This window comes from Gossypium hirsutum, chromosome A04 (assembly GCF_007990345.1).
Source record: "Gossypium hirsutum isolate 1008001.06 chromosome A04, Gossypium_hirsutum_v2.1, whole genome shotgun sequence".
Taxonomy (NCBI): Eukaryota; Viridiplantae; Streptophyta; class Magnoliopsida; order Malvales; family Malvaceae; genus Gossypium; species Gossypium hirsutum.
Genome location: NC_053427.1, coordinates 9545164 through 9611637, shown reverse-complemented (window position 1 = coordinate 9611637; position 66474 = coordinate 9545164). Strand labels below are relative to the sequence as shown.

At 33.9% G+C, this 66474-nt stretch overlaps 3 protein-coding genes, 2 long non-coding RNA genes and 1 other non-coding gene across 10 annotated transcripts in view; 4 read left to right on the top strand and 2 right to left on the bottom strand.

The window, feature by feature from the left end:
* Window positions 1–3413, top strand: part of LOC107948781 (uncharacterized) — a 3501-nt gene extending 88 nt beyond the window's left edge. The window contains exons 1-6 of one of the 3 annotated variants that reach the window (XM_016883425.2): window positions 1–557; window positions 629–772; window positions 959–994; window positions 1274–1886; window positions 2003–2118; window positions 2943–3413. The exon at window positions 1–557 is cut by the window's left edge and continues 88 nt beyond it. In XM_016883425.2, the coding sequence (XP_016738914.1) occupies window positions 1373–1886; window positions 2003–2118; window positions 2943–3119 (807 nt within the window). In that variant the 5' untranslated portion in view covers window positions 1–557; window positions 629–772; window positions 959–994; window positions 1274–1372 and the 3' untranslated portion in view covers window positions 3120–3413. The other 2 variants (XM_016883426.2, XM_016883427.2) reach the window with 2 other exon arrangements.
* Window positions 3414–6181: 2768 nt separating this feature from the next.
* On the top strand, window positions 6182–24049 carry LOC107948780 (uncharacterized). Of its 2 annotated transcripts, XR_001697556.2 has the most exons (3): window positions 6271–7213; window positions 7500–8329; window positions 23965–24049. It is a non-coding gene; the product is annotated as an uncharacterized lncRNA (long non-coding RNA). The 2 variants fall into 2 exon arrangements; XR_005925464.1 differs by lacking the exon at window positions 23965–24049 and having other exon boundaries at window positions 6182–7213; window positions 7500–7758.
* Window positions 8527–8671, bottom strand: LOC121228819 (small nucleolar RNA snoR83). The gene has a single exon (XR_005926395.1). It is a non-coding gene; the product is annotated as a small nucleolar RNA snoR83 (small nucleolar RNA).
* Window positions 24050–51880: 27831 nt separating the features above from the next.
* LOC121227938 (uncharacterized) lies at window positions 51881–54275 on the top strand. The gene is made up of 2 exons (XR_005925463.1): window positions 51881–52122; window positions 52417–54275. It is a non-coding gene; the product is annotated as an uncharacterized lncRNA (long non-coding RNA).
* On the bottom strand, window positions 53402–54973 carry LOC121227937 (uncharacterized). Its single transcript, XM_041110900.1, has 2 exons — window positions 54342–54973; window positions 53402–54232 (listed from the first exon to the last, which is right to left on the bottom strand). Exons 1-2 carry the CDS (start codon window positions 54651–54653, stop codon window positions 53402–53404), a joined length of 1143 nt encoding a protein of 380 aa, XP_040966834.1. The 5' UTR covers window positions 54654–54973.
* A 5047-nt stretch (window positions 54974–60020) lies between these two features.
* Window positions 60021–62931, top strand: LOC107886447 (uncharacterized). Of its 2 annotated transcripts, XM_041110899.1 has the most exons (4): window positions 60021–60900; window positions 61108–61338; window positions 61513–62249; window positions 62492–62931. In XM_041110899.1, the coding sequence occupies exons 1-3, from the start codon at window positions 60556–60558 to the stop codon at window positions 62242–62244; spliced, it is 1308 nt and encodes a 435-aa protein (XP_040966833.1). In that variant the 5' UTR covers window positions 60021–60555; the 3' UTR covers window positions 62245–62249; window positions 62492–62931. The 2 variants fall into 2 exon arrangements, with proteins under 2 accessions (XP_040966833.1, XP_016665894.2); XM_016810405.2 differs by having other exon boundaries at window positions 60022–60900; window positions 61513–62931.
* The last annotated feature ends 3543 nt before the right edge of the window (window positions 62932–66474 follow it).

Sequence of the window (66474 nt, the reverse complement as noted above, 5' to 3'; positions counted from 1 at the left end):
TACATACAAATTAATAAATAATATTATAATGGAAAAAGCTGACATTATTTTATTAGTTAAGAGCATGAATGATTCCGTAGAAAAGCTCAATTGATAATTTCTCAATCAGATCCACGTTTGCTTATGAGAAGACGAGTCCGGTTTCAGCTCTAGCTGGAAAGGAACATCCCTTGGGTTTCCTCAATATTTTACGTTAAACTATCATAAGAGCAATTTTTTTCAGTTATATTCAAGAATTGTTGCGTTGTTTTGGGCGTTCAAATTAATCAACCAATGGAGGGTTATTCATCAGATGGGTCCACTTCGTTTTTTAGCTCAAGGATGGCAGATGGATGGGATCTGATTAGCACTGAGTTTGGGTTAGTGGAGGGCTCTGATATCAATGGTGGAGTCACGGATTCTGTATCAGACCATCAACGATTGAATCAAGGTGAAACATCAGAAGCTTCATACCAACCACATCAGGTGGTGGCGGCGGCGGTAGAGCTAAGCTTACTCCAGCTCAAAGGAAAGAAAACAAAAGACTAAGTGATTACAAGTATAGGCAAAAGCGCAAGGTAAACTAAATGGTCGAACTTTATGATTGCCATGATTTCTGTTGTTTTGATGTTAACATTTTGCAGTGCAGATAACAGCAGATGAACAGGCTGCCGAGATTAAACACTTGAAAGAGGAAAATGAACAGTTAAATGCTGAGAATAGTAGGTTAAAACAGAAAATAGAATTGCTGCTTCCCCATGGGCAACTTGAGCATCAATGTGTTTCAGCCCAGGTACCCAAGTGTTTGGTTATTTTGAGGTTTCCACTCTTTTCATGCTCCATCAATATTCAGATATAATGACCTATTTATGAAGATTGATGCAAATATGATAATTTTTTGAATCAAAGGTTAATGCCATGTCTTAATTTCTTGTTTCTAAATGCTAATGTCATCTGTGTTGTTTCCTGTAATTTGTAGGATCACCATGGATCTAGACCTGAAGCTTCAGACAGGGTATGGCAACTGTTCTAGATCTTTGAGTCTATTGGTTTTAAGATATCTTGAATATGATAACTAGTTATCTAAAAATCAGTATCTCGTATGTATATATTTGCTTAGAATAGTATCTTGCATATGATAAAGGGCTGTGTGGTCGGAAGGAAGCGTTGCAAAACAAGTGAAGCAAGATGTGTTAAAAAGAGGCAGAGAGGAATATCGAACGCGATATTAAGTTCGTATAAGCTTCTGATTCTGGAATCCTAATTTGCTTTTCCTCCCAATTTATTGTTTCAGCTCAGCAGTTTACAAACGAATGAATTAAAAAATCTGCAGCAGAAGAATTCTGAAGCTGGAACATGCAGTAATGATGATACATCCATTTCCGACCTTCTTATGAAGATCGACGCTGATCAGACCGTATTGAGGTTCCCGCACTTCAGTGGCTTAGATGGGAAGCACGTCACAATAGGCAAATATTGTTTGCCACTGTCCCTACATCCTACTCTAAAGCTCATCATTAAGGTTTACGGTGATGTTGCTGCAACAAGTAAGATGAACCCGCGTGTTACTGAGAGTATCTACAGGGTGCTCTGCGCTTCAATCAAAGAGATGCATGATCTACGACTTGAGCAAATCACTGAGTGTAGGATATTGAAGTGGAGAGATGCCATCAAGATTGCTTTACGTGGGAATTTCAAGGTGAATTTTGCCATGGAACATTTGAAGAAAATTGCTTGCGCTTATATCGGTTTAATGGAACATCAAAGGCTGGAGGAGGTGGCTTTAAGGATCTCCAAGTTAGAGGCTGAGTTGAGTGCTAGCAAAAAGGAGCACTCTAAGATATGTGAACAGTCCAAGGTGTACATGGATACTGCAAAAGAGTTCATTGGCAAGGCTGTTAGCTTGGGTATGTTTTAGAGTTTTCCTACATTAGAAATGTACTTGCTTAAGGAATTTCGCAAGGGGATTTAATAGCGAGGGCTACCTAACATATATAATTGTTAAATATTTACATGAAAACAGGAATGTTCAAAGCTGAGAACAGGTGCTTGGAAGAACGGAACAGGCGAAGACACAGAATGATGCACTTAGATTATCTTGAACAGTCAATCAACGAGTATAAACGTGAAAATACCCAGGTATTTCAAGTGTTTGCTTCTGAGTAATTGGTATACAAACATGTATCTCTACTTCATTTTATTAGTTTTTAGTAGTTTCGGAACCGAAGTAGAATTCATTTTGTTCATCATTTCGTTGCACAGTTTAATAAATATGTATATGTAATTATTGTCGGATTGTGTTCGTTATGAGTTGCTGTCTGTGTTGGAGGTGAAAACTGTCCTAATGATTGTATGCATGTGTGGCCTTTACTTATATAGCCACAATCCAATCCTTGACTAATCAATATCAGATCGATTTCCCCCTTAACCCTGACAAAGGTGTGGATTATATTGTTTTTCCCATCAACACTAGCGCCATAGACAATAGTGTGGATTGCGTTTTTATTGAGGGTTGGCATTCCATGATGGAGAATGGATTATCACAAATGATTCCATGATGGAGAATGGATTATCACCAATGACATCATTTGTTTTGATGAAGATGCTGGTGAATTGAACTTGTACTTCGGGATACGCATAGATTATGGGGCATTCGAGTTTGTACTTGGAGATAGGCTTGTTAAAGTTAGAGAGAATGGTATAGCAAAAATGCTGATAATAATGAATCGAAAGGATTTACGAGGCTGTCCGAGGAGTTTCACTATCTGCCTGCCTTGTTGTTCTGTTTGTATGATTGATGAACTTACCTATGGAATTAGTTGCAATTGTCTTCCCGTAAGTTTTGTACAGCACGTAATGGAAAATGGTTTTTTGTTAGGTTAGATGTAGGCTTTACATTGATATCAAAATATCACTAATTTCATTTGCCTAATCTTTTTTCTTTTTGTGTGTGCGCGCGTCAGATAATGACAGCGATACAAGTAACCACCCAGCGTTACTTGGACATTGAGACCGAAAACATTGTGCTGAGGGCTGAACTATCGGAACTTAGTGCGAGATTGCAGAGTTTGAATGAGATTGAGAGCATCAGTTTGATGAAAGAAAGCAATGATGGTACGGGTGGCGGGATACAATCATAAGCCTTCCTGCACTATGTCAACCTATTTTAACCTCTGCAGGTATGTTTCCGTATTGATGATCTCCAGCAGCTTACTACTGGTTACACACTGTAAATTTGTTTGTGCACTGTAAATTCTTTTGACCAGAAAGTAGTAGTCTTCATGGCGTGATTGTTGACTTAACCATGTGAACAAGTAATAAAACATACACCCTTTTGAAAAAAAAAGAAAAAAATACGTACGATTAACTTGGGAGTTGTTGTCGGGCGATAATCTTATGAATTGTATATGCATCAAATGATCAGTTTCATGTCAGCTTGGCCTTCTTTCCATTATTTTATTTTAAAGAATCTTGAGCTTAATTTTTTGTATCCATCAAATCAAGGGTCGTCCAATTAATCAACCAAACACTTGTTAGCTACTCCAATCAAAGCATTAGGATACTTGTATCCGGATCCTTTGTTAGCTCTAGCTCCACGTCGACTTGGCAAAGTCTTTTTAAGCATACATGAGCTGACAGACTTACGTTAAACTCTTTAGCAGCATCCATAAACAGCTTGGACTGCTCACTTGCATGTTCCTTTTTCCGGGACAAGTCAGAACAATCTTAATGAAATTTTAATTTTTTATAACTTATATTTTTATAATTTTTAAATGATTAAATCAAATTTTTATAATTTTAGGGGGTTAAAATACAATTTTACCTTTACTAATTTAAATTTTTTAAAAAAATTTTAAGAATTTAAATTTAAAATTTTTAAAAAAATTTAAGAATTTAAATAGCAATTTTACAATTTAGGGGAGGCATTTGGTAATGCTTTTGAAATGTGCTATAGAAAAATACTTTTGAGAAGTACTTTTGAAAAGTATGATTTAAAATTTGAGTTTTTAGCATAGCTGTCAAAAGTGCTTTTGAGAAATAAAATGTCTATTTTAGACATGTTATTATCAAGTAACAAATATGCATTTAAATAATATTAAGAATATAAAAAAATTTATTATAACTTGTTAATATTTTAATATATGAAATATAAATTTTAAATATTTTTAAGCAATAAATATTAATTATTTATAAAATTTAATTAGAATATATAAACTATATTTTAAATATTTAAATATAATCATTAAATATTTGTAATTAGTATTTTAATTTTTTTATTTTTAATTAATAATTTTAACACATTTGTAATTAAGTACCAAGAAAAAAAAGGAAAGTGCGATGTTATTGGAAGGGTAAAAAAATAATTAAACACTAAACGTGCTTTTGGCATAAGAAAAGCTAAAAATTCTAACTTTTTCTTTTCAAAAGTACTTTTCGAAAGCACTTTTTTCAATAAAAAATTTCAATCAAAAATATTTTTAAAGCTAGAGTGTTTTTTTAAATATTGCATAACAGACTCTTAGTCTTTAACTTTGGTATCCTCGAACCCACATTCTCGGGCTTTGAACGCTCAAATGTTTCGTGAGAAAATCTCCCTTGAAATTTAGTATATAATTATAATAAAATAAAAATTACCCATATAATAAAAAGAAACCCTACATCCCAATATTAAGCCCCCTCCTACCTCCATTATCATTTTCTCTTGTACGGGCCCTTCCATTTCTACGTGATTCTTTGTATGTGCGGTGAGCGAGGATCTAACATGCCACCTTCATACTAGGGTGTCAAAACCATTTTTTGAAAAAAAATGGAGATCGACTTTAAAACGAATTATGGAGTTGCCACCGATCCTTTTTGTTTAGGTATGATCGGATCACCTAATAAAATATTTTATTTTATTAAAACATCAATTTTAGTCTATGAAACGTACGAGGAAGGATTAGCACCCTCGTAACGCCCAAAATTGATACCTAATTGATTAATTAATGTCTTAATGTCGAAGGTTTGAAAACTTAAATTTTTTTTAAAATACGATCTCCTTTTTTGTTAATGCTGAAAAAATGCTTGGATAAACTAAACGAGGATTAAAAGCCGACTCAACTGAAGATAGCCAAGTGTCACATCCCGTGAGTTAGGATACAACATTTGAACCCTCGAATGTAAGCTTGCCTATTTTATTTGAAACTTTGTGCATTTTAATTCAAAAGAATATTCAATTATTTGGAGCCAACGAGGAAAATTGAAACCCCGTAAGTTAGGGCACAACTTTCTTGAGTTTCTAAACATAGAATATTGCCTTTATTTTATTTTTGTTTAAAATGTATGTATTTTGAAAATTTAAAGGATATTCGGCCATTTAGGATCAATGAGGAAACCGAAACCCTATAAGTTAGGGCACAATTCCTCGATGCTCCAAAACGCGAAAAATTACCTTTGTTCTCGAAAGGTTCCTTTTGTCGTAATTTAGAAATAGGAAGAATTGGCGATTAAAATATAATTGATTGGACTAAATGTTTAAATGGCCACTCATAGTAAAATATTTCATACATGAGAATGACGACGTATTATCTTGCCATAACTCATTACAAAAGTATCAATGAATTATAGTGTTGGAAAGCATAAATAATTGGATATGATACAAATGAGCAATATAAAAGCAATGGATTTAAAATGCGACAAACAAAGTGAATAGTCATTCAACAATATTATTTTAACATTCATGCTAACAAATTTTAAGAGATTACTCAAATATGCATAACCAAAAAAAAAAATTAAATATAAACAAATCCAAAAATAAGTAGAATATGAATAATAATAATAATAAGTAAATTTAAAACAAATAATGTAAAAAGTAGTTTTAAGAATCAATAATATACAACCATTTGAAACCGATAATATATGAAACATTTACATATATATATGTGTAAAAATAATATTGTAACACTCCAAAATAAATAAGTAGAAATCTAAATTAGGGTATATAAAATAATTTAACATAAAATAAATCACAAGAATAGTAACAACAATAAATCGTATATAAAATAATAATATGTAAATTAATTTTTTTTAAAAATAAACATTATGCAAGCAAAGAATTAGAGTAAATAATATACGAAACAATATCTATATGTATATAAATAAATACTATACATAAAATTTAATATAAATAAAATATATAAAAATAATAATCCACTAGAGTATTTAAAAATAAACATCATATAAAATTTTCGAACAAAGAGATATAAAAGAGGGTTTTAAAATAAATAAACCATATAAATAAGCAATTTAAAAAAACCTATACAAATGAAAGCATAAAAATGACGAACTAAACTAATGTGAACTTGATGGAATAATTCAAAATGATATGTTAAAATAATTTTTTTTTAAAAAAATTAAAGTGAGTAATAAAGAAATTAAAAAGAATAAAGGGTTACATAAGTTAGAATAAAAAAAGGGACTCAATCAAAAACAAATACAAACTAACAGGAGTAATTCCTAAATAAATAAACCATTGAAACAAAACGGAGGACTAAATCACCATGCGCGTGAACCCAAGAGGATCAAAAGTTGAATTAACCCAAGTCCTGGTACGCAGCGTTTAATCATGGACTAAATCAAAACCACGCATAAATCTCAGGGAGACATTTAAAAAGAACAAAATCTGAATAGGGCTTAATCGAACAACAGAACAAAAGAAAGGGACCAAACAAGAAAATACCCCATTTAAAAGAAAACACGTGGATCCTGGCGCCCATACGGGTCGGGTCGGATTGGCCCCCCAAAACGACGCCGTTTTGGGCGCATGGAGGGGCCTAACGAAACGGCGTCATTTCGGCCTGCTATATAAACCCATATTTTTTTTGAAAAATTCATTTCAGCCTTTATCCTTAAAAAAAAATCTGAATCACTCTCCACTCTCTTTCACCCTTCAAAGTCCAGCCTAGGTCCGGCCGATCTCCGGCATCGGGCCACCACCCGTACGCTGCCGTATACGGCGGCCGGAGTTCCAAAATAGCCTCCCTTTTAGTCGATTTGACCTTCTCAACCTAGATCCAAGGGTAAAATACCCGAATCACCCACCAAAAATCGAAAATAAAAGAAAAAAGAAGGAAAAAAATAAAATAAAATAAAGGGACCCCTCGGTTCCCTATCAACGCTGGCGATATTTCCGACGAACCAAAAGGCTCGGCCACTCCGTTGCCTGGAGAAGGAGGCTCCAACCACCGCGTTAAAGGTAAATGATCTCTTTGACCCCCTTTTTTATTTAAAAGATTTGTAAAAAAAAAAACAATAATAAAATAAGAGAAGCAAGAATACGAACAAAGAAGATCAACACCTTTTCAAACTCTATTCTGCGTTTTTTGATTTCTGATATGCGTAAAAAAAATACGAAGCTTTGATTTTGGATTTTATAGCCAGATCCGAGATCCGTTTTTTGTCCACATTCGTTTTGTTTTTCTGTCATCTTTTGTCATTTTCTTCATTGTTTGTATTGCTTGCGTGTGGATCTATCTTTGCAGGTGACGTGAATGGCCAGACGCGTGCGAGGAGGCGTGCGACGGTGGTGCCCGAGGTGGCCAATAGTGAGGAGCGGCGGCTGCAAAAAGGGATAAGGTTTCAGCTTTGCTGAAACTAGTTTAGGTTTTGGGCCAACGGGCCTATTTTGCATTTGGGTTAGGGTTTGGTAATAAATTTGATAATTTGGGTCTATATCGGGCCTCTGTAATTGGGTCGAGTTTGGTTTTAATTTTTAATGGATTTTTGCTATTTGGACTGTTATTTGGTTTTATTTTTTTTAATTTTAGTTTATAACGGGCTGGGCAAATTGGGCCTAGGAACTCAGTAGCTTTCGAGCTAGAAAACGAGCATGGATTGACTAATTAGCTTCGGATTTCACTGAAATCGAGTGATTAAAAACAATATTTTAGAAACGCCTCCTTCGGCCGTCTCCTTTTGTAAGGCAAGTAAAATTTCCCATATTTTTGCTGTATCTGATGAGGCTGCATATGTAAACTTGATTCTCGTCGGTAGCTTTCTTCTGCTCATCTTACCGTGAAAATGCAGAAAAAGCAAGAATCGATGATTGGAAATGTTAAATGTTTGGGTTCGCATCCAACCAATTCTGATCTTGTTCTCTCTGGGTCGAGAGATGGGTCCTTTGCCATTTGGGACCTAAGATGCAAGAGTAACTCGAAAAGTAGATGTGATGAAGTCTGCCATCCATCAACTTCCATGGTAAAAGGAGCTCATCTTTCCTCTCAAGCAAGGCGGGGGAGGCGTGGCAAGGCTGCTGTCGCTGGAGTGCCTTTTGTAGATGTCCTGACTACAACTTACAACTTCAGAGAGGGAGGTATTTTCTTTCCCCTTACAAAATTTGATTTTCCTTTTTTGCTGAATCTGAAGCAAAAACAGATCTTTTATGATGCAAACAATGCATCTCCCAGTCTATGAAAAACCCAGAAAATCAATTGGTAACCCAAAAAAGAAAATGTTTTTAAATACAAATTATCAACATTAAGAAGACGAAAAAATTAGGAAGAACAAGGATAATATCTGAAGAGGTTACTAATAAACACCTTCGATTAAAAAATTAAGGAAAGGCACCATCAGCGAAACCCCCAGATTTTGGGATTTGATTTCTGGCCTCCCATGAATCAAATAAGCACATTTTTATTTTTAGCTCATTTGGGATTATGAAGGCCATCATCCCCTATTATAAGCACTCTTCTTTTTCTTTTTTTAAATTCATAATGAAATAAATATATCGTCATAAATGAGATAATGACAGTACAAAAGTGGAAAATCGTTCAAATCTATAAAAATAGATATTTTTATTTACCTTAAATTATATTTTAATTATTTATATTTCAAATGTTACGTTTTAGTCACTTACATTACCGTTTTGTTACGGAGTGGTTATTTACCGTTAAGCTCTATTATTTTTCCAACGGCAGTCCTACGGGGCAGTCTAAATAGATTTTAAATGCTAACTTAGATATCTTACGTGACAATTCAAATTAAATTTATTTAATTAAAAACTTATTTTCATCTCAGCAGCTAGACATTCAAGTTGGTATTTAAAATCTATTTAGACTGCCACGTAGAACTACCGTTAGGAAAATGGAGTTTAGCTGTAGGGTAATCATTTTGTAACAAAACGATAACGTAAGTGAATAAAACGTAATATTTTAAACATAAATAATTAAAATATAATTTAAGATAAGTAAAAATGAATATTTTTTTAGTTTAATATAATATACTCTTAAATGATTTCATAGTCACGTAAGTGCTTTGATTGGACATAAAGGAATTAAATCTCTATCCATTTATTATCGTTAATAAAATAATAATCCATGTAAAACGCCAGAAATATTAGTAGTGTTTAAAGGAACTCACTGAGTTATTATTTATAAAATTATAATCAATACATTATTTTTGTTAATTTCTTTCAAAAAATAATGTATGGAAATGAATTTTTTTTTTAGATTTGAAGTAATAAAAAGTAAATTGAAAAAAAAAATGTTTACTAATACAAGTATGTTTTAAGTGTCCAAAAAGAAAAGCAGACTTTCCCTTACCGAATTTTCTTCAAAATTATTGATAGAAGCGCGTGAGTAGTTCAACCATAAATGAGGGTTTAGACAGAACTAAAAAGAACCATAAACATAAATATTTTCTGAAAAAAAAAGGAAAAAGTAACTCATCTAAAGGTCTATTTTACTAAATTGACCTAAAAAATTTTAATATATACAAAAATGACCCAGGTTTAAAAAACAATCACCAAAATGACCTAAAATGAACAATAGAATGGGGTTTTGGCCTGTCAATGGCCACCACTAACTCGTATTTTGGACCCATGATTGTCTGATAATTGTGTTAGGCTTTAAAAAATTATTTTTTTTGTTTTGGCCTGTCAATGGCCACCACCAAGGTATTTTTTTAAAAATTGTATCATATTGGTATACAAAAATACTAAGATTTTAAAGAAATTTGGTGTTCACCTGTCAATGGCCGGCACCAGAGTACGAGTTTCAAAATTTTTTTGGTGCTGACTTGTCAATGGCCGGCCATTGACTCTGAAAATTGGTGCCAGCCAAAAATTTGATTTTTTTTGTACTTGATGCCGCCCATTGACAGGCCAGCACATTTTTTTTTTGAAACTCATACTCTGGTGTCGGCCATTGACAGGACAACATAAAAAAAATTGATTTTTTTGTACTTGGTGCCGGCCATTGACAGACCAGCACCAAAGTTTTTTTAAATATTGGTATTTTTGTATATCGGTATAATACGATTTTTAAAAAAAATACCCTGGTGGTGGCCATTGACAGGCCAAAACCAAAAAAATAATTTTTTAAAGCCTGACACAATTATCAGGCAATCATGAAGTCAAAATACAAGTTGGTGGTGGCCATTGACAGGCCAAAACCTCATTCTACTGTTTATTTCAGGTCATTTTGGTGATTGTTTTTGAACCTGTGTCATTTTTGTATATATTAAAATATTTTGGGTCAATTTAGTAAAATAGTCCATCTAAAGAGGAAATTTTGAAGATAGACCTCTAGAAATTCTTTAGCCTTCTATTCGTGACCTTTTCGTCCGAATTTTGTTAAATTAATCAAATTGTTAAGTTTGATTTAAATGGATTGCCTGACATATCTGCAATTGAATTTGTTGTTTATGACATATTTCGTTAAATATAGATTGTAAGTGTAATGACCCGAATTTTACCGTTACCGAAAAAGTGTATTTTCGGGTCTCCGATTCTGAAAAACAGATTCGTAAATATTTATTAAAAATATTTACGAAGTACAATGAGTGGTTAATTAGAGTTTAATTAAGTGAATTTAATTTAATTAAGAGTAATTAAGTAAAAGGACCAAATTGAATAAAGTGTGAAAGTTGAATTATAGATTAAAAGAAAATAAAAAGGACTAAAAGGGCAATTATACAAAAAGTATAAATTGAGGCGGTTTATCGTGAAGAAAATCTAAGATTTTTTTATGTTTAGTATATTATTATATTATTATATAATAAAGATATTTTATGTTTTAATTATATTATATTATATTATATATAAACTAAAGAAACAGAATGAAATTAAAAACGAAACAGAGAAGAAACAGGGGAGAAAGAAAGAAAGAAAAAGAAAAAGGAAAATTTAGGGTTTCAAGGTTCAAAGTTAATTTGGTTAAGTTAAGGCTAGACCGTTGAATCAGCATCCCAGGCCGATCTCGAATTCAATGAGGTAAAGTATGTTGAGCATTGGTAATGGCATGTACCTAGGATGTTTTATGAGAGTCATTTAGGTTGTAGAAGTATTGATGAAATGAGTAAATTATGGTTGGCAACGGTATGTAGTATGAATTTTAAAATTTACTAAAAATTTATAGTGATTCTAAATTAGTCCCGAATTGAATTTACTGTTCATATTGGACCGCGAGGGCCCATTAAAGGGACGACATCTTAAAACTAGGATGTGTGTGAATATTTATTTTAATTAATGACCGAAATTGGACTGTACTGACTGGTAATATCTCGTAACCCTGTTCCTATGACGGTATAGGGTTAGAGGGCGTTACAGTAAGTGCCCAATTTTGTTCGGGCCCAACCAAACAGAAATCAAACAAAAAAAATAACATTCCAAAGTCCATTTACAAAATGTCAGACCCAAATTACATTAAGCCCAAACGACCCAAATTAACAAAAAACCCTAATGGTCCAATGACCAAACAGCCTAAACTCTTTTCAAAAAAAAAGGAAAAAACCCTAGCGCCGCACTTTAATGCCGTGGTTGCTCCTAGCTTCTGCCACCATTAACCACTCCTTAACCACCACCTGCAAAAGACAACAAAGAACACGTAAGAAACAGTGGTAAGAATAGTAGAAAATATATATAAAAATTGTATGAAATGGTTATAAAAGCCATTGAACAAATTTGTAAGGGTTTTTTTTTAAGAAAAAATCGAATACAGATACAATCAAAAAACAGAATACCAAAAATATCAAAAGGTGATTGTTTTTCTCTTTATTATTTCTAACCTACTATTGTTGATAAAATAAAAAATATAATAAAAATAACAAAAAGAGAAAGGTTTGAGGACTCACTGGACGTTTTGTGCTCCGTCACCATGAGTAGGCGAGGCTGTCACCTCCAATGAAAGGTGACTCTGAGGAAATTTTCAAAACTCAGAAAATTGAAAGGTTTTTGGTCCTTTCTTGATAAAAGGATTTCTTGATAAAGTGGAAAACAATGCGACCATCCGAATATGGTCTGAGAAAATACAACAAAAGAATGGCGATAGCTTGACAGAGGGATATATGTTAGAATTGTGGGATTTCACTCGCATCAATGTCACTCAGAATAATCTCTAAGAGTTGAAAGAGATATGAGACCAATGGGATGACGAAACCAAGTAGTTATTTTACCATAATTATGGTGATTTGCTTTATTTACTAGATGTCAAAGTGGATAAGCACTTATTCCGAGCTCTGACCTAATATTGGAATCCCGCCTACAGCTACTTTACTTTTGGGAAGGTAGATTTGGTGATTATCATAGAGGAGTACAGAATTTTGCTCCGTTGCCCGACAATCCAAGCCGACAAAGCTTATTTTAGAGTCGCCAACGTCTTGACTTTCCTAAAGAAGCTAATGAGCATCATTAGGATAAGTGAGCAATGGGTCGCAGCTCGGATTAAACAAAAAGGAAAAAATAAATGCATCATTTAAAAAAGTTTACGGGATTTGATCTTAGCACATCCAGATACGAAGAAAAGAGTTGACGTCTTCGCCTTTAGTATTTACGGGTTGGTCATCTTCCCTAAAGTATTATGACACATAGATGAGGCAGTTTCAGATCTATTTGATTGGCTTGACAAAAGGGTCACGCCTGTCCTGGCAATTTTGGCCGAAACTTTCAAATCTTTGAGTGCATACCGGAGAGCGGATGAAGGAAGATTAGTCGGGTGTGCCTAACTCTTGCTAGCCTAGTTTCACAGCCACATTTAAAAGGTAGAATAGGTCTCTTATCGAGTATTCTCCGAGAACTACTCTCCGTTGAAAGAATTCGTGGCTAGGTCAAGGCGAGATGACATTTCAGAGGAAAAATGAATAGAAATTCTCTAGAGTCTCCCAGACGAAGACATTGAATGGAGGGCTCTTTGGATGATCCCTGATGAGATTTTATATCGATGTAGAGACTTTGATTGGGTCCTACTCGAGATATGGGGAGCTATTAGATACGCTTCTCTACTTGTATTGAGATTGAATAGATTAAGGCTGTTCATATCGGCAACGCAAAGGTTGGCTCAGTGTGAGTTTGCGTACAAGAGTGATAATTACAAGAAGAGGGTTCGTGAAATATCAAACGCTTGAAATCAAACTTACAAAATGAAAAAAATTACCTCAAATCCCATGACGACTCCCGAGTATGATTGGTGGTGGGGTAAAAGAGTCAATGACAATGTCCCTATGTCAAGTCAAGAAAACACTCTGCCAATAGAAGAACACCTATAAGTAATCCCATCTGAGCTAGAAATTGTAAAGCAAGACTTTGAAATGAGGAGTTCGAAGCTAGAGAAAAAGATATAATAGTTGGAAGATGAAAAGATATAGCTAGGATTAGACGTTGATGTCCAGAAGTTAGAGGCCGAAAAAATGAGAAAAGGAAAGAATAAGGCTGAGGAAGACTTAAACAGTCTAAAAATAGATTATAAGAAGCTACACTTGTTAATAAGGATTGCCGAGTTGGGTAAAACATCGGAGCAATGGCGGCAAGAGATCAAAGAAGAAAAAATTTGAGCTGATTAGTGGGAAAACAAATTCCAAGATGTTTGAGTTCGAGAAGATACTCTAAAAAGGGATTTGTTAGAAAGCCGAAATGAAAAGGTTAGATTAAGAGCTCGGGTACTAGAATCAGAAAGGTCACTGCACTAATATCGTAGTCGCAACTACGCAATTGAGTTGAAAGCAAGCCTAAATAAGATTGAAGAAAAGATAGAAGAGCTCGAGACCGCGTTGTAAAATTGTGAATTTCGAGATGAACTTCTGGAAAAGAATAATGAACACTAGAAAGAGCAATCCCAACACTCTCAAGGTTAGATTAGAGATAGATACCACATCATAGGCAAAGTTGTGATTAAAGTATTGGAAGTAGTCAACTATTTGCAAACTGTAGCGGTTCAAGCCGATATATTGAGCCTAAAATATGAATCAGAATCAGATCGGGGTTTAGAATTAGCTTGGCTTCTTAGCAAAGTCAAGGCTTTGAGCATTAGAGTAATGCCGTATGTGTAAAATGTATCCATTTTATGTAAAGAGATTTGTTTTCTAGTAAAGTTATTTTAATAGAATTGAATCAGAATCAACACCTCTTTTTGCATTCATTTTTCATTCATCAGCACCACATTTAATCATATGCATTAAGTTTCGTAAAAAAGACCTTAATTAATCAATATTACCTTAGAAACCAAGAAGAATTTGCCAATTGAATATCGTTATGGTACCCGCGATAAAACTAAAGCCATGGATAAAAAGTTAGAGAGATTAGAACAAATTCAGAAAGACATGCAAGATCAGTTGCAAGCGTAGCTGCAGGAACAATTAACTAAGGTACAGCAAAGCATGAGGGATCAAATACAAGAGTCCCAACGAAACATGATAAGCTAGTTAACCCAGTTATTGACCGGAGGGACTGAAAAAGGGAAAAGTACTATGAATAACCCTGGGGATGATAATAAAGACCCTATATACCCCTAATTCTTACCTGAGTGAATGTCCAAGTCCAACCAAATACATATCCACGAAGGGTACCTGTTACCATAAGATCTTAACAATATCAAGCTGGCACTTTAGCACCGGTGAATTGACCTACGGGTTCAGGTTTCAATCCCGGGGATGATTCGACCAACCCTATCATTTCAGATTTGAGCGACATGGCAGAAATAGATAGAGTAAGAGTAGAATTGTCGAAACAGTTAGAAGATCGATGCAAGTGGTTGGAAGAGAAATTTAAGGCTATGGAGTGTCGACTACCTCAGTGAGGTTGATGCTAAAGAGCTGAGCTTAATCCCAGATCTAGTACTTCCACCAAAATTCAAAACTTTAGAATTCAAAAAGTATAATGGGACTAGTTGTCTTGAAGCCCATATCACAATGTTCTGCCGAAGAAGGACGGGATGCGTCAATAACAACCAATTGTTAATCCATTGCTTTCAGGATAGTTTGGTCGGGTCAGCTGCTAAATGGTACAACTAGCTAAGCCGTGCCAAAATCAGCTCATGAAAAGACTTGGCACTGACTTTCATGAAACAAGTCAGTCATGTGATGAACATGACCCCCGACAAAATGACGCTGCAAAACATGGAAAAGAAGCAAAGTGAAAGTTTCAGGCAATACACTGAGAGATAGAGAGAGGTGGCAACGTTAGTCCAACCACCGGGTTCTTGCTTCATTATTTTTCGACCGTAAAATAATCACCACCGGGTGATTGAGCTTGGAAACCTTCTCCGTTGATCCTTCCTTTGAGGTGCAAATGTCACATTCTTCCAACCCTTTGACATCTTTGAAAAATTCCAACTTATTGTTATCCATCAGACTTTGCACCAAAGCTCTGAATTCAATGCACTCTTGTATCTTATGACCTTCTTCAGTGTGGTAATAAGCCTACTTCGCTCGGGCCCACACCAAAACCAAAACAAAAATAAAAAATAAAAAACAAAACAAAAAAAATCATAAACCAAATTAAATAAAACAGTTCAGTCTATTTACGTACTAGCCCAAATCACATTTACACTTATAAACCCAAATCCCCACTTAACCTTATCCTATTCACAAACAAAATTAATAGCCCATGAAAACAAAATTACAACGGCCTAGTAACAAAAATAGGCCCAATGGCCCAAAATTTTCCAAAAAATAGAAACCCTAGGGTTTCCTTTCTACTAGGCGCCGCAGTAGCCACCTCTGTACACCCCATGCGCTGTCTTCATACGGCCTCCATACAACTCCACGTCAATGTTAGAACCTGCGAGAAGAAATGAAATAACAATAACAGAATCCAGTAGCAGTATAGTTGGAAAATAAAAATAGATTTAATTTTTTTTTCTTTCTTGATTTTTATTAGATTTGGCTATAAAAGCCAAGGGAAAACACTGTGTAAATGGACGCATACATACATATGGAAAAGAAATATACAGAAAAATTAAAAGGTGATTCTTCTTTTGTGATTTTGGCTTCATTTTTTTCTTTTTTTTTTTGATTATTTAGATTTTTGGTTTCCTAAAATACTAACAATATAGTAGTAAAGAAAAGGGAGGGAAGAAACTTACCTTGACGGTGGCCGTTCTCTATTCGGGTCAAATCAAAAAAGGAGAAGAAACATTCGTTTCTTGGTTGCTTTGCCGATTTTGGCCATGTTCTTAGAGTTTTGGCCTTGGATCTATGGTTTATAGATAAGGGGCTCCAAAATCAGTGAAAAATATGGGTTTATAGGTCTCCGACCACCGCATAAGGTGGAGCCATGGCGGAGTTGGTCTAATTTGCTTCACCGAAGATCAAAGGGTTTTTTAGGAGAGGAAAATTTGAGGTTTTGTTGTTTTTTTTGGGAAGTGAAATGCTTTTAAACAAAAAAAAAATGTGGCTCTTATAGAGCTATAAAAACGGTGTCGTTTTGGGAGGCCGACCTGAACCCGACCCATATAGAGGGAAGGATCTGCGTGTTTTGGTCTCTGTGGGTTATTTGCGCAGTCAGTCCCTCCCTTTTGCGTTGTTGGATTAGGCCCATGTTTTTTTTTATTTTTTTTTAATTTTGCCCAGGAATTGTATCAATTTTATTTTAGTCCGCACTTAAACGCCTCATTTCGGGATTTGGTTTATTTGCATTTTTAATCCTCTTTGATTTGTGCGCATCGCGTTTTAGTCCTTATTTCTGTTTCAACGGTTTATTTTATTTATTAATTACCCCTTTTAGTTTGGTTTTATTTCAATTAAGTTTTTTTTCCTCATTTCAATGTGTATAATTCTTCATTTTTTTAATTTATTTAACATTCATTTAAAAAAAAATATTTAAATATACATTTTAAACTACTTTAATAATTTTACCTTGTTTCAATTTGGTATTTTACCTACGTTTGTCTATATTTTTTCCATTTATTCTTTTAAAATTCTCTTTTATATTATGTTGTTTTAAAATTTTATATAATATTTAATTTAATTACCCTTATATATTATTATTATATATATAGTTTATGTTAGGATTAGTTTTATTCCATGTACATTATCAATTTCATGTTGTTTTATGTATATATTTTTAAAAAAAATCTATTTATGTATATATGTGTCCTTTCAAATATATTATGTATATAGTTCGTTCCTTAAAAAACATATTTTATTATATATTTTTATTTAAAACCCTTTCATATATTATTATCCCTTTATTATATTATTTATATTAAATTATTTTTTCTATTGTATGTATATTATCAACTTTAAATAGATGTTTCGTTTTTAAAATATTTTGTACGTTATTTACTTCAAACTTCTTCTTTCATGGTATCAATTTTAATAATCATTTGTATATTATTATGTTTTTTAATTTCTTTATATAGATAAACTATTTCAAACCCTATAATGTGTTATTTATTTGTAAATTTTCATTCGTTTAATAGTTTTTAAATTGCTTTTATATCATATTGACTCCAAGTTTCCCGTCTTTTATATTATTATTTTAATTTTATTCATCCACGTTTGAAAACTTGTCATATTTTATTTTTAGTTTTCATTGTTTCTTGATTATTAACGTTATTTTTTCAAAATAGGATTGTGAGATTATTGTTATTGTATATTTTGAATTGTATGTTCATATTATTATCCTCGTTATCCATTTGTACAAAGTTGTATTCACATATGATTATTTCATGCTTGTAATTATGCTTCTATTTTTTGTTATTGCATCATGATTCAAATTCTCACTTTCGCCCAATATTGATTATCTTTTATCCCCAAACAAGCTAAACAAATAATTTTTTGAGTTAATTTTATAATCGCTTAGTAAAAGCTTTCAAAATAAGGCAATGTTCCGTGTTTGAAAAATCGAGAAATTGTGCCCTAATGTGTTGGGTTTTAGTTTTTTGTTTGGCCAAATAATCGAATATCCTTTTGAAATTTTTAATGCATGAGTTTTGGGAATCATGAGATGATCTTGGATTCGAGGATTTAAATTGTCGTATCATAACGTGCTGGATGTGATATTTTATTCCTTCGGAGCAAGAGAATATTAATATCCAATTCAAGTATATTCAAATATTTTTAAAGGAGATTGTATTTTAAAATCTTTTCAAAATTTCGACATTAGAGGTGCCAATTTTGGGAGTTGCGGGGGTGCTAATCCTTCCTCTTACGTAACCGACTTTCGAACCCGTTTTCTTAAATTTCGTAGGCCAAAATCAATATTTTAATAAAATAAAATGTTTTATAGGTAATCCAATCACACCTAAACAAAAAGGATTGGTGGCAACTATATATTTCATTTTAAAGTCGATCCCTGTTTTTCAAAAATAAAAAAATGGTTTCGACTGCTTGGCAACTCCACTAGGGACCAATAAGAGAGTCAGGCCGTAAAATTAATTATTTTCTATCCTTTTGTTGAAAATTGAAAATTTGATTTGAAAAATCACGATTCTTTTGTTGCATTTGTTTGTGATCCTTATGATTGTTGTGGTTTGAGTCTCGTAGAATACTCTTTCATCGCATTGCATGATTGTTGTGGTTACACCTTTTAAGTGGGAGTGAGAAACTATGCCTTCGTGAGGTTTTCACCTCCGTATGGGCTAGTGGTAGCACTTCCCAACATGTGGTTAATGAACGAGGCTTTCAGAGTGTTTATGAAAAGTATTGTTGTCTCTTTCTCCAGAAGAGGTGGTTAGACTTGCGTTGCCACCTCTTTCCATCTCTGAGCGTACAGCCTGAAGCTTTCATTTTACTTTTTTTTCCATATTTTGCAGCGTAATACTGTTGAGTGTCATGTCAGTCACATGACTGTATTATTTCATGAAAGCCTGTGTCAACTCTTTCTATGAGCTGATTTTGGCACAGCTTAGTTGGTTGTATCATTTAGTAGCCGACCCGACCAAACTATCTTGGAAGTAGTGGATTAACAATTGGTTGTTATTGACGTATCCCGTCATTCTTTGGCAGAACATTGTGGTATGGGCTTCAAGACAACTAGTCACATTATACTTTTTGAATTCTGGAGTTTTGAATTTTGGTGAGAGTGCTAGATCTGGGACTAAGCTTAGCTCTTTAGCATCAACCTCGCTGAGGTAGTTGGCACTCTCCATAGCCTTGAATTTCTTTTTCAACCACTTGCACCGATCTTCTAACTGTTTTGCAATTTTACTCTTGCTCTATCCATTTTCGCCATGTCGTCTAAATCTGGAATGACGGGGCTGGTCAGATTATCCTTGGGATTGGAACCTGAACCCGTAGGGCAATTTATCGGTGCTGAAGTGCTAGCTTAATGTTGTTGAGGTCTTATGGTAATGGGTACCCTTCGTGGATATGTATCTGGTTGGGCTTGGACATTCACTTGGGTAAAGCTTGGGGGTACATAGGGTCTTTATTATCATTTCTAGGGTTATTCACAGTACTTTTCCCTTTTCAGTCCCTCCGGCCAGTAACTAGCTTATCATGCTTTATTGGGAATCTTGTATTTGATCCCTCATGTCTTGCTGTACCTTAGCTAATTGTTCTAGAGCTGTGCTTGCAACTGATCTTGCATGTTTTTTTGAATTTGTTCTAATCTCTCTAACCTTTGATCTATGGCTCTAGTTTTACCGCGGGTACCGTAACGATATTTAGTTGGCAAATTCTTGTTAGTTTCCAGGGTAATTGTCATAATTTTGATTAATTGGGTCTTTTTTATGAAACTTAATGCATATGATGAAATGTAATGCTGATGAATGAAAAATGAATGCAAAAATAGGCGTTGATTCTGGTTTAATTCTATTAGACTAACTTTACTAGAAAACGAATCTCTTTCCATAGAACAGATACATTTTACATATACGATCTTGCTCTAATATTCAAAACCTTGAAGCCAAGCTAATTCTCAGCCCTGATCCGATTTTGATTCTTATATTAGGCTCAGCATATCGGCTTGAACTGCTACGGTTTGCAAATGGTCGGCTACTTCCGATACTTGAATCACAGCTTCACCTATGATGTGATCTCTATCTCTAATCTGACATTGAGAGCGTTGGAATTGTTCTTTCTAGTGTTCATTGTTCATTTCTAGAAGTTCAACTCAAAGTTAACAATTTCGCAGTGCGGTCTCGAGCTTTTCTATCTTTCTCTTCAACTCTTCAATCTTATTTAGGCTTGCTTTCAACTCAATTGCGGAGTTGCGACTACGATATTGGCGCAATGACCTTTCTAATTCTGTTACCCGAGCTCGTAATCTAACCTTTTCATTTCGGCTTTCTAACAAATCCCTTTTTAGAGCATCATCTCTAACTCGAACATCTTGGAATTTCTTTTCCCACTTCTTTGATCTCTGCCGCCATTGCTCCGATGTTTTACCCAATCCGACAATCTTTAATCTGTTTTTTAACTGTCTAAGTCTTCATTAACCTTGTTCTTTCCTTTTCTCATTTTCTCAACCTCTAACTTCTGGACATCGACATCTAATCCTAGCTACATCTTTTCCTCTTTCAACTGTTCTATCTTTTTCTCCGGCTCCAAACTCTTCTTTTCAAAGTCTTGCTTTACAATTTCTAGCTCAGACGGGATTACTTGTATGCGTTCTTTTATTGGCTGAGTGTTTTCTTGACTTGACATAGGGATATTGTCATTGACTCTTTTACCCCACCACTAATCATACTCAAGGGTCATCATGGAATTTGCAACAAATCTTTTCATTATGTGAGTTGGTTTCAAGTGTTTGATATTTCACTTACCTTCTTCTTGAAATTATCACCCTCGTACGCAAACTCGCACTGAGCCAACCCTTGCATTGTTGGTATGAACTGCCTCAATATATACTGTCTCAATACAAGTAGAGGGGCCCAGTCGAAGTCTCTATATCGGTACAAAATATCGTTAGGGATCATTCAAGGAGCCCTCCATTCAACGTCCTCGTCTTTGAGACCCTGGAGAATTGCTATCTATTTTTCTTCTGAAATGTCGTCTCGCCTTGGTGTAGCCATAAATTCTTTCAACAGAGAGTAGTTCTTGGAGAATACTCAATAAGAGATCTTTTTTACCTTCCAAAAATGGCTGTGAAACCAGGCTAGCATGAGTTGGGCACACCCGATAAATCTTCCTTCACCCGCTCTACGATATGCACTCAAAGATTTGAAAGCTTTCGCAAAAATTACTAGGACAAGCGTGACCCTTTTGTTAAGCCAGTCAAATAGATATGAAACTGCCTCATCTATGTTCCCTAATGCTTTGGGGAAGATGACCAACCCGTAGATACTCAAGGTGAATATGTCAACTCTTTTCTTCGTATTCGGATGTGCCAAGATCAAATCCCATAAACTTTTCCAAGTGATGCATTTACTATCTCTTTTTTGTTTAATTCGGGCCACGACCTATTGCTCACTCATCCTAGTGATGCTCATTAGCTTTTTTAGGAAAGTCGAGACGTTGGCGGCTCTAGAATAAGCTTTGTCAGCTTGGATCCTCGGGCAACAGAGTAAAGTTGTGTACTCTATGGTAGGCACCAAATCTACCTTCTCAAAAGTAAAGTAGCTGCAGGCGGGATTCCAATATTGGGCCAGAGCTCGGAATAAGTGCTTATCCACTTTGACATCTAGCAAAGAAGGCAAATTACCATAATTATGGTAGAATAACTACTTAGTTTCGTCATCCCATTGGTCCCATATCTCTTTCAACTCTTGGAGATTATTTTAAGTCACACTGATGCAATTGAGATCCAATAATTCTAACATATATTCCTCTGTCAGGTTATCACCCTTCTCTTGTTGTGTCTTCTCAGACCATATTTGGACGGCCGCATTGTCTTCCACTTTATCAAAAAATTCCTTTTCCATGACAAACTCTTTATTTAGCACTGAACGTGAATCAACACCCTTTTCTATGATGAGAATGCAATGTAACCACAACCAAAACAAAACAAAACAAGTCAGTATATTTCATACAAATCTAGAATTCAAAGCAAGAAACAATAAATAGAACACCTAATCGATTGATCATTAGAGGTTCGGTATGGTTCTACCCAGGGTAGGCTCTTATGGCTCATTATATGTTGTTTGGTTCTAAAGTAAGGGTACCTGAATTAACAGTGTAATGGCCTAAATTTAAGGTTATCGGAATAGTGGTTTCGTAACCACAAATCCGTTTTAAACAGAAATTTATTTCAATATTTTTGCATGAAAATTGATATGATAGGAAAATTGTATGAAAATATCGATAGAAAAATTTTACTGATTTAGTGGTTAGTTAGAAAAAGAAATTATTGAAGAAATTGGGTAAAATAAGGTATCGGGACCTTTATCTCATAAAACTGAGTCAAAAATAATTTTATAAATATTTATGAAATGTTAGTAATGTGGTATTAAAATTTCGTTAGGAAATTTTAATGCTTGGGTAGTTAATTAAATGAAAAGGACTAAATTGTAAAAGGTGTAAAAGTGGATGGGATGATTAAATAGCTTAAGTGTCTAATGAGAGAGGATTTAAAAGGAAATTAGACCCAAAATTTATTTGGGCTGGACGGCAAGGGCATGGAATCAGCAGGAAAATTGATGAATTAAGGGCAAACTTGGAAAATTGCAAAATTAACTAAATAAAGCTAGGACTAAATAGGAAATATCTAGATTTCTCTTCATTTTTCTTCATTCTTATCAACCAAAACGCCATAGGTGGGGTTCTCTAAGCTGGTATTCCATAATTTTTGCACCAAGTGAGTTAACCATTGCCTTTTTCTTGTAATTTTTGTGTTTTTAAGACTTTTACAACTAGGTCCTATTATTAAATTATTTAGTTTTTGATTTCACGGATGAAATTGAAAGTCACCATGGTTGAGTACTGTAAGTTTATGATGAAATAGCATAAAATTTAAGCTTTAATTTGTTTATAAAATGATTTTATTAGGTAATTTCAATAGAAATTGATTTTTAGGACCTAATTGTGAAAATGTTTAGAATTAAAGTCTATTGCTGAAATTATGATTCCTAAAGGCTGTAAAATAGTTTAAGGTGATAGAATAAAGTATTAATTGAGAAAAATCAGCTCAATTGAGAGGCTAATTGAATAGGGATGAAATTATCATTTATTAAAAGCCTAGGGGAAAAATGGTAATAAACAGCTTGCACTAAAACAGTTTTAGACAGCAGCAGTAGACTAACTTTGAAAAATCGCCATAAATTTTAGAAATTGAATTATAAGATGAACAAAATATGAAATTAAATCTTATTGAGTCTAGTTTCTCATAAAAGGAAACGGTGTAAGCAATGGATCTGTAAATCATGAGATATAATGAATTTTGTGAGACAAGGTCAGAATGAATTTGGATTCCCCTGTTTTGACTTTGAAAAATCGTAAAAAACTGAATAAAAATAATTAGGGGCTAAATTTATATGTTTAGAATCCTGAATGAGTATACTTTCAAGAAAAATAAATCATAACATCATCCGAATCTTGTATGAAGAGATAATTAATTTTTAGTGAATAAGGGTCAGAACTGTCAGACAACAGAATAGGGTGAATTTAAAGAATAAACTGTACTTATTGGCTAAATTAAAAATTCTGAAAATTTTATGGTAAGAAGATATGTGAGTCTAGTTTCAGGAAAAATTATCGAATCCTAATTTGGAGTTCTGTATCTTTAGATAAAAATAATTTAGTGACTATGACTCAAGTAGAAAGCTTCGAATGAACTATAAATAATAATGAAATTTTAGAGAATGTTGCATACGAACATGAAATGTATTAAATTGATAATTAAATTTATTTATTTAGATCCAGAAGATCCAAATACGAAGCTAGATCGAGGAAAGAAAAAAGTTCGGGATTAGTAGATTTTTATATACAAACGAGTATCAAGGTAAGTTCATGTAGCTTAAATTATATTCTTAAATGCTTGAAATGTATGTTATTGATATGAATATGATTTGAATGTTCACTATATGAAAATTGATAAAATATTGATATATTTGATAAAAAGGAGAAGCAATCCCGGTTGAATGAAAGAAAAATTCGATGGATCTCTGAAAAAGAATTGACAGTAAAAAGGATCTAGCCCGGACGGGTGATCCTATCCTGATATAGCCCTCCCGAAGAATATGTGGAAAATGGATTTAGCCCGGACGGGTAATCTGAATTAGGGTCTGAATTTAGCCTGGACTGGTAATTCAGATCCAAGCTCATTAGAGTAATTTTCGTTGCAGGGGATTTAGCCTGGACTGATAATCCCGACAATACTCTATGAGTTTATATTTCAGGGGATTTAGCCTGGGCTGGTAATCCCGCTGCAAGGTTGATGTTCGCGGGAGTGTGCTCTCTGAAATGGAAATGTGCGCACATATATACGAATTGATGGACCCGAAAATTGTACACTAAAAGTGTACCTCTAAAAAATCCATCGAAATTCCGATAAATTCAATGGGATAAAAATGGAAAAATAACAAGGGAATGGAAATCATGGTATTAATGAGCTCATCAATCATGGTATATAATATATTGATACATGGAAGTTACTGTAGTAACTTGAATATTGAGTTTGTGCATGTTAGGGTAATATTGCATGGAATGGTTATATGAATGTTTATTCCATTGTATTGAAAGTATTAGGTAAGTATAATTCTTGTTACATGAGCTTACTAAGCACAAAGTGCTTACCCTGTTTCCTTTTCCCCTGTTTTGTAGTGTTAAGAGCTCGTAGGTCGGATTTGGTCAGGAGACACATCACACTATCAACTTCAGGATTTTGGTATATAAAGAAACTTTGTTTTGGAAATCAATGGCATGTAGAAGCTAATAAAGTAAATGTTAACGTGAAATGAATGTAAAGTTAGCCATTGTATGGTTAACAAACCTGATTTTGGGTATGTGATGACGTTATCTTATAAATATGCATGAATCTATCTTGAAAATATGTTGAATTGGATTGGTTGATATGAATTGTTCTCGGTTTAAAATTGCAGGGAAGGTTAGATATCTACAAAGGGGTTATATTGAGTTAAAAAAAAAGAATTCGTAAACTCCGGTGTTGCCTCGTACCCTATTTCAGCAACGAATACGGGTAGGGGGTGTTACATTTATTAGTATCAGAGCTACGATTTAACCGGTTCTCGGACCGATGTAGCAAATACGGGATTTGCTATACATGCTATTTAAATTATTATTGATAGTGTGATATCTCCTGACTATTTAAATGTGATTTTTTTATAGTAAATGTCTACCGACCGAGCTCAATCAGAGGAAGCCGGGAGTCGTGCTTCGGCTCCAGAACAGGCGCAGAAGGAAGCCGAAGTTACTAGTAGTACAAGGCCCGTATCTGAGGGTCAAGGGGAGGAGGCAAAACGAGCGTTCTTTCAAATGATGAATGAATGGTTTAGTCAATATATAAGAACTAACCCTGTAGTGCAGCAAGTTCAAGCTCCCCCTCCTGCTCCTCCACCGGTTCCCGAGATCCCACAGGGTAAAGGTACTGAATCTGTCAAAAAAAGGGAAAGCTCCAGTGGATAAAATTCGAAAATATGAGGCCGAAGAATTTCGGGCAGCAGTTGATGATGGTTCTGAACGGGCTAAATTCTGGTTAGAAAACACTACTCGAGTTTTGGAGTAATTATCTTATACAACAGAAGAATGTCTGAAATGTGCCGTCTTACTGCTAAAAGACACAGCTTACCATTGGTGGAATACTAAAGCTTCAGTTGTTCCAAAAGAAGAAATCACATGGGAATTCTTTCAGACCGAGTTCAAAAAGAAATATATCAGCCAGAGGTTTCTCGATCAGAAGAGAAAAGAATTTCTTGAGCTGAAACAGGGGAATAGAACAGTATCTGAGTATGAAAGAGAATTTGTTCGGTTGAGTAAATATGCTCGGGAATGGGTACAGTCAGAAGCCGAAATGTGCAAACAATTTGAAGAAGGGTTGAATGAAGACATTAAATTACTGATCAAAATTCTTGAAATTCGAGAGTTTGCTACATTGGCAGAGAGAGCTTATAAAGCAGAAGAATTGAGTAAAGAAAAGAAACAGGCTAAGAGGGAAGCTCAAATATTTAGTAAAAGACGGATGGGAAAATTCCAGTTTTCTGCTTCAAAGAAATTGAAGAAATACCAGGATCGTTCTACCTCAACTACTGGGTATTCGGGTAGAGAACGAGGTTCTCAACACACTAATTCAAGACCTTCCACTCCATCAGTCATCAGTGTTGGCAGTGTTGGTACCCCTAAGTTGATATGCCAGTATTGTAATAAAACCTATTTTGGTGAATGCCGATTTAAGAGTGGGACTTGTTACCGATGTGGTTCTTTCGACCATTTCCTTAGAGATTGTCCAAAAAGAGGTAAAAAAGAAGCCGAGCAGATATTGAAGCTAAGTAATCTAGTTTCAAGGGGCAAACCACCTCGACCATCTGGTAATGTCAGTGGTAGCCGAGGAGCTATAAAAGATATTGCAGGCAGGTTTGAAGCACGAGCACCTGCTAGGACATATTTCATCCGTCCCAGAGAAGATGCCTCTGCACCCGATGTTATTACTGGTACATTTTCTTTACTTGATACTGATATTACTGCATTGATTGATCCTGGTTCTACGCATTCATATATATGTGTTAAACTTGCAATTGTTAAAAATTTACTTGTTAAACCTACTGAATTTGTGGTTAAAGTCTCGAACCTCCTGGGCTAGTCTATGTTAGTGGATAAAATTTATAAAAATTGTCCACTGATGGTAAGAGGTTATTGTTTCTTGGTTGATTTGATGTTACTACCATTTGATGAATTTGACGTGATATTGGGCATGAATTGGCTAACCCAGCATGATGCAGTAGTAAATTGTAGACAAAAATATATTGTGCTAAAATGTCAGAATGGTGAGTTGCTCCAGGTTAAATCTGATCTGACAAAGGGGTTATCTGATGTGATTTCAGTAATGGCAGTAGAGAGGTATGTCAAAAAGGGGTATGATGCTTACTTGGCTTATGTACTCGACACCAAAGTATCTGAGTCAAAAATACAGGTAGTTCCAGTGGTATGCGAATTTTCTGATGTGTTTCCAGAGGAATTACCAGGATTGCCACCAGAAAGAGAAGTGGAATTTTCTATTGATTTGATTCTGGGAACTATTCCAATCTCTATAGCTCCGTATCGTATGGCTTCTACAGAATTAAAGGTGTTAAAGACATAGTTGCAAGAACTTATTGACTGAGGTTTTGTCCGACCGAGTCATTCACCTTGGGGTGCTCTGGTTCTGTCTATAAAAAAGAAAGACGGGTCTTTGAGATTGTGTATCGACTACTGGTAGCTTAATAAAGTAACCATAAAGAATAAGTACCCGTTACCCCGGATCGATGATTTATTTGATTAGCTAAAGGTGCTACCGTGTTTTCAAAGATTGATCTTCGATTGGGTTATTATCAGCTACGGGTAAAGGAGTCAGATGTGCCAAAAACAGCCTTTAGAACCAGGTACGGGCATTATGAGTTTCTGGTTATGCCGTTTGCGCTAACTAATGCACCTGCAGTATTCATGGATTTGATAAACCGGATATTCAGACCGTATTTAGACAGATTTGTGGTAGTATTCATTGATGATATTTTGGTTTATTCTCAGGATGAAGAAGAATATGCAGAACATTTGAGAACTGTGTTGCAAATTCTGCGAGAGAAGCAATTATATGCTAAATTCAGTAAATGTGAATTTTGGCTTCGAGGAGTGGGTTTTCTAGGACATATTGTATCTTCCGAAGGCATCAGGGTAGATTCGAGTAAAATCTCAGCTATTGTCAATTGGAGTCCACCAAAGAATGTTTCTGAAGTTAGAAGTTTCTTGGGTTTAGCTGGTTATTATCGGAGGTTTGTAGAGGGATTCTCTATGATAGCTTCTCCAATGACTAGATTATTGCAGAAAGATGTAAAGTTCGAATGGACTGATGAATGTCAGCAAAGTTTCAACCGATTGAAAGATCTACTAATGAAAGCACCTGTATTAGTGCAGCCTGAACCGGGTAAGGAATTTGTTTTTTATAGTGATGCCTCATTAAACGGTTTAGGTTATGTCTTGATGCAAGAAGGTAAAGTAATAGCCTATGCTTCAAGACAACTTAAACCAAATAAAAGAAATTATCCAGTACATGATCTTGAATTAACTGCTATTGTATTTACACTAAAGATATGGCGGCATTACTTGTACGGTGAGAAATGTCATTTTTATACTGATCATAAAAGCTTGAAATATTTGATGACATAGAAAGATTTGAATTTGAGACATCGCAGGTGGCTTGAACTGATAAAGGACTATGATTTGATTATTGATTACCATTCGGGTAAAGCTAATGTTGTAGCTGATGCTTTGAGCTGGAAATCTCTGTTTGTTTTACGAGCTATGAATACCCGGTTATCATTGATTGATGATGGATTAATCCTAGCTGAATTGAGAGCTAAACCGATATTTCTACAACAAATATGTGAAGCTCAGGAGAATGATGAGAAGTTACAGGTTAAACGGGTACAGTGTGAGTCAGGTAACGATTCTGAATTTTAGATTGATTCTAATGGTTGTTTATTATTCAGCGGCAGGGTATGTGTACCTCAGAATTCAGAGCTTATACAGAAGATTTTACGTGAGGCTAACAGCGGTACTATGTCTATACATCCGGGGAGTAATAAAATGTATAATGATTTGAAAAAGATGTACTGGTGGTCGGGAATGAAACGTGATATCTCTGAGTTTGTATCAAGGTGTTTAATATGTCAGCAAGTTAAAGTTGAGCATTCGGGGTTACTTCAGCCAATTACTATACCAGAATGGAAATGGGAAAGAATCACTATGGATTTTGTATCGGGGTTACCTTTGTCTCCGAAGAAAAAAGATGCTATTTGGGTGATTGTTGACCAATTGACAAAGTCAGCGCACTTTATTCCTATACGTATGGATTATTCTTTAGATAAACTAGCTGAACTGTACATATCTAAGATTGTCAGGCTATATGGAGTGCCTGTCTCCATTATATCAGATAGATATCCCCGATTTACATCTCGTTTTTGGGACAAATTGCAAGAAGCCTTGGGTACTCAGTTGCATTTCAACACTGCATTTCATCCTTAGACAGATGGCCAATCTGAACGTGTAATTCAAGTATTGGAAGATATGCTCCGATGTTGTATACTAGAGTTTAAAGGTAATTGGGAGAGGTATCTACCTTTGATTGAATTTGCTTACAATAACAGTTATCAGTCTAGTATTAAAATGGCTCCGTATGAAGCTTTGTATGGTAGAAAATGTAGAACACCGTTATATTAGACAGAGCTAAGTGAAAGGAAGATACATGGGGTTGATTTGATTCGGGAAACAGAAGAAAAAGTAAAGGTTATTCGGGATAGTCTGAAAGTAGCTTCCGATCGTCAAAAGGGTAAATTGAGTCCAAGATTTATCGGGCCATATGAAATCATAGAAAGAATTGGACCAGTCGCTTATCAATTGGCATTACCACCAGAACTTGATAGAGTCCATAATGTTTTTCATGTATCTATGTTACGATGATATCAATCAGATCCTCCACATGTTATTTCTCCGACAGAAGTGGAGATTCAATCGGATATGACTTACAGTGAAGAACCGGTTAAGATATTGGCACGAGAGACAAAAGAGCTTAGAAATAAAAAGATAAATTTGGTGAAAGTATTGTGGCAAAAGCACGGGATTGAGGAAGTGACATGGGAACCGGAGGAGGCAATGAAGAAACAATACCCAAACCTCTTTATTGGTTAGATTTTCGAGGGCGAAAATCCTAAAAGGGGGGAGAGTTGTAATGGCTTAAATTTAAGGTTATCGGAATAGTGGTTTCGTAACCACAAATTTGATTTAAAGAGAGATTTATTTCAATATTTTTGCATGAAAATTGATATGATAGGAAAATCGTATGAAAATATCGATAGAAAAATTTTACCGATTTAGTGGTTAGTTAGAAAAAAATTGTTGAAGAAATTGGGTAAAATAAGGTATCGAGACCTCTATCTCGTAAAACCGAGTCAAAAATAATTTTATAAATATTTATGAAATGTATTAAATTGATAATTAAATTTATTTATTTAGATCCAGAAGATTCAAATTTGAAGCTAGATCGTGGAAAGGAAAAAGTTCGGGATTAGTAGATTTTTATATACAAACGAGTATCAAGGTAAGTTCATGTAACTTGAATTATATTCTTAAATGCTTGAAATGTATGTTATTGATGTGAATACGATTTGAATTTTCATTGTATGAAAATTGATAAAACATTGATATATTTGATAAAAAGGAGAAGAAATCCCGGTTGAATGAAAAGAAAATTCGATGGATCTCTGAAAAGGAATTAATGGTAAAAAGGATCTAGCCCGGACAGGTGATCCTATCCTGATATAGCCCTCCCGAAGAATATGTGGAAAATGGATTTAGCCCGGACGGGTAATCCGAATTAGGGTTTGAATTTAGCCTGGACTGGTAATTCAGATCCAAGCTCATTAGAGTAATTGTTGTTGCAGGGGATTTAGCCTGGACTGGTAATCCTGACAATACTCTATGAGTTTATATTGCAGGGGATTTAGCATGGACTGGTAATCTCGCTGCAAGGTTGAGGTTCGCGGGAATGTGCTCTCTCAAATGGAAATGTGTGCACATATATACGGATTGACGGACCCAGAAATTGTACACTAAAAGTGTACCTCTGAAAAATCCATTGAAATTCCGATAAATTCAACGGGATAAAAATGGAAAAATAACAAGGGAATGGAAATCATGGTATTAATAAGCTCATCAATCATGGTATATAATATATTTATACATGGAAGTTATTGTACTGACTTGAATATTGAGTTTGTGCATGTTAGGGTAATATTAAATGGAATGGATATATGAATGTTTATTGCATTTTATTGAAAGTACTAGGTAAGTATAATTCTTGTTACATGAGCTTACTAAGCACAAAGTGCTTACCCTGTTTCCTTTTCCCCTGTTTTGTAGTGTTAAGAGCTCAGAGGTTGGATTTTGTCAGGAGACACATCACACTATCAACCTCAGGATTTTGGTATATAAAGAAACTTTATTTTGGAAATCAATGGCATGTATAAGCTAATAAAGTAAATGTTAACGTGAAATAAATGTAAAGTTAGCAATTTGTATGGTTAACAAACCTGGTTTTAGGTATGTGATGACGTTATCTTATAAATATGCATGAATCTATCTTAAAAATATGTTGAATTGGATTGGTTGATATGAATTGTTCTCGGTTTAAAATTACAGGGAAGGTTAGATATTTACAAAGGGGTTATATTGAGTTTAAAAAAAAAATTTGTAAACTCCGGTGTTGCCTCGTACCCTATTTTAGAAACAAATACGGGTAGGGGGTGTTACAAATAGATTCCTAGATCTTCACGATTATAGGCTCATACAGATCGAGTTCAGTTCAGGGGAATACATTTCCCTATGGCTATACAGAAATGAAGATCTCACGAAGACGTAAGTATGGATGTATCCCGAAAGCGATCCATTATCCTATACGGAGGTGAAAACCTCATGAAGGAATAGCTTCTCACTCCCACTTAAGAAGGGTAAAATCGAACCATTATGCAATGTAATATACGAAAATATATCAAGAGACTCGAACCAATAAAGAAAATATATCATTATGTAACAAAGTGATGAAGACTACAAAAATGAATGATCAAATGCAATGAAGGGATCATAAATTTAAACCAAAATTTCAATTTTCAATATTAAGACATCACTTAATCAACTAGGTACCAATTTTGGGCGTCACAGGGTGCTAATCCTTCCTCGGGCGTAATCGACTCCTGAACCCATTTCCTGAATTTTATATAAAAAAAAGTTTTAGTAAATTAAACCTTTTATTAAAACGATTAAATCACGAGGTGATCCGATCACACCTCATAAAAAAAGATTGGTGGCGACTCCCATTTTCCTTTTTAAAAAAAAAATAAAAGTTGATTTCAAAAAGGTTTCGACATAGATGTTTTCAATGTTAGCTTTATTGCTTATAGTTAAGGAGTAAGGACCTTGTTTATAGAATTTGTTTTGAGTATTGATTGTGATGAAATACTTGAAATTGGAAGATGAAAAATATGCAAAAAAAAAGGCTCATATGTTCTTTCAGCTAGGAAATATAGAGTTCAAAACATTGGACAAAACATTCTAAAAGATGTCGGAACTCAGAAAATAGCATACATTTGTAAGTGTGATTTAAGTTTCATTTTGTAAGATATGATTACTATGCAATTGTTTTGTACTCAATATAATTGCCTCAATTTTGCAGGGCACTAATTTTCTCTTCGCAAGCATAATTCGTTATTCTTCCAGGTGATATTATTAAGGCTTGCAGGTGAAGAGGCTCACAGGTGAAGAGCCATAATCTCTAACACAGTTAGCGAGAGCAAAGTCCCCAGCTGTCATATTAAGGCTCGCAGGTGAAGAGCTGTAGCCTCTAACACAGTTAGTGAGAGCAAAGCTCTCAGCTATCATATTAAGGCTCGTAGATGAAGAGCCACAGCCTCCAACACAGTTAGTGAGAGCAAAACTCTCAGCTATCATATTAAGGTTACAGATGAAGAACCACAACCTCTAAAATAGTTAGTGCGACCCAAGCTCTTAGCTGTGATCTTATAGCTTGTCAGTTTAATATTGCGACCTTTAAAATAGCTCGTGGACCTACGTTCTCGACTCATATTATAGAGGTTAGCTTGTTTAAAATTGCAACATTCAATTATTTGAGTTAGATTTTTTAAGACTGCAGCTTCACATAACTCACTGATTTAAGATCATAGCTGTCATCTTAGGTTTGCAAGTTAAATATCGTAGCCTTTGAAATAGTTGGCACGAGCTCAAGCTCCCAGCTGTCATCCTAGGCTCGTAGGTTCAATACCACAACCTCTAAAACAGTTAGTACACGCTTAAGCTCCCAAGTATAATCTTAGGCTTGCAGGTTCAATACCATAGCCTCCAACATACTTAGCGCTAACTCAAACTTCTAGCTGTAATCTTAACGCTCACCGGTTTAATATTGCAACCTCCAAAATAGCTCGTGGACCTACTTTCTAACTAATATTCTAAAGGCTCTCTGATTTAATATCGCAACCTCCAAAACAGCTCGCGGACCTACGTTCCTAGCTCATATTATAGAGTTTAACTGGTTTAAAATCGCAACCTTCAATTATTTGAGTTAGTTGATTTAAGATCACAGCTGCACACAGCTCGTTGATTTAAGATTGTAGCCTCTGAACAGCTTGCTGATTTAAGATCAAAATTGATATTGAATAATTTTCAATGAGTCCGCTGATTTACAAAATTCTTCTTACAGGAAATACAGTTCATAGTATTCTGCATTACAATTCTTGACTCCTGTTCCACACTATCAGACAATAAAATTTGTTCAATAAAGTCTCAAGTTAAAACTTATATAGTAAGCCCTAAATTAAACACGCTATAAGTGTAAGTTTGTCTTAGAAGAGTCACTTTATAACTCTTTTTCGACAAGATGGGGGACAAATTGTTATATAATTATAATAAAATAAAAATGACCTAATCCGGGGCCTAACCTGATATAATAAAAAGAAAACCCTAAACCCTAAAATAAGAGGGCTCCTTCTCCTACCTCTATTTTTTTTCTGTAAAACAAGAGGAGACCATTTTCTCTCATCTGGGGGCCTCTATTTCTATTTTTGTTGATTCTTTGTATCAACAAACTTGATACGTAAAGCATCTTTGATTGCATATGACTTGTTCTAAGCGTAGATTGCTCATCTCTTTCATAGAAGCATCGAACATAATAGATAGTCTCAACAATACTCATTTTCATCCCTTAACTATACTTGGGTTCATCTTACTTGTTGCAGAAACATCACCATAGACATTAATTATGTTGTTTACAACCGGAAATAGAGCCAATGGGAAACTATGTTTTTTTGCACTGAAAACTGTAAAACATCAAATAAGATATGTGATCTAAATATATTCGATTTAACCCTATTCTTTTTTATACAATTGTAATTCAAATTCAAGTTATTTTTAATGAATATCTGTTAGAATATTAGTATGAGATATATTATATTTTAAGCATATTTTTAAGAATATATTATATATATTTTCTATTTCTACGTGACTATTGCTACATAAATATTATGTATATTCTTGAGATAAATCAATAAGATTAAAACAAATTACTTTATTTTTGTCAACATCCTACTTGTAGGAAACAAGAAAAATATATTGATTATTTGTGACTATTTGTGAAAGGATAATGATATTGAATGACAAAAAATATTATCATATAAACCTGTTGAAAATGGAAAAGTTGTTTACCTTGTGATTTTGCCTGTACTTGAAATCACTGTCTTTGAGGTAGAGTAAGTTTAGATCTACGGCTACCACCTCCAGTTTTCACTGAACATGAAACTTGGGGTGTTTTGACTTGATTCATCATTTAGAGACTCTCTAATTAAAGCAGATAAATTGATTTCCACAAATTTAGATTCATTTGCAACCATTTAACAACATCATTTATGAAGATCAAAATTATTCTCATCTAATTTTAGATCAATCTGATGCAAAACTCAAATTTATAATTGAACCATCATTAATATAAAATACATAATTTGATATCTAAGTTTTGACTTTTTTTAAAATATGATACTTGTATAATTTTTTGGTTCAATATGGTACTGACAAAAGTTTTATATTTTGGTACCTGAAAATAACAATGTTAATTTTGTAGTGTTTAATTTAGTTTGAGTTGATTTGATGAAAATTTATAATCAGTTAATAAAATTAGCAATTAAATATCATCAAATCAACCATAGAACCCAAATCAAATCAAATCACATCAATTAAATTATATTTGACAAATTATACAATTAACACTATTTATTCTTGTTAGGATTTTGTAACCGCCAGCCCAAATTACCCAATAGGGTTCGGGTCTCCAACCAAGATAGACCCGATCTGAAAGAAGAATGCTAGCCATAAATATAGTTTGCTGGGGATCCTGCAAAGATAGTTCGCTAGGGACCCCATTGGGATGCTGGATGTTCATAAAAATAGCTCTCGGGGAGAGCTCGCTAGGGACCTCGCTAGGGTGTCGAGTGCTTCCAAAGATAGCTCGCGTAAGCCTCACAGGAATGGGGTTGCGAGCTATATGTGTACAAGGGATCACGAGCCTTACAAGGGACCCCCACTCGTGACTAGTAGGTACGGGGCTCGATGGAGGTGTCAGTTTCAGGATTAGAAAGGGCTATATGCTCCGCAGACACGTGTCCAATAAGCCAGGGGATGCCCAGGGAATGTCAGCACCAAAGACAAGGAATGTCAGTGTCATCGGCCCCAAGACTGAGACAAAATAGTGAGCCTTATTGTGAGCTATAATAGTATTAGGAGGAACATATATAAATACCCCCTGCGTTTTCCTTAATACGATACGAGGAAAATATTATTCAACAATTCTATTAACAAAATCATGGAGAATTTAAATATAATAATATTACCAATTACTTTCATCAGATCAATATTAAAATCTGAATTGAACACTAAAAAGTTTACATAATTACCTTCAGGTATCAAAATATCAAGTACCAAATTAGAACAAAAATTAATATATCAAACTCGAGTACCAATTAATACATTAAGCCTTAATATAATTACATGATAATTTTTAAAATAAATAACAATTATTTAATTTAAGAAAATGTATTTATAAACCACAACTTATTAACAATAAAAATAATTAAAATTAAAAGTAATTAATTATGTTTATAAGCATTTGATATAAATATGCATATAATATAATTTTAACTACTTATATATTATAATGGGTGAAAATAGTTGTTAAGTGACTTTATTATAGAAACTTGATCAAAGATAGAAAATATTTTAAAAAATAATTACCTTAATCAAAAGTTGTATTGTATTGTAGAAGGATCAAAATGTGATCGATTATGTCTCTTGTCACCAAAATGTGAAAGTTACAAGTGATCCAAAAACAATGTCACTTGGTAATTAAGCAAGAGTTGTCACTATTTATAGTGATCGGTTATGTTTCTTGTCATCAAAAGTTATATCACTTAATTAATAATAAAGAGTCATAATTATTCAAGTTAATACCTATTGAATAATTATGTTTGTGGTTAAAGATATGACTATTCGTTTGAGTAGTTATATCCCTATGAAGAGACATGAGACCTCTTATAAATAGGAGATAAATTTCATTTATTGGGTAGTTAAGTCCCTATAAAGTTGAGCCACCTTCGCTTTATTTTTTGGCTCGAGGATGGTAGATGGATGGGATCTGATTAGCACTGAGTTTTGGTTTGATGTAAATGGTGGAGTCACAGATTTGTAACAGACCATCACCAATTGAATCAAGGTGAAACATCATAAGCTTCATACTAAGCCACATCATATGGTAATGGCGGTGGTAGAGCTAAGCTTACTCCAGCTCAAAGAAAATAAAACAAAAGACTAAGTGATCACAACTATAAGCAAAAGCGCAAAGTAAACTAAATGGGGGAACTTTATGATTGGCATGGTTTCTGTTGTTTTGATGTTAGACATTTTTTGGTGCAAATAACAACATATGAACAGATTACCTAGATTAAACACTTGAAAGGGGAAAATGAATAGTTAAATGCAGAGAATAGAAGGTTTAAATAGAAAATAGGATTGCTGTTCCCCCATGGGCAACTTGAGCATCAATGTTTTTCAACCCAATTATTTTGAGGTTTCCACTCTTTTCATGCTCCATCAATATTCAGATATGATGACCTGTTTATGAAGATTTCTATAGATATGATAACTTTTTAAATCAAAGGTTAATTACATATCTTTAATTTCTTGTTTCTAAACACTAATGTCATTCGTGTTGTTTCCTATAATTTGTAGGACCACCATGGATCTAGACATGAAGCTTCAGACAGGGTATGGCAACTATTTTAAGTCTTTATGAGTCTATTGGTTTTAAGATACCTTGAAATATGATTACTAGTTATCTAAGAATCAGTATCTCATACATATATATTTGCTTAGAATAGTATCTTGCTTGTGATGAATGGTTATTTGGTCAAGAGGAAGCGTTGCAAAACAAATGAAACAAGATGTGTTAGAAAGAGACAGAGAGGAATATCAAATGCGATATGAAGTGTGTGTAAGCTTCTTCTTATGCTGGAATCCTAATTTACTTTTCCTTCCAATTTATTGTTTCAGCTCAACAGTTTAGAAATGAATAGGTTAAAAAATCTATAGCAGAAAATTTCTGAATCTGGAACATGTAGTAATGATGATAAACCCATTTCTGACCTCTTTATGAAAATCAATATTGATGAGGAGAGTAAAGTGAAGTTACCAGACTTCACTGGCTTAGATAGGGAGCATGCCACAATAGGTAAATATCATTTCCCACTGTCCCTACATCTGACTTTAAAGCTCATCATTAATGTCTATGGTGATGTTGCTGCAATAAGTAAGATGAACCCAAGTAGTACCGAGAAGATCTACGTAATGTTTTATGCTTTGATCAAAGAGATGCATGATCTACGACTTGAGCAAGTCACTAAGTGTAGGATATTGAAGTGGAGAGATGCCGTCAAGGATGCTTTACATATAAATTTCAAGGTGGATTTTAGTTGGGTTTTTACAATAAAAAATAGAAAAACATGAAAGAAAATAAACTGAAGAATGAAAGATGATCAGTAAAAACTCTTAGTTGATATGTTTTTCATTAAGACATTGTTCCCTTTTGTTACAAATAATTACCTAATACATAACAACTCTTACTAATGATATTGAAACTCACAAAACATAACTTGCAAACATAAACAAGATGGCTTATCAACTAAATCATCGCCTAAACATAAACAAATAAGCTAACTAGTCTTTGTACAATAATAAGACTGATTACGAAATAAACTAGACTAGTTTAAAAGAAAAAACAAAAATAGTTGCATGGTTAAGCACCCAAACATCTTTGATGTTGCATTGCTAGCCATTTTCAACACTCTTTCTTGGCCTCTATGCAGCAAACACCAATATTTCTTCTGAAACTCTCAAACCTAGTAGCTCCAAGGGGCTTGGTTAAAATGTTAGCAAACTAGTCTTCTAAACTGCAATGAATCAGGTTGACATCCTTTGATTGCTCACCTTCCCTTACAAAATGATATCTAATCTTAAAATGTTTTCTTTTTTTGTGAAAACTGTATTCTTTGCAATTGCAACAGTAGATTGATTATCAACATCAATCTTTGTTGCTTCTCCTTGACTTAGATTCAAATCACACAAAAGCTTTCTCAGCCAAACGGCTTGATTAATAGCTGTAACAACTGCAATGTACTCCGCTTTTGCTGTTAATTGTGCCACTGTTTGTTGCTTCTTCGAGCTCCAAAAAAAAAAGCTCTCATGCTTAAGGTGAAAAATACCCTAAGGTGCTTTTCATATCATTAATAGAACTAGCCCAGCCACTGTCTGAGTATACAACCAGCTTGAGCTCTTCAGTTTTCATAAATTTTACCCCAAAGTTAAGAGTTCCTTTTACATATCTTAGGACTCTCTTAGATGCTTTGAAATGAGCAGCATTACATTAATGCATGAACCTTGATAGAAGGTTGACTGAAAACATAACGTCAAGCCTCAATGTTGTTAAATAGAGAAAACAACCTACAAGGCTTCCATAACTCTTTCACCTACTTTCTCATAGTCACCTTGGTGGAAAGCTTCTCATTTTGTACTGCTGAAGTGCTTGCAATTTTGCAGTTTCCTATATAGAACTTATTCAAAATCTTCAAAGCAAATGCTTGCCGACTTATAAAAATGGCATGTTAAGTCTGGATTACTTCCATCCTAAGAAAGTAAGTCGTCTCCCCTAAATTAGACATCTCAAACACAACTTGCATCTGTTTCTTAAATTCATCAATCAACTCCTTTCTGCTGCCAACTACCAATAAATCATCCACATACAATGACACAACCAACAAAGTCTCATTCTCAAACTTTTTCACATAAAGAGTAGGTTCACTAATGTTGTAATAGCCCGATTTTGGGCCTAGTCAGAACAGTGGTTTCGGAACCACTAACCCAAGGTCAGAGAAATTATTTTTAATATTATTTTATGTGTTGTGACATGATTATATGAGTGTATAAAAATTTTGGTGAAATAATTTTGGCGATTGCATGCTTAATTGCGAAAAAGGACTAAATCGCATAAAGTGCAAAAAGTCCTATTTGATAGCTAAGGGTGCTAATTTTCCATGAATCATAAATTGGGGGGTTTTAAAGGGAAAATAGACCCTTTTGAGAGAGGTGGTCAGCCATAGGGACAAAAGGGATGAGAAAGTCAAAGTTAAGTGGCCTAAATTGAATAATAAAACAAAAGAAAAATGCTATCATCTTTTTTGTTTTGGTCCTTCTTCTCCACCGATATTTACCCAAGAAAATGGCCATGGAAGCTTGAAAATTTTCAGCAACTTTAAGCCTTTGCAAGTAAGTGATTTAGATGGTTATTTTTTATGATTTTTGCATTTTTTTGACCCCTTGTAGCATGAGCTTTTTAATGGAGGGCTATTTTGCAAAATGGTTGAGAGTCTAGGATTTTGCACATGGGCTAAGACACAGGCAATTCATGGTTGTGTGAGGGACACGGGCCATGGACACAGGTGTGTGTCAGGCCGAATGAAAACCCATGTAGGTTCGAATTGAAAAATTAAATTCACACGGGTAAAATGACACGGGCGTGTCCCTAGGTGCTTAGGTCATGTGAGCCACACAGGCCATCAGCATGGCCATGTTCAAGTCCCATACGGGCATGTTGCCCCTCCACACGGGCGTGTGCCCTATAAAAAAAGTCATTCTTCTTTTTTAAAGTTGGTTAAAGGACCCAAGTTGGTCCCAAATAATTTTCGATGTGTGTTTTGAGCCTCGTAGGCCCATGTTAAGGAGTTTTAGACAAAGATTGAAAATTTTTAAATTTGATCAAGTCTTGATGACTCGGAAAAGTTTGTATACATGTGTTTAAGTTAGGTAATGCCTCATATTCCATCCCGGCATAGGGCACGGGTGTGGGGTGTTACAAATGCTCTTTTCAAACCTAAGCTTGGACAAATAAGCATCAATTCTGTCATACTAGGCTCTTGGAGCCTGTTTTAGGCCATACAAAGCCTTCTTAACCTTATAAACTTTGGATTCTTCACCAATCACTTTGAAACATTCTAGTTGTTCAACAAAAATCTCCTTCTTGAAAAAACTATTCAAAAAATCATATTTTACATCCAATTGATGTATTTTCCATTGCTTTTGAGCTGCTAAAAAAAATAAGAGCCTTATAGTGTCTAACCTTGCAACTGGTGCAAAGGTTTCTAAAAAATCGACTCTATGTTATTGCCTATATCCTTTCACCACTAATCTTGCTTTGTGCTTATTTAATGACCCATCTGCATTGTACTTGGTATTGAATACCTATGTTACACCAATGATTCTTTTCTGGACTGACCTATCAACCAGTTCCTATGTATCATTGGTCCTGAATACCCATGTTACACTAATGATTATTTTCTGGACTGACTTATCAACCTATTCCCATGTATCATTATTGTATATCATGTGCATTTCTACTTGCATTGCTTATTTCCAGTAAGCTTCTTTGGAAGCCTCAACAAAACTTGAAGACTCCAAAATGGGCAGATTACACCTTTGATAAATGTTAGTTATAGACCTTGTACCTCTAATAGGTATGTCATCAAACCCTTCATCAAAATGAACTTTATCTTCAGCTGGATATAGATCACTTTCTTGCTGATCTTGTTCAAGCAAAGTTGCATCAATGCCATTCCATTTTCATCCACTATTTTCATCAAACATCACATCCCTACTCACAACAGTCTTCTTGGCAGAAGGATAATAAACCCTGTACCCTTTCTTTGTGTTGTTGTAGCTAACAGAAATTCTAGGCATTGACTTTCTGTCCAACTTGCTTCTCTTTTTAGCTGGTACAAGTCCATAACAAATGCATCCAAACACTCTCAAATGTGAAATAGATGGTTTGTGTCTAAACCAAGCTTCAAAGGGTGCCTTGCCTTTTATTGCATTAGTTGGCAATATCTAGAGTAAATACACTAAGGTATTAATTACCATAGCCCAAAAAATGTTCGCCAATTTGATCTCAAACAACAAACATCTAGTCATGTCCAACACTGTTTGATTCTTTCTTTCAAAAACACCATTTTGCTATTGTGTATAAATTGTGGTCAGTTGATGCTGAATTCTTGCCTCTTCACATAGTCTTTGAAACTTTTCTTATACATATTCAGTGCCATTGTCTGACTTCAATGTTTTGAGCTTACAATTTTCTTGATTTTTAGTTGAAGCTTAAAACTTTCAGAAGAAATCAACTACTTCTGACTTATTCTTTAAGAAATTCACCCAACAAAATCTTGTGAAATCATTAATAAATAAAATAAAATACTTGCTACCACTTAGAGAGGAAGCCTTCATAGGTCCACAAACATCATTATGGACTAATTAGAGTTTATCATGAGCTATCCATACTTTGTTAACTAGAAATGAAAATTTAACTTGCTTTTTAAGCTGACAGACCTCACAAACTTCATCTTTAACATCAACCTAGACATGTTTTCAACCAGATCCAACTTGTGCAGCAAATTATGTTTTGTAATTAACATGCCCTAGTTTTTTTGTGCCATAAACATGATTCATAAACTAAGTTAGCATAAGCTTTCAAATTTAACTAATTTATATCTAGAGCAAACCATCTATCAACCATGGCCACTATTACTAGCTCTTGACTAGACAAGTCCACAATCATACATGCTTTATTTTTGAAAATAAGAGAATAACCTTTCTTTATTAGCTAGCTAACACGAAGCAAATTTTGATCAATTTCAGGTACAAAAAGGACTTCAGAGATTGTTTTAATACCTGAGTGAGTGTTGATCACAACCTTTCCTCTTCCTTTACTAGTGTTCATCGGACTAATTGGTACATGAAAGATGAGAACAATTTTTTTAATGATATGTATATATATATGGATGATTAAATGTTGAAAGGATACCAAAAATAGTAATTGGATGGTTAATTTCATATGAATACCATTGAATTGCAATGTTAAATGTTTATATTGCTATATAATACATTTTATGATTGACTCACTTTATTAAATGTATTGCCATGTATAGGCTTGTTATCAAGTTGAGTAACTTATTTAATTTATATGCAAAATTGAGGTAAGTTGTTATTCATTTCCTATGAACTTATTAAATATTAAAAATACTTACTCTATTGTTGTTATTTCTTTCTGTAGTTGTTAGCTTGCAGGATGTGTTGATCAGATCAAGAAGATCACACTATCCATCCTTTGATTTAGTAGCCTTCGGTCGTCTTATGTCCGATTATATGGCTTGTATATAAGCATATGTTATTTTCAATGGTAGTCTTGGTTTGAATCTTGATGAATGCTGAATTTTGAATTGGTAATGCTTATATGAAAATTAGAATATAATGGTAGAATGCTAAATAATACATGTATTACTTGTATGGTAAATTTGGTAGTTATATGACATGACTTATTAGATGGTGCATTGACATGAAATGAATATGAAAATGACATAGTATTATATGATATTATGAATGTATGAATGAATGAACGATAGGTAAATTATACTTATATTAAAATGTTTGAGGTGTTTTGGTGCCAATTAAGGCAAGTTGTTTCGAATGATTTTGGTATATGTTAAATGATGGATTGGTGTGTATGTTTTGTAACATCCCAAATTCTTAATTTTAAATTCGTAAATTATGACAAGAGTGAGCTATTGGGTTAATGGTTAAGAGATAATAAGTAGTTAGTGTAATTGCCTCATCCATTGTTTTTGCTGTTGTTGTTTAACACATTTTTCTCCCCAAGAATGCTATTTTTTTCTTCTTATTCCTTTCTCATCTCTTAAGTCGTCCAAAACCGTAGCTTTTTGCATCCTTCTTTGTTGTCCACTCCTCCTCTTTTGGTGGTGGTTTGTAGTTCATTTTCTCATCACTTTGTTGCCATCCATTTTTTTCCAGCCTTTGATTTTATGTTTTTAATCACTCAAAAATTGCCCACTTTGATACTTTGTTGCGATTTGGCTATTCAAGTCACTTTATTCACTGAATGACCAAAGGCATGTTTGTTTCCCTTGTGTAGGGTATTTTCAAGGATATATATGGAGGGGTTGGAGGCTACGGTTAGGGATATAATTGTTGATGAGATTTGTAGCACTCCTTTAAATAGGGGTCCGCTGAAGGCCCCGAGGTCGAATGGTTTTCATACTTTATTCTACAAGAACCAGTGGGAGACTATTGGTCAGAATGTGTGTTCTTGGATTTAAGGAATTTTTGCAAGTGGTTGGATTAATTATTCTATCAATAAAACCTTGTTGGTCTTTATCCTTAAAGTCAAAAGTCTAAAATCCTTATCCCGATTTCACCCTATCAGCCTTTGTAATGTTTTGTATAAGATTATTACAAAGATTATTGCTATTCAATTTAAGTCTGTGTTTTCTAGACTCATTTCTTAGAACCAAGTCAATTTTTTGCAAAGAGGAAAATTACTGACAATATTATTATTTCCTAAAATGTCATTCACTCAATGGGAACTAAGAGGGGGTAGAAAAGCGATGATGGCAACAAAGGTGGATTTAGGAAAGGCCTATGATAGATTGTGATGAGACTTTATCAAACACACATTAGTTGATGCAGGTATCTCTTCCTCTTTGTTTAGGATTATTATGGAATGCATTTATATTATATCTATACAAATTTTTTGGAACGGAAGCCTTATAGAGGGGCTTAGGTTGAGGAATTCGTCAAGGGTGCCCTTTTTCCCCGTATCTATTTGTTCTTTGCATAGAGCAATTGGGTCAACTTACTCATAAAGAAGTTAAGGACAATTCTTGGAGGCTTATATCAATTATAAAAAATGGCCCATCTTTATCGCATGTGTTCTTTGCTAATTACCTTTTCTTGTTTGCGAAAGCGGATGTGAATCAGACACGGATGGTGAGGAAAATTCTTGATTTTTTGGGGCTGCATTGGGTTATAAAGTGAATGCTAGCAAGACAAATGTATTCTTCTCTAAAAATATTCGCCCTCTTGAAAAATATAGAATTTGTAGTATTCTTGGCTTTGTTGAGACGAGTGATTTGGGCTCTTATTTGGGCATGCCTTTGCTACATCAAAGGGTAACAACTAGCACTTTTAAGTTTATAGTGGATAAAATCAGGAGGAAGTTAGATAGTTGGAATGCTAAAAGGTTGCCCATGGCAAGGAGAGTTACTCTGGCACATTCGGTTCTTATGGTGATACCCAATTATTTTATGCAAACTGTTAAAATCCTTTTTAGCATTTGTGCTAAAATTGAATGAATTGCGCGGGGTTTTCTTTGGGGAAAAGAGACAGGAAGGCAAGGCATGTTGTGAAAATAAAATAAAGAATACACAGATTTTTACGTGGAAACCCTTTTGGGAAAAAAACCACAAGCAGAGGAGAAGAAAATTCACTATGTCGAATTTGAATGATTACAAGAGGAATAGACTATGTCTATTTATAGTCTTGTAAAGCCATATTCTAATAGGAGTGTAGCAAGATTGAAACACCTTATTCTAACCAATAAAAAATAGATGGAGTTTAATAAGATTTAAAAAACCTTATTCTAAAATAAAATAAAAGAAGTGTAGTTCTATATGGATTTTACTTTTATTTTATTTTACCACTGTATTTTATTTAAATAAGGATTCGGGTTACTTAATTCTAACAACCTCCACCTTGACATGAATTTTCAACGAACAAGTTGTTCATCACAAACACTCAACGAACAAGTTCTCCACCTTTTCCACAAAACCCCTTAAGGGTTTAACTTCAACAATAAACACCAACCAAGTCTAAGCAATGCTCAAACTTGGTTATAGGAAGTGATTTAGTCATCATATCTGCAGGATTTTCATGAGTACTAATTTTGCTCACAACAATATCACCATGAGCAATAATATCACGAACAAAATGATACTGAACATCAATGTGTTTTGTTCTCTCATGAAACATTTGATCTTTTGTAAGGAAGATTGCACTTTGACTGCCATAAAATACTGTACCAATTTGAAGGTTTTCATTGAGTTCACTAAAGAGTCCATTCAACCAAATAGCTTTTTTACAAGCCTCAGTAATCGTTATGTACTCAGCTTCAATGGTAGACAAACGACTGTAGTTTGCAAAGTGGCTTTCCAACTGATTGCACAACTTTCGATTGTAAATACATAATCTGTGAGAGATCTTCTTCTATCAAGTTCTCTAGAAAAATTAGCATCAACATACCCAATGACTCCATCTCTAGTTCTTCCAAACTGTAAGCAAACATCAGTAGTACCTCGAAAGTATCTTAAAATCCACTGAACTATTTTCTAGTGTTCTTTACCGAGATTCGCCATGTATCTACTAACTGCACTGGCTGCATATGATAAATCTGGACATGAACAAACCATAGCATACATGAGAGATCCCACTACACTAGAGTATGGAACATGTGACATGTACTCAATCTCATCATCTGATTGTGGAAACAAAGCCGATGAAAGTCTGGAATGGGCTGCTAAAGGAGTACTAACAAGCTTAGTACTATGTATATTGAACCTACAAAGAACTTTCTCAATGTATCCCTTTTGACTTATGTACAATTTACTTGTTTTTCTATATCTGAGAATCTCCATATCAAGTATCTTCTTTGCTGGTCCCAAATCTTTCATCTCAAATTTCTCACTTAGTTGGGCTTTGATCTTTCTTATATTTCATTTATCTTTTGCTGCTATCAACATGTCATCAACATAAAGAATTAGATACAAAAAAGAATCATCACTATTTTTCTTAAAGTAAACACAATTGTCAAAACCACTTCTTTTGAAATCATGAGAAGTCATAAATGAATCAAACCTCTTGTACCACTATCTTGGTGACTGTTTCAAACCGTAAAAGGGACTTTTTCAGTAAGCAAATATAGTCCTCTTTTTTTGAGACTGCAAAACCCTCTGGTTATTGCATGTAAATATCCTCCTCAAGTTCTTTATGCAAAAATGCAGTTTTTACATATAACTACTCAAGCTCTAAATCATTCATGGCCACAATACCAAGCAAAGCTCGAATCGAACTATACTTCACAACTTGGGAGAGCACATCTATGAAGTCCACTCCTGGAATTTAACTGTAACCCTTTGCAACAAGTCTTGCTTTATATCTGGGTTCTTCAACTCTTGAAGTCCCTTTTTTCTTTTTAAACACCCATTTACAACAAACAACCTTTTTACCTTTAGGAAGTTTCACAAGATCCAATGTTCTATTTTTATGGAGTGATTCAATCTCCTCTTGCATAACAAACATCCACTTTTCTGAGTCTTCACAGCTAACCGCCTCAGAATAATTAGATGGCTCTTAGTTTGCATATATATCTTCAGCCACATTTAAAACATAAGCAACTAGATTAGCCTCAGCATATTTTTTTGGAGGTTTAATTTCTTTTCTAGTTCTGTTTTTGGTGATAGAGTATTGTGATGAAGAAGCAACTCTATTATCAATTTTTGTACTGGCTTGATGAGTCGACTCTGTATTAATCTGATGCTCCACCTGCTTTTGATTTTCTTTATTGGAAGAGTCTTTAAGAAATAAGTTAGTTAGCATAGCAGTTTCATCAAAAACAACATCTCTGCTGATTACAACTTTTTTATTTTCAGGACACAATAACTTATACCCTTTTACACCAGTTTTATAACCAAGAAAAACACATTTAAGGGATCTCGGTTCCAATTTTCCATTATCAACATAAGCATACGCAGGAAACCTAAAGATCTTTAAGGCAGAATAATTAGTAGGATTACCAGACCATACCTATTGTGGAGTCTTTTTCTCAATGGCAACGGATGAAGATCGGTTGATCAAAAAACATGAAGTAGAGGCTGCTTCTACCCAAAATGACTTTGGTAAGTTGGCATTTGACAACATACATCGAACCTTCTCCATGATTGTTCTGTTCATTCGTTCTACAATGCCATTTTGCTGTGGAGTATGACGAACTGTCAAGTGTCTCACGATCCCTTCTAACTTGCACAATCTATTAAACTCATCATAACAAAACTCTAAGCCATTGTCTGTGCGGAGGTATTTTATTTGTTTTCCCGTCTATTTTTCAATCATAATTTTCTAGGACTTAAATGCAGAAAACACATCACTTTTCTACTTCAGGAAGAACGCCCAAACTTTTCTGGAAAAATCATCAATAAAAGTTAGCATATAATTAGCTCCACCTCTCGAAGCCACTCTGGATGGCCCCTACAGATCAGAATGAATATACTCCAATGTTCCCTTCGTGTTATGGATTCCTCTAGTGAACTGAACTCTTTTTTGCTTCCCAAAAACACAGTGCTCACAGAAATTCAGTTTGCAAATTCCTTGCCCATCAAGAAGTCCTCTTTTGCTCAATTTTGCCATGCCATTATCACTGATATGCCCTAGGCGCATATGTCAAAGTTTAGTAATATCATTATCTGACAAGGAAGAGGAAGCGACAGCTGCATCACCAGTAACAGTAGAACCCTACAAAATATATAACTTGGCAGTCTTTTTCTTCCCTTTCATCATAACAAGGGAACCTTTGGAAATCTTTAAAACCCCACTTTCAGTTGTGTACCTGTACCCTTTTAAATCAAGAGTACTCAACAAAATTAAATTTCTCTTCAATTTTGGAACATGTCGTACGTCACTAAGTGTTCTGACAACTCCATCAAACACCTTAACTTTAATTATTTCAACACCTACGATTTTACACGAAGCATTATTTCCTATCAAAACAACACCTTCAGACACTGTTTCGTAAGTTGTAAACCAATCCCGATTGGGACTCATGTAGAAGGTGTAGCCTAAATCAAGTATCCACTCCTTACTCACTTTAGAATTGTTAACAGAAGCGACTAAAAGTTCACCATCGCTATAGTCTTCTGCAACATCAGCTTCACTAAAATTTTCTGGTTGTTTTCCATTTTGATTCGCAGCCTCTCTTTTAATCTTGTTCTGTAACTTATAGCACTTAGATTTGATGTGCCCTTTCTTCTTGTAGAAGTTATAAGTTTTACCTCTGTTTGAAGACTTTGATCTACCCTTAGATTTATCGTGAGGATTCCGTTCCTATGTCCTTCCACGATTATCATTAGAATTCTGATCTTGTCTCCCACGAACAATGAGACCCTCACCCTGAGAGTCGAGTTTAACCACAAGATGCTTCATCTTATCATACGAGGTCAAAGAATCATAAACCTCATCAACTGTGAGAGACTCGTGGTTATATAAAATCATGTCTCTAAAGGTTGAATAAGATGGGGGCAACAAACAAAGTAGAATCAACCCTAGATCTTCCTTATCATACTGAACCTCCATGGCCTCCAAGTTTGAAAGAATTTCTTTAAACATTGTTAAGTGTTCGTGTACAGACGCATCTTCCTCCAAACAATGAGCATAAAGACGCTGTTTCATATGCAACTTGCTTGTTAGAGTTTTCGACATACATATTTGTTCTAGCCTCTTCCATAATGCAGCGGCGGTCTTCCCTTTCATCACATCCTGCAAAATTTCGTTGAAAAAATACAGATGTAATTGTATTAACGCCTTTCAATTCTTACACTTCTTCTCTTCATCTGTTAATGTCGAAGGCATCTTATCTATCCCTAGCAAGGCATCCTCCAGATCCATTTGCGCAAGAACTGCTTGTATCTTAATCTGCCATAATGCAAATCTGGTGTTGCGATCCAACAGCGAAATTTCATACTTCAAAGATGCCATTACCGTGGTCAAGATGAACAACCCAGAAGCTTTGATACCAATTTTTGAAAATAAAATAAAATAAAATAAAATAAAGAACACACAAATTTTTAACTGGAAACCCTTTCGGGAAAAAACCTCGGGTAGAGGAGAAGAAAATTCACTATGTCGAATTCGAATGATTACAAAAGGAATAGACTATGTCTATTTATAGGCTTGCAAAGCCATATTCTAATAATAGTGTAGTAAGATTAAAACACTTTATTCTAATCAATATAAAATAGATGGAGTTTATTAAGGTTTAAAAAACCTTATTCTAAAATAAAATAAAAGAAGTGTAGTTCTATATGGATTTTACTTTTATTTTATTTTACCATTGTATTTTATTTAAATAAGGATTCGGGTCACTTAATTCTAATAGATGTATTTGGTTAAATGGTTGGATTGTTGTCAAACTCACAATGGAGGTCTCGGCATTCAAAATATTAAGGAGCAAAATGAATCATTTTTGCTTAAGTTGGGATTTAATATTCTCAATAATAAGCAAGCATTGTGGGTTAAGATCCTTAGAGCCAAATACGAAGGTTTGTCCTGAAGATATATCGAGGAGATCGTGCTATTTTGTTTGGAGATGCTTGTCTAAAGTCTAGCCAATCTTTCATCAGAACCTTGCTTGGTGAGTGGGAGATGGTAGTCATATAAAGGTTTGGACTGATAATTGTATCCCAAATATTGGGCCATTAACCAACTTCTATCATAATACTGAGAATATTGATTTGAATACAACCTTAGGAGATTTCATTCACTGATTGTAGTTGGGATTGGAATTTTCTAGGCTTTTTTATGGATAATAACATCTTGTCTTATATTGCGGCCGTTCCACCTCCAGTCCCTTTATTTAACAATGATGAGTTGATCTTTATATGATCTAACCATGGTAAGCTTACTGTTAAATCCACTTATAAGTTTATGATTCTCTTAATCCAGAAGACAATAAATGGAAGCTCGCTTGGTCTTTTACTAGACCTTAAAAAAGTAATACATTTTCTATGGTTGGGTTATTAAGAAGAGGTTGATGAACAATGCCGAACGATGCAAGAAAAGTGTTGTTGGAGATCCTTCTTGCTCAAGTTGTGAGAATGTTGAAGAATCTATTATTCATGTTTTGTGAGATTGTGTCAATGCACGAGAAGTGTAGAGTCAGGTAGTCCCTTCGAGGATTTGGGGGGAATTTTTCTCTGTTTTGTTGGTAGAGTGGATCTCGTTAAATTTAAAAAATGAGTTTGGCTTGGTTTTTACAAAAGTTGAATGACAGTCTTTCTTTGGAATTATTTGCTGGAATCTATGGAAGTAGAGGAATTTTTGGGTGCTTCAAGGGGAAGGCTTTAATAGCCCTCACATTCTTCATTCGGTGTGGTGTTGGGTGAGCTCCATCAAACATTACCTCACAATTTTGCGGGTGGTACTACAAAGCAAATACGAGATCAAGTTTGGAACCCTTATCCAGTAGAGTTTATAAAGTTAAACACAGATGGTGTAATGGAGCTTATTTTAAGGGATGCTTCGGCTGTTGCTGTGGCCAGAGATAATCTTCGTTCATGGCGTGGAGGAGCTGGAAGAAATACTGGCAAATGTAGTGTTGTGCAGACTGAACTTTGGGCAATCTATGATGGATTCTGTATGGCATGGGATAATTGTTAGGTTAATATTATGGTTAAAACAGATTGTGTACAAGCTATGGAAGCCATTTTCGATAGGTCTTGTGGGCAATTGTATAGAAGCCTAATTTTGAGAATTTAAGAACTTTGTAGAAGACAGTGGAGTGTGATTATTAAGAAGATTACAAAAAAAGTCAATGTAGTTGCACATAAGTTGGCTGAAGAGATGAAAGTGTACATTTATGCTTCGATAGTTTTTCAGGAACCCCTCAAAGCAATTGTTGATCACTTACGATTTAATAATTGATTTATGTATGATGATACTGAAATAATACTATAATTATTTTGACGTTTTATTTTAAAGAAAAATTAAATACTAATTTGAGTACCAAGGGTATATTTTATTTTTTTATCTTTTAGCTAGCGTAAGTTTAAGTCTACCGCTACCACCTCCGGTTTTCGTTGGACATGAAATTTGTGGTATTTCGACTTGATTCATCATTTTAGAGATTCCCCAGTTAAAGCAAACCAATTGATTTCGTTAGTCTCCTCCACCAATCCAAATTCACTTTATAGTGAAGAAAGCCTTTAATAAAAAATCAATTAAGTGTTTAAAAAATTATCATCATATTTAGCCTTTATTGTTCAGAATTTATATCACGTTAATCCTTCCTTTAATAGATTTAGGTCTTAACTGCGTTAATAGTAAACCATCCTTCCAAAAAGCCACATGATTGTGTTCAGGGATATTCAAACAATTAATTAAATCGAATTAATATAAATTAAATTAATCAAAAATTTTAGTTATTTAACTGTTAATTGAACTGAAATTTTTCAAAAAAATTTTAATCAAATCGAAATATTTCAATTAATTCGGTCAATCCAAAATTTATATGTTTTTTTTTGTTAAAACAAATATAAAACATATTAAAAAATAAATAAACTGATAATATTCATTTAACCAAATTAATTGCACTAACTAAATTAACCAAACTAACCAATACATATAATATAAAATATTAATTATTAAATTAAATTAATTACTTCATTTCAAACTGAATTAATTAATAACTGAATTAGATAAATTCAATCATTTAATTCAATTTTAATTGAAATTTCATCATCCTAATTGTGACATGCTATCTGGTTTTTAATAAAAATAAAAAATGACCCAAAAAGTTAATTAAACTGGTAAAAGTTTTTGTCCGAACTTCTTACTCTGGGAATGGAAGAATCGAAAGTGAAAAGGCAACCTAAGAAAAGAAAAAAGAACCCAAAATTCCCAAACTGCAGGAGAAAGAAAATAAAAACTGTGGAATTTTCTAATTGAAGAAGGCAGTTGGTGAACTGTAAAAAGTAGATCGACTTGTTGAATTTAAATCCCTTACTGAAATCATTTTGCTGCTACAGTGCATGAGTTGAGGTGAGTCATGAAACCCTAAATGTCGAAGTTGTAAAGATGGAGTGAAGAAGTGTAATTTATTTTTCTGAACGAACGAAACCGTAACCCCATTTTCTGAAATGGAATCGATTTTTCTAAACGAAACAATCAAATCGATTTTTTCTGAACAAAACCCTAACACGCTTTTGTGAAATCGAATCAAAATTTTAATTTTTCTGAAACCATAAACCCTCTTTTCTGAAATGGATTCGAATTTTTGGTGAACGAAACCAGTCAAAACGAATCCCTAAAGTCCATTTTGGTATTTTCTTGTAGGGTTTCCAAATAAAGAGGTGGATAATCAAGTTTTTGAATGAGCAAGGTATGGTTCTACTTTTCTTTTGATTGAAGTAGCGCTAAAACTTGTAAGAAGAAAAAATCTAATGCTTCAGAACTTGTGTTTTTTTTTTCTTGCTATATAATCTGAGACTTGTATACATCATATGAGCTTAGTCCAAACATGATTGATTACGATCAAATTAATCTCATCTTGCCATTCTTTTCCCTTATATTAAAGATTCTTGAGCCACTCAGACACATTTTCTGAAATCAGTATCTGGTGTGGAGTTGTATCCCACTCAAGATTACCATTAAATTCAGATAGCCAAGGCAATCTATGTCATGTTCTGTGCTTCTGTGAAAGAGATTTGCGATCTATGCCTGAAGCAAGTTACCAAGTGGAGGGATGCAATAAAGGATGCTTTACACATCAAATTCAAGGTGGATTTAGCCATGGAGCATTTGAAGAAACTTGTTTGCGCTTACATCAGTTAGATGGAGAACTGAAAGCTGGATACTGTGTCTTTGAGGATATCAAATTTTAAGGCTCAGTTGAGTGCCGGGAAAGAAAAACAGGCTAAGATATGTGAACAGTCCAAGCTGTTTATAGATGTTGTACAAGAGTTTAACGGTAAGACAATCAGCTCTGGTTTGTATCAGAGTTTAGAAGCTTGGTTGAGCTCGGTTTAGCTCTATCAACTTGAGCTCGGTCTAGCTCTATCAACTTTCACTTTTTAAAGTTCCAGGTCAATTTAAGATACAAATTGAATTGCTCAGGTTTGCTCGATTAGGCTCATTTACCTTATAAAATTGAGCTTAATTCTCATACATACTTGGCAACTCAATTATTTAATCTCAAATTTTAGTTTCAAACAAAGGGAAAAAAATAATTAAAAAACACAATTAGAACTGACAGCTACTCAAATCAAAGCACGAGAATACTTGAATCTTTCTCATTTGATAGCTCTAGCTCAACATTGACCTAGCCAACACTCTTAAACATACCTGAGCTGACAGGCTTATCGTTGAACTCTTCTGCAGCATCCATAAACACCTTGGACTGCTCACATATCTTTGCATGCTCCTCTTTCGCAGCACTCAACTCAGCCACTAACTTGGATATCCTCAAACCCGCACTATCCAGCTTTTGACGTTCCATTAAACCGATGTATGCACAAGCAATTTTCTTCAAATGTTCCATGGCGAAATCCACCTTGAAATTAATGCGTAAAGCATCTTTGATTGCATCCCTCCACTTCAATATCAGATCCTCGGTGACGTGCTCCAGCCGTAGATTGCTCATCTCTTTGACAGAAGCACAGAACATGATATAAATGGTCTCGGTAATACTTGGGTTCATCTTACTTGTTGCTGAAACATCACCGTAGACATCGATGATGTTGTTTACAATCGGATGTAGAGCCGGTGGGAAACTATATTTGCCTAGTGCCATGCGCTCGCCATGTAAGCCAGTGAAGTCAGAGAACTTCACTCTGCTCTCATCATCAGCTTCAAGTTTCATAAGAATGTCAGTAATGGCCGCATCATTATTACTGCTTGTTCCAGCTTCAGTTCTGGTCTGATTTTGTGCTATACAGTCAATAGTATCAACTACATTTACTGGAACAGCTGGAAGCTGTTTGCCAGTTGATTGAGTAATGAAACTCTCTTGTCTCAGTGGAGCTGCTGCTTGGAGTTGGCCATTGGAAAGAAGTGATCCTATTTGGTCTTTTAACCGTGTATTCTCAGCATTTAAACGTTCATTTTCCTCTTTTAAGCGTTTAATCTCTGCAATCTGTTCATCTGCTGTTTTCTGCACCGCAAAATATGAACATCAAACAAGACCAATTTCTGCAGACCCAAATATATCCTATTAACACTAGTTTTAAAGGGAGACAAAAAAAGAAAAAAAAGTTGTTTACCTTGAGATTTTGCCTGTACTTGAAATCACTTTTTCTTTTGTTCTCTCTTCTTTGAGTTGCGGTAAGTTTATGTCTACCACTACCAGCTCCAGTTTTTGTTTGACATGAAGCTTCAGATGTTTCGACTTGATTCAAGTAGTCAAATAGAGGCTCCATTGGTCCACCATTTACAGCAAGCCAATCGATGTCATTAGTCCCCTCGGAGAACCAAGAGTCAATAATCTTGATATCAGTTTGGGATAGAAGTTGGGATTCATCTGGCATCTCTGAGGTGAAAAATGAAGTGGAACCATCTGAAGAATAACCGTCCATGGATGCAGAATTTGCTTGCTACCTTGATTTCAACCGCTCTCGCTGAGGACCTTGCAGTTCAACTAGATTTCTTAAAAGTATTGTTCAATAAATACAGGGGAGATGGGAAGGGGTGTTAAAATCTAGAAGAACCTCACGGAATCTTCCTTTCCTGCTTTAGTTGAAACCTGATTTAAGATCATTGGATTCATATTATAAGCTAAATGAGTTGATGTTCACACCGTCAAAGTCAACCATTCCGCCCGAATTTGTCGTCCGAAAGTGTTAAAGCTTATCTGTCCTATTTTCAATGGATATGAAACTGCAGGCAAAACAGAGCGGATCCAAACTCCACAAATTCAAGCTTTAAAAATTCTGAGTGCAAGAAAATTCAAACCTATAATCTAAGCTCGAAACCGAACTCCAGAAATTTAAGCTCTAAAAATCTGACTCAAGCTTCAGAAAATTCAAATCTACAACAATTTAAGCTTGGTCCGGCTTGAGGTTCAAATTTATAATTAAATAGTTATTAAATTTAATTGCACAAGAAATTATGACCCTCATTCTAAATTGTTCTTAAACTTCAAAACATTCTACTTATATCTCTAAACTATCGATGTTAAATCAATGAACTCATTCATTATTAAAACTGTTAATTTAACTATTAAATAACGCGTAAAATCTTATATGACATAATTTAAGTGATTAATTTAAAGAAAATAAAAATATTGTTACGTAACTTTTAAAATTAAAAACTAAAAATAAGGTAAAACTTGAAAAAGAGAGAGTGAGCTATAGTTTCAGTAAAACCTTTGAAAATCTCAAAATTAATTTTTTTACAATTTTTATTTTAAATTATATCACATAAGATTTGATGTTTCATTTAATGGTTAAATTAATTATTGTAGTAATGAAAGGACCTTGTTGATATAACATTAATAGTTTAAGGATGTCTTTAAAATGTTTTAAAGTTTAAGTATCAATTTAAAGTAATGATTATAATTTGGGGATATTTAGTGTAGTTAACTCCATCATTAATAATAATTATATGATAACACTTTAAATAAAAATATTAAAACTTAGGCTCAAATGCTAAAAGAGCTCCTGTAAAGTTATTTAAAAAATTAAATTAAATCCTAATTACAAACTACAATTAGGTTTTCTCGTTAGTAATCAATTGAGCCCCTAAAATATCATTTTTTTTGTTAAAGTCATTGACAGATCGTTAAGTAATGACATGGTTACTGATATGACAATTAACGTGAAAAAATGATGATATAGTGACTAAAGTGGCATTTGACATAAAAAAATGATGATGTCGAGAGCTTATTTGATTTTTTAATTATTTAATCCTAAAAATTATAAAAATATTGTAACAATTTTTAAAAAAAATTATAGAAAAAAATAAAAACTATAAAAACTTTAAATCTATTAAAAATAAGAAATATTATAAATATTATTAAATATTAGAAATATATTATGAAAAATATGAAATATTATAAAAATATTAAAAAGTTATAAAAATTATAAAATTATGAAATTCTTTTGTTATTTTTGAGGTTTGGATTCTTTTATTTTTAATAAGGGATACGGGAGTTATAACAACTTGAAAGTCAGTGGTGTCGAAAATAGTAGATTTAGAATTCCATTTTCAATGTTTGAGTTCATAAATATTATTATTTAATATTTACAAGTCTAATTTAGAGGTATATTGAGTTTGGTCCCTTAATTTTATCGAATCGATAGCTAGTTAATGTATAATGATTAAATTGAAAAAGTAGAAAAATTAATCGATATAAATTTTTAATTGGACAAAGGTTTAAAGGATTTATAAAATAAATATACTAAAATTTTAAATGGCATATACACCATTTTTAAGTGTAGTGGACGGTTGGTGGATGTTTCTTTTCATTAGTATTAAAATTTGTTTTAATATGTTAAAAAAATAAAATGAAAAGTTATCATTTTCATTCTTTCCTTCTTCCACCAAAAATACAGAAGAGAAAGCCCAAAAGCCATTGTTTAAGCTACAAAAGGTCCAGCCATGTGCATGGTAAGGGATTCAAGGTAAGTTTTTCGTAAATTTTATGTTTTTGAAATCATGGAAGTTCAATTTAGCTAACCTGTGTTTTATTATTCAAAACTGTAAAATTTTCAAATGTTGCCATTATTGAAACTTGAAACTTTTGGTACTAAATTGTTAGATTTTAAGCTTAGATATGAAAAATGACTAGTTTGTAAAGTAAAATTTGTTAGTTTAAAAATATTAAAGTTTTCAAATGTTTCCATTGTTGAATCTTGAATTTTTGGTACTAAATTGTTAAATTTTAAGCTTAGATATGAAAAAGGACTAGTTTGTAAAGAAAAATTTGTTAGTTTTGAACATAGAGACTAAAGTGTGAATAATTTAAAATTAGCATAAAATTTCAGTAAAAATAGATATTAAAAGATAGTAGAAGGATGAAATGTAGATCGGTTTCGTAATCGAAGTTCGAATTTGAAAGATTATGACAAATTTAGTTTTAGGGACTAAATTGAATAAAATGTGAAATTTTTGAAAAATGAAAATTTAATATGTCATATGCATATAATTAGATGTTATAAGGTATTTTGAATTGATAAATTGAAATGATTTATTATATAGATTGTGAATTGAATCAAGGATAACTGGGAAAAAGGAAAAAAAATACAGATTAGCCCTCAACTTCTCGTGTGTGTTGTTTTTGTTAGGTAAATTCATATAGAACTTACTATATTAATTCTTGTTATGTTTCTAATGTTTTATGTTACTTGTTATTTGAGTTGATGTGAATTTAATGATTCTTGAGATTGTGTGGACTAAATTGTATGTGACAATTAAAGGCATATATGACGTATCTAGTGGATACATAATGTTTTTAAGATGGGATGATATGTACACGAAGATGCTACAATGATTTAAAAGGGTACTAATACTGTATCAATTCCTATGTGAACTTAATAAATGATTAGGATACGATTGACAAGTCAGTAGGGTTATTTTGCGCGCTTGTAATTGTTTACCACTTTAGTGCTCCCTGTTCAACACATCGGTGCTCTCTTCTTAGCACTTTGGTGCTTTTTGTTCAACATTTTGATGCTCTTTGCTTAGCACTATGGTGCTCTCTTGTGTGGTGTAGTTACCTATGTATATGAATTTATTTACTAGCATTCATCGAACTAATTGGTACATGGAAAACGAGAATAAATGTTGAAATATTGAAAGGATACCAAAAATAGTAATTGGATTGTTAGTTTCATATGAATATCATTGAATTGAAATGTTAAATGTTTATATTGTCATATAATACATTTTATGATTGACTCACTTTGTTAAATGTGTTGCCAAGTATAGACATGTTATCGAGTTGAGTAACTTATTGCATTTATATGTAAAATTGAGGTAAGATGTTATTCATTTTTGATGAACTTATTAAGTATACGAAATACGTGGTCTATTGTTGCTTTCTTTCTTTTTTCTCTATAGTTATTAGCTTGCGGGACATGTCTATTGGATCAACTTGAAGATCACACTATCTAACCTTTGATTCAGTAGGCTTTGATTGTTTTATGTTCGACTATATGGCATGTATATAAGGCTAATATATGTTAATTTCAATGATAGTCTTGGTTTGAATCTTGATGAAGGTTGATTTTTGAATTGGTAATGCTTATATGAAAATGTGAATATGATGGTAGATTGCTAAATAATTCATGTATTACTTGTACGATGAATTTGGTAGTTATATGACATGACTTATTTGATGGTGCATTAATATGAATTGAATATGAAAATGACATAGTATTATATGTTATTATGAATGAATGGTAGGTAAATTATACTTATATTAAGATGCTTGAGGTATTTTGGTGCCAATTAAGGCAAGTTGTTTCGAATGATTTTGGTATATGTTAAATGATGGATTAGTGTGTATATTTTGTAACATCTTAAATTCTTAAATTTAAATTCGTAAATTATAACAAGAGTAAACTATTAACTTAATAGTTAAGAAATAATAAGGTATTAGTGTAATTGACTTTGAGACCCGAGTTTGACTGCCTCTCATTATATTTTATTAAATTTTGCAAAATTTTCACCTTACTCCTGTTTTATTACTATCCAACCTAATGACCCGGTTAAAAAGCATTTTTTTTGTTTCCTATATAGCCCCATCCATTTTTTTTGTTGCTGTTTTTTTCTTCTTCTTCCTTTCTCCTCTCTTAAGCCCTCCAAAACCTTAGCCTTTTGCACCCTTCTTTGTCGTCCACTCCTCCTCCTTTGGTGGTGGTTTGTAGTTCATTTTCTCATCACTTTGCTGCCCTTTTTCACCATTTCTTTCCGGCCTTTGATTTTATGGTTTTAATCACTAAAAAATAGCCCACTTTGTTGCCTTTGAATCACCATTGTTGTTCCTTTCTTCTTCTTGAGTAAGTACCTATTTCTTTCGTTTTCCTCTACCATTTTACTGTCATTTTATTGTTGATTAATTGCTGAAAATTTTCTGTTATTTTGCTGATCAAATAATCTTCTATACAACCCTTAAACATTCCCTTAAAACTGCCCAAGACAACCCTTTAAGCCACCGTCATTGGGGGTGTTTTCCGTCTTTTGAAACCCCTTTTGTGGTTGTCGATTTATGCTTTTGGAATGCTGACTTGTATTGCTATTTCCAACCCTCTTTTCCTTTATTTTTTTCAAGCCTCATACTATCCCTAATCAGCCTTTAAATTTCCCTCCTTGTGTCGCCCAAAGCAACCCTATTGTGTGCCGTCGATGGTGATGTGTCACCATTTTAAGCACCACTTTGGCATTATGTCAGTATCAACATTCGTTTAAAGTTTAAGCTACATTGTGATTAATTATCTTTATTTGTTTATTTTTAAAAATTATCAGAGATAATTTGTTCTATTTTTTTTTGAGAAAAATCAATTTGTTTTATATCAAGATTGAGAGTCACATAGAAGTGTTTTTATTAATAAAATCGAAATATAAAATAACACAAACACTTGCATACTTAACCCTAATTTCATAAAACATGGACAAAAATCATATACCCATAAATAATTTAAATCATTCAAGATTGATTTTTTAGGAATTAAGACTAAATTAACGATATATATTTTTTAATTATCTCTACATTATATATTTTTACATAATATATTAAAATTTATCAATTTCAGTAAATTTTATAATTTCTTGAATGTTTTATAATATTTTTGAAAACTTGATAAATTTTTATTTATATATTTCAAAATTTTTATTTATAATTTTTTTTATAATTAAAATCAAATTTAAACTATTTATAAATGTTGAAGGTTGAATTTGTTGAATTTTAAAAAAATAGAACTAAATTAACAAAATGGGTAAATGTTAAAGACTAAATTGGTTATTATTCCAATATTTCATTTGGTGATCAAAGGTATTGTAATAGTAGAATGACTATAAATTGTAATTGATGTAATGGGAGTGACTAAAATTAAAAAAAAAATTTGTGACCAATACAAAAAGACCTTAAAATTTGGGTGACTATGAGGAAAGTTTACCCAAAATAAAACATTGTAAGGTTTTACAAATTCGGACGACTTCTACAGGCGTGAGTGTTCGTTGACTTACAGTGTAAACGAATAACAAACAATACAGAATATTAAAAAAATGTAGGAATAGGTCGGGAGTTGTCGAGCGATTGAAGTTTTTCAACTACGAGACCACCTTAAGCAAATTTGTCAATAAATAAATAATCCAACTCCATCCAATCAGAGACTTCAAACTCTTACTGCCCACCTCTTATTACATCTCTTGCCTTCCTCCTGTATATGTTTTTTCTTTTTTATTGCAGAAATCTGGTTGAATTCAAGAATTGTTTTGTTTTGGCCGTTCAAATCAAGGTTCTACATCTGGGTAAACATGGAGGGTTATTCATCAGATGGATCCACTTCATTTTTTGGCTCAAACATACCCAGCGAGCCACGACTTCCACACCAAACTGATTCTTGGGGCGTAGTAGATGGATGGCTGGAGCTGATTGGCAGAGACAATGGGTTAGTACAGGACAACATCGACTTCTCTGCTGTAGACGATGGACCAACGGATCAGTCTCTGCTAGACCAACACCATCAATTCAACCAAGGAGAAACATCCGAAGCTTCACATCAAACAGTATCAGAAGGTGGGACTCGATTTAAACTCACTCCAGCTCAAAGAAAAGAAAACAAAAGACAGAGTGATTACAAGTACAGGCAAAAGCGCAAGGTATAAGATAATCCAATTGTTTTTCTCTCTCTCTAGAATATAGCCTCTAATGGAATTAGTTATAATCAAAATGTTTACTTTAAATGCCCTTTTTAACCCATCATATTGATATGATTGTATTTTAACTAGAATGGTCAAGTGGTGACCAAATTATGTAAATTGATTTCTTAGATTTGTCTTGTTTGATATTGACATTATGCGGTGTAGGTAACAGCAGATGAACAGATTGGGGAGATTAAACGCTTGAAAGAGGAAATTCAACGGTTCAACGTTGAGAATGGAATGTTGAAAGCACAACTTGGATTGCTACTCTTTAATGCGCAATTCCAAGCAGCAGCTCAACAGAGACAGGATGGTTACATTACCCAGTCAACCGGCAAGCAGCTTCACCCTCAAACTGTTACCGTCCATGGAACAAACTCTGAAGCTGTTGACAAGGTATGGCATATTAATTGTTCTACATGTTTGAAAAATCTAATGCTTGAACTGGAATTTATGTTTGGATTTCGATACCTTGGATTAGACCATATTAAGTTTCTCATAAAGATTCAAATTCTGGAATCCTGATTTGTTTTCCCTCACAATTCATTGTCTCGGCTCTGCAATTTGGAGATGAATGAGATACAAAATCTGCAGGGAACAGTTCCTGTAAATGTAGTTGATGGTAATGACGGTATAGCAAAAAATCAGACGAGTTCTGAAGTTGAAACATGCAGTAATAATGAAGCAGCCATTACTGACATTCTTATGAAACTTGAAGCTGATGACGAGAGCAGAGTGAAGTTCTCTGACTTCACTGGCTTACATGGTGAGCGCATATCAGTAGGAAAATATAGTTTCCCACCAGCCCTACATCCGATTGTAAACAACATTATCGAAGTCTACGGTGATGTTTCTGCAACAAGTAAGATGAACCCAAGTATTGCCGAGACCGTTTATATCATGTTCTGTGCTTCTGTCAAAGAGATGAGCAATTTACGGCTGGAGCACGTCAACGAGGATCTGATATTGAAGTGGAGGGATGCAATCAAAGATGCTTTACGCATTAATTTCAAGGTGGATTTCGCCATGGAACATTTGAAGAAAATTGCTTGTGCATACATCGGTTTAATGGAACGTCAAAAGCTGGATAGTGCGGGTTTGAGGATATCCAAGTTAGAGGCTGAGTTGAGTGCTGCGAAAGAGGAGCATGCAAAGATATGTGAGCAGTCCAAGGTGTTTATGGATGCTGCAGAAGAGTTCAACGATAAGCCTGTCAGCTCTGGTATGTTCAAAAGACCTGGCCAGATCAACGTTGAGCTAGAGCTGACAAATGAACCGGATTCGAGTACCCTACTACTTTGATTTGAGTAACTATCAAGTCCAATCGAGTTTTTCTTGTTAATATATATTTTCATTTTTTTGAAACTAAAATTTGAGTTTAAATAATTGAATGAGAATTATGCTCATTTTAATAAGGTAAATTGACCTCAAACATTAAAAGTGAAAGTTGATAAAGCTAGACCGAGCTTGACCAAGCTTCTAAACTCTTCTACAGCATCCATAAACACCTTGGACCGTTCACATATCTTAGTATGCTCTTCTTTCCCAGGATTCAACTCAGACTCAATTGGATATCCTCAAAGCCATATTATCCAGCTTTCGACACTCCATCAAACCGATGTAAGCACAAGCAATTTTCTTCAAATGTTGCATACAGCATCCTTTGTTGCATCCCTCCACTTCAATATCCGACACTCAGTGAAGCATAGAACGTGATATAGATCGCCTCGAAAATACTTGGGTTCATCTTACTTGTTGCTGAAACACCTCCATAGAAATCAATGATGTTGTTTACAATCGGATGTAGAGCCGGTGGAAAACGACCGTCAACTACCACATCGGCTTTTTATAGTAGAAAATGTGTGAAGAAAAACAGAGAGGAAGAAATTCATATGTTATAAGGCATTAGATTTTGGTTTTCTTACAGTCTTCCTTCCGATTATCGTTCGAAAACTTGCAATAACACCCAAGCTAGTCGTACGTTTTGTATCTTTTGGTTGTTGTGTTTTTCTTGTTCACATTGTAAAAGTCAACAATCCCGTGAGTAGAAGTCGCACGAAAAAGTGCAACCGCTTCTTTAGTTACAATAACCATAAATATAAATAAATGGGTAAATTTTATTACGCTTCTTTAGTTTTGTCAGTTTCAAAATAGCCACTCAACTGGTTTGTTTTCTTTTACCTATTTCTGTTAAGTATTTAACAGAAAAGTGAGGTGGCAGTTCAAATATTAATATAATAACAAATCTGTTAAGTATTTCTGTCAAGTATTTTTTGCCTAGATGCAATTTTCATTTCATTTTATTTGAATACAATTTATCCTTTCCTTTTTTTTTTTAACGTTGTTCAATTTTTTTATTTAGTTTTTATTAAATCTGTACATGAGTTGAATCGAACCATGTTTGAGTCGTGTTAGAATAAAACTTTAGGTTGGATTGATAGGATTAACTGGCACAATCCAAAAATTGAACTTGGATTTTTCTTAAACTCGGCTCAAATTAAAGCTATGAAACAAAATTTTAAAAAAATATATAATATATCAAATTTGAAAGTGTTTTTTTACACCGGGATATTTTCAACACCAGCTGACAAATATTAAACATCATTCTAATAAAAATAAAGTATAAGCATTTTTAAAAAAGGGAAAAAGAAAATGAATGAAAGTAAAAAAACATATTAATATAGGAGCACATGACAAAGAAGCAAAATTGTCAGGTAAATTAGACATTTCATTTCATCATATAAATGTAAAATTTATATCCCGTCTCCGTTACCAGATTAAGAATTGAAATGTTATCGAGATCAAACGAAACAATATATTTTAAATCATATCAATATTCAATAAAAATACAAGCATATGATAACTCATAGAATAATTAATCACCTGGGACTTATTTCAAGTTTACGGGGCATTAAAATTTCATTAAAAACAATCAGCGATCAAATTGAGACAAATTAGAAATTTTTGAGAAGAACATGAAAATTTAAGATGCAGGGGTCACACGGTCGTGTGTCTAGGCCGTGTGATATAACCCAGACAATGTGGGCATTTGAAGTAAGGACACACGGCAGTGTCCCAGCCCATGTCTCTACTCGTGTAACTCACTGACTTAGATCACACGGTCGTGTGTCAGGCCATGTAACTCTCTAACTAATTACACATGACCGTGTAACTCACTGACTTGATACACACAGCCATGTCGCAGGCCGTGTCTTAGACCGTGTATGGCACATGGCTGTGTGGCAGCTCGTGTTCCAAGTCGTGTGCTCCAAAATGAACCTTAAAAATCAAATTTACCAAATCATGCTTACTTGGACACAAAGTGACCCAATTACTAGTCATTTAACCTATTCAAAACACAATTAAACATGCTCAAAACATGCCAAAAAAACCATCTTAAGTACCTAACCAATGTACCCTCATTGGTCCACATTTTATATTTTCCAAAATTAATAAAGTATTAAACATTCATGATTCACATTCATACCAAAATTTTGCTATATTTGAACTAGTATTTAGTTATTCAAATAACAAAGCTTTAAGCTAAAACATATACCAAAACATTTAGGTAGGTTAACATACCAAAACAAAGTCCAAAAAACAATCAAAAGACCTCCCAAAAAACAATCAAAAGACCTCTTTATATATGTCATTACAAAATAAATCATCACACCACAACTCTAAACCACAACATTCAACAACTACACATCAAGGTATACATATATGCATTATATATATACTTGTTCCATCATTACAAAATGTACTCTAAGGAATCTACAAATTTCACTCATTAGCTACATCTATCAACATTCATAAAACTCATATATTCATCTATATATACATGCCACTACCCATAAATGAGATGCAAAAACTACCAACTTAAATGGATAGTGTGAGTTGGTTGATTGATCCTTCTTAAAAGTTAGCAACGATTATCTATAAAACAACCCAAGAAAACCCGTAAGCTTACTTATGTAACACCCCTAACCCGTTTCCGTTGCTGGATTAGTGTTACGGAGCATTACTATACAATCAAAAACATTTAACATCAAAATAAATTTATAATTTAAAACATGTCATAATCCATTTATTCACATGAAATACGCCGCTAAATCGAGGCTTCGAGGCCCTAAAAATAACTTAGAAACAGTTTGGGATCAATTTGAAACAGTTTGGAAAGTTTAGGAAAAAGATGCAAAATTTGCAAAACAGGGGTCACACGGTCATGTGGCCAGGCCGTGTGCTTCACATGATTGAGACACACGCCCGTGTCTTAGGCCGTGTAACTTTCGAACTAAGGACACATGACCTTGTCCTAGCCCATGTCCTCACCCATATAACTCTCATAGTAGTGCCACATAGCCTGGCATACGGCTGTGTCATATGCCCGTGTGCCAGGTCGTGTAACTCTTTGAGTTGCAACACACACCTGTGTGCCAGGCCGCGTAACTTATTGACTTGTATGCTAAGGAAATCATCAGATGACACATGATCGTGTGCCTTACACGGCTTAGTCACACGCTCGTGTCTCAGGCTGTGTGGACCCAAAATTTACCTAAAATCAAGCTATTTCAAAACTGATCGAGCTGTTGATAATCTATAAAACAAAGGAAAGAAACTACGTAAGCAACAATGCTTAGTAAGCTCGTATAAACATAAACACAACTTACTATTTGCATAATACATAACATAGATTAAATGCAATTCAACACCAATGCCACAAGCTTAGAAATGCCTAACCAACATCGTCAACTCACAAGTTCGTAAGTTTTTCCATGACATAATAAAATCAACCATATGTACAACATCATGTAGTTCATATTTCCATTCATAAAGTCATGATTACTTCCAATTGCATACTTACCTTTCCATTCCATTTTCTTACCCGTTGAACCATCTAAAATTTCATTGGATACTTGGGAAAGCTCACACAAATTGTGCCTTTACATATAATCGTAACCTTTCTTTTACATCATTGCTTACACAAGCTGTGAAATGGGCTTGCTCACACGAGCTGTGGGTTAGAATGTAAGCTACACGATGCTGTTCACACGAGCTGTGGAGAATTCGAAACAAATGCAAGACCTCAGCCATCGATAGGACATTCAAGACAAGCACCCGAAACATGAAATCTCTAATGACATGTCATTTGTATTCTAAGAATTCCCAAGGTTGAACCGGGTCTCGATATCTGTCAATTCATCATAGAATTGATATGTTTATGCATCGATCCATTTACATAATAAATAACATAATAACATTCAATTTAGATAACATAAACACAATATCCATTCATACGAACTTACCTCGATGACTAGAAGCGTTAAAGTTAGGTCGAACTAATTTGAAACTTTTGCTTTTCCTTGATTTAGGTCCGTACATGGTTTATCTTGGTATAAGTACATAATTATATTCAATTAAGTACTTCAATTAACCTCCAACATTCAATTCAATCCAAATTTCATATTTATACAAAATTACCAATTTTCCCTTAACATTTAACTTTTCACAATTTAGTCTTTAAGTTTATAA

Bases quoted from the DNA above. Each gene is read 5' to 3' on its own strand.
- LOC121227937 (XM_041110900.1), bottom strand. From the start codon at position 54,653: ATGGACGGTTATTCTTCAGATGGTTCCACTTCATTTTTCACCTCAGAG. The intron at 54,233-54,341 runs GTAAACAACTTT...TTTGCGGTGCAG, and splicing joins AGTACAGGCAAAATCTCAAG to AAAACAGCAGATGAACAGAT.
- LOC107886447 (XM_041110899.1), top strand. From the start codon at position 60,556: ATGGAGGGTTATTCATCAGATGGATCCACTTCATTTTTTGGCTCAAAC. The intron at 60,901-61,107 runs GTATAAGATAAT...TATGCGGTGTAG, and splicing joins AGTACAGGCAAAAGCGCAAG to GTAACAGCAGATGAACAGAT. The intron at 61,339-61,512 runs GTATGGCATATT...TGCAATTTGGAG, and splicing joins ACTCTGAAGCTGTTGACAAG to ATGAATGAGATACAAAATCT.